At 34.2% G+C, this 56,130-nt stretch overlaps 3 protein-coding genes across 8 annotated transcripts; 1 reads left to right on the top strand and 2 right to left on the bottom strand.

The window, feature by feature from the left end:
• Positions 1 to 7,596: 7,596 nt before the first annotated feature.
• On the bottom strand, positions 7,597 to 24,736 carry Pex1 (peroxisomal biogenesis factor 1). Of its 2 annotated transcripts, XM_075308086.1 has the most exons (13): positions 24,565 to 24,736; positions 24,230 to 24,347; positions 22,806 to 22,909; positions 22,638 to 22,752; positions 20,879 to 21,865; positions 20,706 to 20,821; positions 19,475 to 19,658; positions 19,078 to 19,356; positions 17,597 to 17,799; positions 17,347 to 17,546; positions 16,864 to 17,287; positions 7,846 to 7,949; positions 7,597 to 7,786 (listed from the first exon to the last, which is right to left on the bottom strand). In XM_075308086.1, the coding sequence occupies exons 1-13, from the start codon at positions 24,655 to 24,657 to the stop codon at positions 7,717 to 7,719; spliced, it is 2,997 nt and encodes a 998-aa protein (XP_075164201.1). In that variant the 5' UTR covers positions 24,658 to 24,736; the 3' UTR covers positions 7,597 to 7,716. The 2 variants fall into 2 exon arrangements, with proteins under 2 accessions (XP_075164201.1, XP_075164202.1); XM_075308087.1 differs by lacking the exons at positions 24,230 to 24,347; positions 24,565 to 24,736 and adding an exon at positions 23,672 to 23,712.
• btl (breathless) lies at positions 8,045 to 13,434 on the bottom strand. Its single transcript, XM_075308085.1, has 2 exons — positions 9,540 to 13,434; positions 8,045 to 9,486 (listed from the first exon to the last, which is right to left on the bottom strand). Exons 1-2 carry the CDS (start codon positions 12,090 to 12,092, stop codon positions 8,914 to 8,916), a joined length of 3,126 nt encoding a protein of 1,041 aa, XP_075164200.1. The 5' UTR covers positions 12,093 to 13,434; the 3' UTR covers positions 8,045 to 8,913.
• A 799-nt stretch (positions 24,737 to 25,535) lies between the features above and the next one.
• Frl (formin-like protein) lies at positions 25,536 to 32,974 on the top strand. 5 transcript variants are annotated; one of them, XM_075303781.1, is made up of 9 exons: positions 25,536 to 26,086; positions 26,624 to 26,707; positions 26,767 to 26,853; positions 27,705 to 29,369; positions 29,434 to 29,650; positions 29,707 to 29,999; positions 30,060 to 30,614; positions 30,683 to 30,802; positions 31,658 to 32,974. In XM_075303781.1, the coding sequence occupies exons 1-9, from the start codon at positions 25,835 to 25,837 to the stop codon at positions 31,892 to 31,894; spliced, it is 3,510 nt and encodes a 1,169-aa protein (XP_075159896.1). In that variant the 5' UTR covers positions 25,536 to 25,834; the 3' UTR covers positions 31,895 to 32,974. The 5 variants fall into 5 exon arrangements, with proteins under 5 accessions (XP_075159896.1, XP_075159901.1, XP_075159900.1 ...); XM_075303786.1 differs by lacking the exon at positions 31,658 to 32,974 and adding an exon at positions 30,942 to 31,260; XM_075303785.1 differs by having other exon boundaries at positions 25,537 to 26,086; positions 27,732 to 29,369; positions 31,682 to 32,974.
• The last annotated feature ends 23,156 nt before the right edge of the window (positions 32,975 to 56,130 follow it).

The raw sequence follows: 56,130 nt of genomic DNA, 5'->3' as shown, positions 1-56,130 counted from the left end.
CCTTTTGGGAAAAATTGGTTTATGATTTTTTATATTTATAAGTATTGAAAGTGTAAAAGGAGGACAAAATCGTTACGCAGCAAGTTATTAAAAGTGAAAGGTACAAGAAGAAGAAAAAATGCGTTTTACAGTTGATAATATTTCAAGGCCAGTCGATGCTGTTCATTCCTAATAAATATATTTAATATATTAATAAAACGTGTATTTTCTTATAAATTTGTTGACATTTCGCATCTTGAACACTTTATTCTAAAAACGGGGTTTACTTGAAAAACATTAATGTTCCACTTATTTGGCTCGTAATCAATATCAAAATTAATAGTATAGACAAAAAAGTAAGAATCCGTGCAAGATTTTTTCCGTGTAGTTCTGGCACCAATTTTTTATATTTTGTCTTGCTTTATATAATTCGTCAGAAAGGAAATACTCTTGTTTTTCATGAAAATCGGATAAAACCGTAACGGGGTTTACTTGAAACACATTAATATTCCACTTATTTGGCTCGTAACCAATATCAAAATTAATAGTATAGATAAAAGTGAAAGGTACAAGAAGAAGAAAAAATCCGTTTTACAGTTGACATTACGTAGAAATTGGAAATAGTGGAATAATAAACTAATATTTCAAGACCAGTCGATGCTGTAATTCTTAATAAATATATTTAATATATTAATAAAACGTGTATTTTATTGAAGAAAAAAATTGCCTATATAAATAAATAAAATTATATTTAAAAACGAAGGTAAGCAGTTCTAAGTTTGAAGTAAAAAGATTTACCACAAATATGTAAGATTTGTCTAAATGAATGCAAAAATTTCATTTCACTTCAATTTTTTCATTCTGTAGTATAGTGGTACATAAATATAGGAAAATATTAACCATTATATGGAATGCATTCTACCTAATTTCAACGAAAATCACATCGTTCAAAAAAATAAAAATGTCTCTGGCGCTATACGAAGTTCAACTTTCTTCACAATGAGTTAATTTTAACTTAAAGAAGGGGTCACTTTTTTCTGGGTGTAGTTCAATGAACAAAAACGAAGCAATTTTTCTATTCCAAAACAAAGTAAGATATTTTATTAAGTGGGGTACTTTTAATTACCGGTTGCAGGCAAGGTATCGATTGCACGTAGATAAAAGAAATATAGGAAAATTTCCTTATTCTAACAAGTGTGTCTGCGTAAGTTTTAAAAGGATTGAATACTTCTTAGTACGAATGAACTAAAATATTTTTCTATACTAAGTGTTATTCGTATGTATGATAGGCTTTCTATAATAAAGGAAATCAGAATTATCATTTTATAAGAAATTTTACTAAATTTGAGGGAACTTGGTTTTAGTTCGGTTTTTGTTTATTTTTACGAATGTTTTGTTATCAGTGGATAAAATTTTCTTGTTCAGTAGTAAATTCTTATACCCAGCGAAGAAAACTGTATTAGTAAAATTCCATGCCTTATTCTAGTTAATGAACTATTCCCAACTGCTTTCAGTTTAGGATTTTTTACTGAAGCAAGTAAATTTTATCATTTTAACTTAATGGAAATAAAATGGCTAAACTAAATTGATGAACATTTTTTCCTTTAGTTCTGAAGGCACTTTTTTCTGGGTGCATTACCAGCATGGGAACGAAATATCTGTTTTTTGTATTTTATAGAAATTTACTATAGTGAAGTTCGACTGTAAATACAGCACGTAAAAAATGGTTTCATCTCGTTCTTCAGAAAAGAACGAATTGCTTTATGCGTTTAGGGTTTTAACGCCCTCGTGAGTTCACTGTTATTTGAGTGTACTACTACTGTTAGATACTTTCTTGTAAAAAGATTAAAAATCGTATTAAAATAGGTTATCCCAATAGAAGGCGACCCGCCTTACAACAAATGACACACGCTCTCTCACACACACACAAAAAACACATTTATTGCGCTAAACATGTCACAATGCAAAGAAAAACACATAAAGGATGATACGAAAATTTTCCCATGTCCAATAGAAAGCCATGAAACCACCCCACAGAAGTGGAAAGATTTGCAGCAATAAGTCTATTGAATGTTTCTTTCAGAAAAGATTTGGCTTTCATTCATTGGTTTGGGTTATTGTTGGTTTCTATTCTTATTTCGAAGGAATGGTTTGTACTTCATTCCGTAACTTCATTGAAAAAAGTGTGTAAAATCCTATTGAGTGTTCCTGAAGTATTTAGTCCTGCAATGATTGAATTCAAGGAATTTAAATATGTGATCTAGAGCTTATTTGGATACGCAAAGAAAAAGCTTACGCTATTTCAATTGAACCAAACCAATTCCGTTGGAATATAAGTAATTTTTATGTTTGTTATTTAACGCCATTTCGTCTGTTTTGTTAAATACCACGTGCTTTAAATATAGTTACTGTGGCCAAATAAAAATTTTTAACCTGACGATGAACGAAATATAATTTAGATGTTGGTAAAATTGCCTTTGGTAGAATTGACTTTCTTGGTTTCCCTTTCCGCTTCACTTTACCATAAGAAAACTTGGACTGTTCTTGTTTTCACGTGAAACAAGATTTTTTAAATCGCTTGCCGAAAAATGAAATGCTGCAAATCATACGGTGCATTCCTATGATATATAGTTTTCTCCCTTGTCCAAAAGTCGATAAACATTTCAAGGTAGTTCTTACAGTTAAGTAATTCGACTCAAAAGTGGGTATCTTTATATAAAAGAAAATTTTGTAGGACTAAGGTCAATTGGGCTTCAATAATTCTGTAAAATTCTTCAAGTGAAATCTCCTATAAATTTCTTGACATGTTGCATCTTGAACACTTTATTCTAAAAAAGGGGTTTACTTGAAAAACATTAATGTTCCACTTATTTGGCTCGTAATCAATATCAAAATTAATAGTATAGACAAAAAAGTAAGAAACCGTGCAAGATTTTTTCCGTGTAGTTCTGGCACCATTTTTTTATATTTTGTCTTGCTTTATAAAATTCGTCAGAAAGGAAATACTCTGTTTTTCATGATAATCGGATGAAACCGTAAATTTGTTGACATTTTGCATCTTGAACACTTTATTCTAAAAACGGGGTTTACTTGAAACACATTAATGTTCCACTTATTTGGCTCGTAATCAATATCAAAATTAATAGTATAGACAAAAAAGTAAGAAACCGTGCAAGATTTTTTCCGTGTAGTTCTGGCACCAATTTTTTATATTTTGTCTTGCTTTATAAAATTCGGATAAAACCGTGGAAATGTCAACAGTTTCAAAAATATTTACATTTGTAAATAGTGCCAGTTCTAGGGATAAATGGTTGGATATGTAGTTTACACTTTTTATCGTTGGAAATGTAGTTTACATTTATTTACTAATTCAAATTGCCCATTCTTTGTATGTTATGAACTTTAAATAAATGAAACAAATTTGTTAAGTATTTACAATTTAATTAAACAGACAAATGTTTTACTCCCAATTGGTAATAATTGAATTTTATGTCCAAAAACATACATTAAAAATTAATTGATTTAGATATATAAGTCATTGGCATTTTAAATTTAAACCATTGTTTATTTCCAATTGTATTGGGCAATTGATACCTTCATTTTCTTGATTGTAGCATTTCCATGTTTCCTGAAATACACCCAGAAAAGGGGGCTCTAATGCCAACTGAACTTTATTTTAGTTCATGAAGATTAGTTGATTTTAGTTAAATTTTGCACAATATGAGTAAATGTTCCTTATTAGAATAATGTTTTGCTAACTTTAATGACGTGAACTAAAAATAAGAAAAAAAGTTGTATACAAATATAGTGCACAATTTTACTACAAAATGAAATGGTTCATATTTTCCTAAAATGGCAGAAGTTTGCTTAAATTGACTTCATAAGTCTCTAAAATGAGTAAATTTTACTAAAATTGTACCTGTCTTGAACTTCGTAACGCGCTAAAGGCATTTTAACAATTTTTGAATCCAATTTTTTCTTTTAACATATGAAATTTTCTTAAACAACAGAAAAAAAATTATTTTTAAAAAGATTTCTTCAGTTTGACCAAAAGTATTAAGTTATTTATAACATGTTGCAATTAGAAAACTATTTTAGTTAAAATTTTCCAAAATAGACCTACATTTTCTTCCACGGTGGGTTCACTTTTTTTTGGGTGTAGATACAAAACTTTCCAGTGATATACCTATTTTGCTTTTTCATCGCTTGGATTCAATGCACCTCTTTATATTGATATACGTTCCAAATCTATTCGATCTCACACCCATAAATTGTATTACAGAAAATTTCACAAGACCACTACACCGATTATTCCACTAAGAAAACATAATTACCAAGATTTTATCTACCTAAAGTGGTTGCATAGCACTCGTGTCTCATCCTTTGGATTTTAATCAACTGCTCATTATTTCCTCTAGTAGAAATACAAAAGTTTGAAGTGGAGTCGCGGCCTAACAAAGTGCCAGCAAAACTTTACAAAATCTAAGTGCACAGTATCACATCGAGGAAGGATTTCTGAATTACAAAGTACGATTTAATGGTGTTGGAAGAAACTCTCTTATTTCGCTCAGCTTTATGAACAACGAGTCAATGCAAACAAAATTGCCCTTGCAAAAATAATATTGACAAAAAATATTCATAACTTTCTCTTGCAACATTAGAACTGCTACACTGAAAATATATTGTCATAAAGGCAAATGATTTTTGGATTACGGATACAAATTTTTCTTTGCACACATCGATAAACTTTTCAATGAAGTTGGTTTGTCCTTATAATTAAGTGGTTTGACTTAAAAATGGGTATCTTAACGTAAAAAATGTGTGTTTGACTAAGGTGAACGTGGCCTTAATAATTCTGAAAGATTCTTCAAAATTAATGAAATTATCTTTAAATTTGTTGTCTTTCTGCATCCTGACTACAAAGCAAAAGACAAAATCTTTGGAACCGGGTAATCTTTTTTTCAGTGCATATTTCTACGGCAATTTTTGATGTTTAAGAAACTTTTGTCTACAGGCAACTAATTTAAATGTAGTATCCATTAGCCAAAAAAGTGAGTAAACAACAATTGAATCTTTATGGTATTAACACAAAAGTAATTAAAATAAAATCTTTATCTTAGAATATTGATGTGCTTTTTTCAGTGTACTTATTTTTGGAAATACTTCTACAAAACCGCCGAGTAAACGGAGGCGGAAGTGTGTAGTTGCTGTATCGCCGAGTTTGTGCTATTTCCGTTCGTTTCTTTGCAGTGGGTCGTAGATAGGAAAGTTTTCGCAACATTTTTAAATGCAAAACTTTATCGGTTACGTCCTTAACGATTCTATACAAATTAGTTGTATTCAAAAAGTTTCCGTGAAGATGTATAATTAAGTGAGGAAAAAGTTTACTTTTAGATGCCAAGATAGTAAAATACGAGATTCATTTGCAGCAACCACCAACATTGCACTGCAAATTTTTACATAATTTTTAGGTTTGATTAATAGTCTTTCTCTGTGAATAAGGAGTGCCCAAAATAATGTTTTTCCATCGGTTTGTAATGTACACATTCAATATTTTCCTTGCACGTATATTTGAATGACAGTTTTGTTTTTATCGCAACATTTGATCTTATGTGTCGACGATCGTGCTATAAAGTCATCCGTGCTTCTTACTGGTCAGTATAACTGTCATTAAAACCTCAGCAACATTTTTACTACACTATAAAAAAATACCTTTCTCCGGAATGAAATGTTATAAACACGAAATTCCATATACTCTGTAAACGATCTATTACTAAGAACGGTCGTGAATCTTATCGCTATAGAATTTTATCGCGAACGTGAGATTTGTCGTGGAGGTAAATTTTGTGGAGAGCTCGATTTCGCTCACCCACATTCCAATCCAAATTTTGTTTTTCGCTCGGCCACGCCACATACTTTACATATATTGCTTTAGTCTCATTTATCCGTAACGTAAGTTCTTTTTGTGGAGAGAGCGATAAACACGAAATTCCATATACTCTGTAAACGATCTATTACTAAGAACGGTCCTGAATCCTATCGCTATAGAATTTTATCGCGAACGTGAGATTTGTCGTGGAGGTAAATTTTGTGGAGAGCTCGATTTCGCTCACCCACATTCCAATCCAAATTTTGTTTTTCGCTCGGCCACGCCACATACTTTACATATATTGCTTTAGTCTCATTTATCCGTAACGTAAGTTCTTTTTGTGGAGAGAGCGATTCCGCTGCAATGCTTGTCGCTGCTCTTACATGCTGAAAAGGAGAACTCTTCCAATATTCCAATATTTTACCGTTAGGCAGCGTACTAGACTCTGTAATATATGAATCCATTTCATTCTCAATACTTTTAGTCTTCTGAATTTTATTCAGAATGGAGTCGTGATTTCCCCATATGGAAAACTTTGAGCTCTTGTTGTATTTGTACTGAGTGTTTTGACTGGGACAAACTCGATACTGGGACAATTCGATATGAAAAAAAATTTTAAGCTTCGGATAATCGGCCCCTTGACGCCGAAGACCCATTCATGGCCGAATGCCGATTCTTCAGTCTAGTTCCACTCACGACTCACGTGATTTACGCGTGAGTCACGAGTGTCATGGCAGCCTCCTACCACACGTCTACTTTACACACAAAATACATGGACATTTAGATAGACGTCATTAAACCGACTCCCAAGTTTGATTAGTTGGAGTAGCATGGGTGCAATGGTTACCGTGCCCAACTTGCATGCAAAGGGTCATGGGTTCAATTCCAGTTTCGACCAAACACCAACAAGTTTTTACAGCAGTAATAATGAATATAAAAAATGATAGACCAGTTTTTTTTCATTCGACGTAGTATTTTCATCAAAAATAAATGCGAACACGTCACTTTAGATATTGGTTTTATTTACAACAACCTCTTTTCTACTTTTTATATATACTCCTTCAGCATTCTGCTCCAAAGAGAAAATTGGCTCGCCAACCTTACCGGAGAGTTGGAATTAATTGGAATTTCCAGTAGTAGTCATGCTTAGAAAGCCCAAAGCTAAAATGTCTGACTACCCCTCTTATCAGAGTGCAGACATTTCATGTTTTAATCTCCACATGGATATAAAGAGAATCCCTATCATGTGGTGATACAAATAGTTTCTTATTTCCATCCATGGCAAGAGTGACAATGATTATTTTTTCATTTAAAATTGTTTACGCTCAATTAGGCAATAAATTGAGATATGGATTTTAGAAGGGTGGTTAAAACCAAGAAGGATGCAAACCATTGCGAAATGACATAGTGGTAATAGGCATGTAAAAAAGAAAATAAATACTACCACATATGAGAAATTTATTCTGAGATAATGATTTTGCCTTGCCAATCAAGTTTTGTAAAATACCATTAAATAGAATACTGATCACTCACACACGGACCACAATATGTGTTTTCCATATGTTCTGGAGTAATAATATGCGTATGTGCTTTTAACACATATATTCAGTTTCCGTGATTATATAACTGGGTATACATATTTTGATGATCGAATTTTATCCAATTTCAATAAAAACGTATATTTAAATAAACTTACCATTTTTAAGCCTTTAACCCCACCCCACGCCTTTCATGAAGCAAAAGAAAGATTTTTGATAAGCGTAGTCTGCCTTCAACTAAAATTATTTAATAAGAAATTTGCAAAAACTTTAACACTTAAACATAATTTTAAAAACTCAAACACACTCTGAACCAAATTATGACATTATCTATGCTAACGTTGCACGTTTTGAAACAAACTCTCTGGATGTTTTCTCCTTATTTTTAAATCTGGCATACCTGTAATTTTTAATTGTTTATATTATTTGATACTTTAATACACATTAAAAAATACTTACGTTTTTTGATATCTATGTACGTCATCTATAGAAAGCGAAGGCCGAGTTGACTTAAAAGCTTCTATTAAGTGTGACTGATTGACTACAATTCTGTCAGGGAGTTTCTAAATATTTAAATAAAGACAATAATTTAAAATAGTGAATATAAACGTTGCATAATGTGAAAAATATATAACATAAGAAAGTTTTCAAAAAAAAATTAAGCTGTTTCTATCTTTATTTTATTTATTTATTCATTCAGAGCATGTAATTCTAAGCCTATTTGGCCAAAATAAAATAATTACAATGGAATTACATCGGTTTGTCTAAAAACTTTCTATGCACAACGGTGGGATTTGAAAGGATCTTGAACCGATTTGAGTCTTTGGACATTGGTCTTCTACCGCGTCCGATCTCCCACAATATCCTTACACCGAATATAAATCTACAGTCATTTCAATAAAATTAAATAACTATATAATTTCTTCATATCAATGTTCGTCTTTAAAAATGGAATTTATAAAATAAGAACATGTTTAACTTTTGAATTCTTTTTTAAGAATTTTAATTAGAACATTTTCTGCAAATTAAAAATCCTACATTTACAAAAGGAAAATATATTAAGAGAAATTATTAAAACATGTTCTTCAATGTTCCCCTAACCGGAACTACTCTCGGTTAGAGGACTTATCAGTCTTGAAAGTCTTCCGATATGAGACAGGAAAACCTCTTCAATCTAGCCTAACCTAGATATGATGCAATATACAAAATTGAATTGATATTGTATGTTCAAGTATATTTAATTAGATATGGACGAGTAATATGTTTGGTGGTACAACACTGAACTGAATGTATAAGTGATCCTGAAATAACCAGTTGTCACTATAATCTAACATACCCAACTAATTTTACTGGGCTATCGAGCAATCTTTTAAGAAAATGTAGCATTACTTTCTCATAAACAATAAATGTCATTACTTTGGTGAAGTTATTATTTGTAAAAGTTCTTTATCGCTAATCAATACATAAAAGCTTAAAACTATTTTCTTAAGTAAGAGTAATTAATTTAAAATCTACAAACACAGTTGTTTAGTTAAATTTATATGTATACTGATATCTGTTAGAAGGTGATTCCAGAAATGTCTCAGTACCAGATTCATCATCACTGGATGGCGGAGTCTCGAGCATTGGCATTGATAAATCTAAGTACTCTTCATTCGACGTAGCACTCGATAATTGAAGTATTTTATCGAGATTTTCTACTATTTCTGAAAATGTTGGTCTTGCGCTAGAGTCAAAATGCCAACATTGTCTCATTAACATGTAAATATTTAGAGAACAACGCGGCGGTTTCTCCATTCGTTGTCCAGTGATTAAATAGCTATACAATTCTTCTGCAGACATAACATTGGGGTATGGCTGTTCGCCGTAAGTCATTATCTCCCACAATAGTATTCCGAAAGACCAAACATCGGACTGCGAATCATAGAACTTTTCTTGGAGAGATTCTGGTGCCATCCATTTAATGGGAAGTCTTCCATTAGTATTTTTTCGATAGTAGTCAGTATCTTGAATATCTCGTGCAAGTCCGAAGTCAGCTATCTTCATTATGTAATCGTCGCTAACAAGAACGTTACGAGCTGCCAAGTCTCGATGAATACACTACAATGTTAAAAAATTATTGTGGATCGTTCGAGGGAAATATAAATACTTACACGTCTCGACGCCAAATACTCCATTCCTCGAGCTATTTGGAAAGCAAATGATGTCAAATGTTTTTCAGTTAGCATCGTCTTTTCTTGTAAATACTCGCTACTTCTTTTCAAACTACAACTTCCCCATGCCGATAATGGACGATTCTTTTTCAGAAAGTCCTTTAAATTACCATGTGGTGCATATTCCACTATAACCCATAGTGGTCCGTTTTGACTGCAGCACCCTAGTAGGTTTATAATGTTTATGTGTTTTCCGATCATTTTCATTACTTCCATCTCACGTACTAAACTAGCCATATCTGCATCCGTGTGTTCCTCTTTCACCATCTTAACAGCCACAATTGTTGTTGCAGTACCAGCACTTGATGAACCATGCACAAATCCACTCCCTTGCGCCATTACAACTCTACCAAAAGCTCCTTCACCTAGTGTGGATCCAAGTGTTAACTGATTGCGGTTTATTTCCCAATTAGAATCTAAAGGAAATTCGTACTCGTTAAAGCCTTGTGTTGGATCCGAATTTGTAGATGTAGTGAATGTGGTACGCTGCTTTTCAATTTTAATAACCGGCATTTGAAAGTCGCACGAACTACCTTCAGAAGACGGTGGTTTGTATATAATGACCTTTTTGGTCCACTGATGAACCGTTTCGATTCGTTGCTTCAGCACTTTTTCATGCTTCAAATTACGCAGAACATATATTATAAATACAGTGCCAAGCAGAAACAGTAAAACCACTACGATACCCACAGTGGTAATCCAAGCAGGATGACTTCGCTGTAAACCATCTCTGTGAGGTAGTTTATCCACTACTTTCAAATATGCACTCGCTACTGTCTGACCTAAGGAACTTGCGGCAACACATGAATACCATCCCTCGTCGTCATGTGTAGCATTTGGGAAGCTCAGAATATTAGGTTTATCCGGATCCCTTTCAAGCACTACGACATCACTTGTATTAGTTGGTTTTTTATCGAAGTTTTGAACCAGTTTTTCAAGTTCCTCAATCGATTCGTTTTTTCGAGAATATTTTAACCACACAATATATGGCTCCAAATCTGAAACCACTCTGCACTCTAGGGAAGCATTGTTGTTTATTAAAACCGTTTGGTTTTGAGGGAATTTGTCGCTTATAATGGGTTTAGAACGTAATCGATCAAATATAGTTATCTTTGTTGCGTGTTCGATGCATCCAAGACTATTACATATTCTACATTTATATACACCCGAGTCCTTAGTTATAGCATCGTCCATTTGAATCGACCACTTTTTGTAATTGACCTTGCCAATGTGGCGTTCAATTTTCGTGTCATTTCTGGTCCACGTTATATTTGGCATAGGATTTCCTGTTGCTGGACATAAAAGCTGTAGAGAACTTCCGGAAGGCTTATGAAGTTGGTGGATAAGTTTGTTGGTATTTTTAAATTCGGGTGGTCTTTCTACGTTTCCATAGGTTGGCTTATTTTCATACTCTATTTCATGATCGGATGATTCATCGTTGTCATGTTGCTCCAAATTTAATGTATTTAAAATTGGCACTGAATCAGTAGCAACATCTTTACTACTATTCAGCTCCACAACTTCTTTCGACTTTGAGATTGTTAGATATGCACTATACGAGGCCTGACCAATTTCATTCGCTGCAATGCATGTGTACCAACCCTCGTCCTCTTCCTGTACACTTCCAAGCTTTAATATATGTGGTTCTTCACTCTGTGAGATCATTTGTTTTACATTGTCGTTCTTCAACAAATGGAATACATTTCTTGTCCGATCGAGATCAATATTATGTTTCAGCCATGTTACATTATATTCCAGGTCAGACACTACATTACACTGGAAGACTGCATTGTCGCCCACATTGACTGTTTTATTATGGAGACCTGCGATCGCCAGTTTTTTGGGGATTATAATTAGCACAGTTGATCGCCGTATACAATATGTTATGTTGCATTGTTGACATGTATATAAACCAGAATCAGTTGTATCAATATCCGAAATATACAGAGCCAATTTTTTAATTTTTACTTTCGGTACAAATACGTCAATTTCGGATTTGTTTAACCACCACGTTGTATTCACTACAGTTGGAATTGGTGGAAGGCAACTAATTGTTACATTGTCCCCAGGAATCCTTGTTATGCTTTTACTGGGATGACTTGTTGCCTTATTAACTATGTTCGAAGCTTCATTCCCAGAAGAAATTTCACTTTCGCCGCTAACTAAAGTTACGTTTGCCCATTTAACATTGTTGTTGCGTGGAGTGCAGCTATACATCCCCTCACGTTCAACAGTCATTCTAAAAGCTATAAGAGACTGATTTACATATAAAATGTTCCCGTTGTGGTACCAATATGGGTATTTGAAAGGACAGATAATATGTATTTTTTCTCGCATTGGAACATATTGCGATTCTAAACCTTCCTCATTTAAAGTTATTTCTTTTATATTGTTAACATTCATTTTAACGGGATACTGGACTGCAATAACTCGAAGTACATAAATTATAAGGATCACATTTCGTAATATGTGTCTAATATTTAAAAACGTCATTTTTAGAACAATTTTCCTCCATACGCGGTCAATCCACTCACTAGCAATAATTTTGATATACGTCTTATGGTAGAATGTCGTTGTTAAAATGACGACATTTTCATATAGAATGGTTTCCTTCGTTATTAGATTTGTGTTGGTAGCGTCTCAATACTCAATAATAGTCGATAACTTTATACAAAAAATATGTGCATTGCCTTCATAATTAGTTTATACAAGCATTGGTGTCAGTCAATTCGACGTAGTTGTAGTCGAGCTTCAACTGAAATAGGCATTCGTCGCTACTTGTGGTAAAATTGTTTGTCGTTAGTGGTTTTTGAATTTAAGCACTTAAATGTTATACAAAACAAATTTTTAACTGGACTCATTTGTTTCTTGTTGTTCTTTGTAATATCATATATTGAATATTTAAATATAGCTTATAGCTGTTTGCCATCTATGAACAGATTGCTGGTATATTCGTTATAATGCGATTTTATCGATCATTTAATTTTTCTTTTTATTTGCTTTCAAGTTTTTTTTTTAACAATTACACTTTATACTAACTTCCGCTTTGCACAACAACGATTCCGACCCATACCACTCATACCAAGAGCTCACTCAGTACTAAAGACATCTACATAATCGTAACTATATTCGGTATACAAATGTAGAAAAGTAATATGCAACGGCGAACGCAATAACGACATCATGGCCGCGTCGTCACCAAACCACTATTTAAAGCTGGCTACCAATCAGAACGATAACCCATACAAGTCCTAAAACCAGGAATATGCGTACTTCTTCCATAGTATATATTCTCTATTGTTTTATTTTGTACATATTCACTCTACCTGAGTCCACATAAAAACCTTGATACATGCAAAGGGTCAAAAAATATCCTAGTCTTCTCGTTATCTATGCATGTGCACAATGTTGTTTCCCAGATTTTTCATAATTTATGCACACTTCGATTTTTTATTTACTTTCTGCAAATGCAGCAGGTACTTCTTGCTAGTCTTTTATTCTCTATTCATCTCTCCGGATCGTTGTGTTGTTGCGTGTACGCTCACTGAATATCAATTACAAATATCCGTTACGTGACTTATTTCTTCCTTTGGGTTTACAATAAAATTTTGGATGCACAAGTATTCTAATCCGAATTAGACAATGATAACATAAACACTGAATATCGCTTTGCCCGCATAATAAGATAAATACTAAAAAGGAAGGGTGGACTGTACGAAAGGAAATATGACTACACTAACATGTACTAAATTGAGTCTTGTTAAACAAAGCTATTTTTATTTAAAAAAAAAAAAAAACAAATAACGGTATTATGATTACACTAGAATATAACACTTTCATCTAAAATCTTTTGAAATCTTTCCACAATCCTGGAAATTACATATTGATACTATTCAATTATTTTTTATTATGTATATTTATTGTAAAAAATGAATAAATTAAAATATTTTGAGATTTGTTGAAAACTACCATTATTTTTTAAACAATTTTTTAAATGTGTAGGCGTCAAGAACATGGAAAATGGATTATCAATAACTCAAAAACTAGTTTTTGTGTATCCCAGCCATTTATGTCATTCGTGGTCTCAGAGCAATTGACATGCCATAATTACCCTATTCCAAAGCTACCCATATCCATAATAGCGCTAAGGCATCACAGAAAAATAGGCGCTGATTTTGGTTAGACTCCTAAATATTTCTTTGTATTCACCCGTCATAGCAAATGTCTGGAAAATACGAAAAGTATTTTCACCCCTGTGTGAGTTTCACAGGTCATTCTTTCACCAGAAGCCAAAACATTCGAGGCATTTCTTCTGCCTAGCTTCATAGAGATATTTCAGCTGCCAGTCACCAACATGGTTTATACCATTCCCAAAGGCATGTCGATATTACCTATACCCATTCTGGTAGGGCCATCGTGGTGCAATGGTTAGAATATCCGCCTTCAATTCAATCCCTGTTTCGACCAAACACCAAAAGGGGTTTCAGTGCTGGGTTATCCCCATAAGCGTAGGAAGGCCTCTGGGGAGGAGGCTTAGACCCCCCCCCAGAAAAATTTTAGCTCCCCCCCAGAATTTGAAAACTTATTTACGATTTTACATTTTTATAAAAATTAAACAAGTATATACTCGTACAACGCACAAAGTTCCACTAAAGACTTGCATGCACAATCGAATTACTTGGGTTGTGGTAGAAGTCTGATATTTATGAAATAAAGCTGTGGTTGAACTTATGATTTAGTTGAATAAAAAATAGTAATTGATATTAAAACTATTCTTTCATAAATTAATATCTTAATAATGCTGCAAAAAAGCGTCGCCAAAAAAGAAGTGAAAATATTCTTTATGGGTCTGGATGTGGTACAAAATTGGCGGAGAAGCGATGAATGTAATATGAACTTGTCATATAACGAATGTCCACCGTTTCAACAGCCGTTGCAATGAATTTGCATCACTTCTTAAGGTGTGATCCGAATTCAGTGTTTTGAATGTGAATTAAAAATTTTGTGATATTTTCCCAAATAAATAATTTTTATACTTTTTTATGATTTTTAATGCATTCTAACGCTTGTTTGAAACGTTTTCCTTCGAATATTTTCAAATATTATCGGTTTTTCTATAATGGATTTAGCATTTTTGTGGCAAAATTTGAATAATTTGTACCATTTTATTTATTCTGACTTTTTTTAAACTATTTGAAAAAAGAAAACAAAAAATTACGCATTAAAATATATAAAAATGAAGTAAAAAAACTTCCTGTGTAGTTAAAATAGTTAACTTCTTTGTGAAGACAGTTTTGGAAGTGTTTTTAAAGTTGTGCCTTTAGAACAACTCCCAATTTTTTGCTGGGAAAAGTGTGGAACTACCGTACGGGAAATGGATCAACCACAGAACTGGTATAGGACTAGTCCTGGTGTGTATGGACCAGTCCCAGTTCTGATCAAAACGTATGGAAGGGACCGTCCACTTTAACATGGGTTTGTCATTGACGGAGTAAACTTACATTTTAGGACGCGTCTTGGACTCATCCCAAAGGACACGTCCTGGGACAATTTAGCAGGAGCAACCCATAAACAGGTCCTCAGGAACCAGTCTCGGACAAACTCTTAGAAATCTCTTTCAATTTGGGCTCCTAATCGAACCCGAAATGAAAAAACTTTTGAAATATGTCGAACAAAAGGTTATTCTGATAATTTTATTTCACTAAATGTGAAAATTGCAACTAACTGGAGCACAGGTACCAGTTCTGTGATGGGTCCGTCAGTGGCAATTTGCACCAATTTCCCGTAGGGTACTTTTAGTTGCTTTATTATAAATTGATTGTCGAGTTATTTTGATGTCTATTTTTGTATTCAATTTTATGAAATAAAACATTAGTTGAACCTACAAGTTCAGTCTATAAAGTTTTAGCTAGGGGGGCTATAGCCCCCCCTAGGAAAATTGTCTAGCTACGCTAATGGTTATCCCCAGTAATGCCTGTGACATTTCTGAGCGTTTCAAATATTCTCTAAGTGGTTTCAGTGCAATGTGAGTCATTGACCTAAACATTAAATCGGGTAGCACTCATTGATAAAAGGGAAGTTCAATAATTGTGGTATCTTTCAATAGTCTATGTGAGCTTAAAATAACGGATTACCACTATGCCTAAACTATTATCCATTCTATATGCCTTGCGGTTTGAGATTTAATTTTAAATGGACAATTATACAATGACGCTACGCGATTAATATCTTGCAATCTCTTAGTTTGTTTTTCAATTCGAAAGTTTTGAACATATCTGTCATATCTGCATTATTTAACAAAACTTTAATACCATGTTTGTGTTCACATTTAAGTTTATTTAAAAAATATAAATATTTAAAACATTAAATTAAAGTTAAATAAAAAATTAATTACATTTTATTACTAGAAATTAAGATATTTATAAGCCTCATTTTTTGTTGCTATGTAATCGATTTGGCCGAATGAGGCTTATAGATTATGAAAGTAAATGAAATGAAAATTGCAGCCACACTATTTCATCCATGGACAGCACAATGTTAATCCTCTCCCGCCTTGCATACGCAGGTTCGTGGGTTCAAACCCAGTTTCGACTAAACACCAAAAAGTATTTCAGCGGTGGATTATCCTCTCTCAGTAATTATAGTGACATTTCTGAGAATTTCAAAGCTTCTCTAAGTGGTTTCACTGCAATGTGGAACGCCATTCGGACTCGGCTATAAAAAGGAGGTCCCTTGTCATTGAGCTTATTATAGAATCGGGCAGCACTCAGTGATAACCACCACTGTGGTATCACAATGGACCGAATAGACTAAGTGAGCCTGAAATATCAGGTTGCCACTATATCAAATCTAACCAAAACTAACCACCTTCCATAGTACGGAAAAGCGTTACCTCCCACGGCATATGCTTTCGACACAGTACTATCTGGTATAAATCCTACAACATAGTTAACATCCTAACACTACTCGAATCCAGCATATCACTTTGGATTCATCTTTAGTCAGCTGTAGAATTGTGTCTGGAGTTGACTTATAGGCAATGACATTAACTCCGCTTAAACATCAATTGGAATAATTGTTTCGAAAGCTTAAATAATAATTTAGAGATTTCTCAATTAAAGCGAAGGAAGTGCTTCGAAAACAGGTTTTAGCACACAAAAACTATTTGCACAAACATTTAATAATTAAAGAACATTCACACATGTATGCCCAAATACATATAAATGCCAATCCCATTATTATCTACAACAAAACTTGTACTTGCCTGTTGGCCGAATTCCGAAAGAGCCTCTTTTACAGCTATCATATTAGCCGAAGTAAATATGCTCTGAATATCAGCGCCTGTATAATTTTCAGATTTATCAGCGAAGTATTCTAGGTCCACGTCCTCGTCCAGGTTTAACTTGTTGGAAAACGATTCAAATATTGCAAGGCGAGAGAAACTGTCAGGCAAAGGGCATTCCACTAATCGATCAATACGCCCGGAGCGCAGCAGAGCGGGATCTAAAAGTTCTGGTCTTGATGTAGCAGCAATAACAGTAACGCCGCTCAAACCCTCAACGCCATCGAGCTCTGTCAATAGTTGGTTTACTACTCTATCTGTGACTCCAGTCGAATCATGACCACGCTTCGGTGCTAAACTATCAAATTCATCGAAGAAGAGCACACATGGTTTAGCGTTCCGAGCACTATAAATACATAAAGTTTAACAAGAAATACTTCTGTTGTATACAATTGTTTATCTTACCGATTGAATAAATTACGGACGTTTTCTTCACTTTGACCTATGTACTTTGCCAACAGTTCAGGACCTTTTACAGATATAGTTCGAAGATTCCATGCCCTTGCAAGTGTTGAGACTAAAAACGTCTTTCCCGTGCCTGGTGGCCCATAAAGAAGGACTCCAGCTTGATTGCGCAAGGGTGACTCGTTAAATATCCTCGGATACTAATAAAGGAATTACATTTGATTTGTAAATACTTGATACTAAAACTCACTCGCGAGGGCCACATAAGAACTTCCTCAAGCACAGAAACTACAGTCTCCAAACCTGGAATAGTGTCCGCTAACATATTATCTTCATTATCTAAATCTGCTTTTGAAAACTTATTATGGTTTTCTATTCCTTGCATACAGTATGAGTTTGTATTCTCCAACGAATCTTTTAAGTGTTCATTTGAAAGTATCGGATGATTTTTACCTTTTGTAATTATATACAAACAAAAAAAAAAAAATAAAACCAGTAAGGAAAGTCTAAAGTCGGGCGGGGCCGACTATATTATACCCTGCACCACTTTGTAGATCTAAATTTCCGATACCATATCACATCCGTCAAATGTGTTGGGGGCTATATATATATAAAGGTTTGTCCCAAATACATACATTTAAATATCACTCGATCTGGAAGAATTTGATAGACTTCAACAAAATCTATAGACTCAAAATTTAAGTCGGTAATGCACTAGGGTGGAACACAATGTTAGTAAAAAAATATGGGAAACGTTTAAATCTGAAGCAATTTTAAGGAAACTTCGAAAAAGTTTATTTATGATTTATCGCTCGATATATATGTATTAGAAGTTTAGGAAAATTAGAGTCATTTTTACAACTTTTCGACTAAGCAGTGGCGATTTTACAAGGGAAATGTTGGTATTTTGACCATTTTTGTCGAAATCAGAAAAACATATATATGGGAGCTATATCTAAATCTGAACCGATTTCAACCAAATTTGGCACGCATAGCTACAATGCTAATTCTACTCCCTGTGCAAAATTTCAACTAAATCGGAGTTAAAAATTGGCCTCTGTGGTCATATGAGTGTAAATCGGGCGAAAGCTTTATATGGGAGATATATCCAAATCTGAACCGATTTCAAGCAAATTTGGCACGCATAGTTACAACGCTAATTCTACTCCCTATGCAAAATTTCAACTAAATCGGAGCAAAAAATTGGCCTCTGTGGGCAAATGAGTGTAAATCGGGCGAAAGCTATATATGGGAGCTATATCTAAATCTGAACCGACTTTGCTGATATTTTTCGAGACTCATAAAATATTCGGATGTACGGAATTTGAGGAAGATCGGTTGATATACACGCCAATTATGACCAGATCGGTGAAAAATATATATGGCAGCTATATCTAAATCTGAACCAATTTTTTCCAAAATCAATAGGGATCGTCTTTGAGCCGGAACAGGACCCTATACCAAATTTTAGGACAATCGGACTAAAACTGCGAGCTGTACTTTGCACACAAAAATACATCAACAGACAGACAGACAGACGGACAGACAGACAGACGGACATCGCTAAATCGACTCAGAATTTAATTCTAAACCGATCCGTATACTAAAAGGTTGGTCTATGATTACTCCTTCTTGGCGTTACATACAAATGCACAAACTTATTATACCCTGTACCACAGTAGTGGTGAAGGGTATAAATATGAATTCAACTCAAATTTTACAAATACTTACAAAATCTGTATGCATAGAATATAGCACGTTCGACTAATTGCACCAAAGCACCTTTATTGTATCCTTCTGTTAGAGATGCGAAGCGTTCAAAATCAATATTTGCAGATTCCGTATGACTACACAGCTCTCTTAGAATGATTTCTCTGTCCTGCTTTTCTAGGCCTGGTAATTTTGCAACGATCTGAAATAAATGTCGACCTCTTGGTGAGTACAGCCGTTTATTAAGTGACTGAACTTCATTGGCTGTAGCAATTACTGCAATTGGATGTTGACTGTTGCCTAGTTATATATGTATAAAATAAAAAGTGTCTTAGTTAGCTGTTAGTAAAATTTACTTAAATAATTTGAATTAATTTTAAAATTAAGAAATATTAATATAAATATTATAAATATTTACCGGTGTATTGAACAATAAGCTGGTGTACGATGTCGGCAATTCTATTAAAATATTCACTATCTTGAGCAGCCTGATCTGTTGACGCATGAGCTAAAACATCTAAATTTTCTAGCACAACAATAGATGGAGCATTTTGTAAGCATGTTGTAAACATTGTACGTAAGTCTTTTTGTACAGATTCGGCCTGGGAATGGTATAAATAAAATAATGAGAATCTACGTATTATACACATAATTGTTTCAGATTTGTTTGTACAATCCGCGTAAGATCTGAAACTACTGATTCTATTAGCTGGAATTCGCGGAATGGTGACGAAGATCTTGTTGAAAAGGGTTCTTGACTATTTTATATTTTCTCCTGGGTATGCGATTTTTTTTAATTTGTAAGGAATTTATAAAGATTAGCTGAAATGTAAATAGGGTCCTCCATCTTCTATATTTTATTTATTGTGGGATCTCTCCATTTCCATCTTTCTTAACTCATTTCCGTAGTGTTTTCATTTCAATTGTCAAATTTGTATGGGAAATAACTGAGAACAAGTGATAAAAGAGTTTGAAAAATACCTACATAAGTATACATTTTTTAACAAGCATGACAATATATCTTTCCTAATGATATTTACGAGCATTTTTTATATAACGAAAATTTCAGGAAACGTTAAACAAAGTGTTTATTGTGTACAATCCGCGCAAGATCTGAAACTACTGATTCTATTAGCTGGAATTCGCGGAATGGTGACGAAGATCTTGTTGAAAAGGGTTCTTGACTATTTTATATTTTCTCCTGGGTATGCGATTTTTTTTAATTTGTAAGGAATTTATAAAGATTAGCTGAAATGTAAATAGGGTCCTCCATCTTCTATATTTTATTTATTGTGGGATCTCTCCATTTCCATCTTTCTTAACTCATTTCCGTAGTGTTTTCATTTCAATTGTCAAATTTGTATGGGAAATAACTGAGAACAAGTGATAAAAGAGTTTGAAAAATACCTACATAAGTATACATTTTTTACCAAGCATGACAATATATCTTTCCTAATGATATTTACGAGCATTTTTTATATAACGAAAATTTCAGGAAACGTTAAACAAAGTGTTCACGCATAGGTTGGTATTAAATTCGCGTTATCGCATACAAATTGTCATTTTTGTAACTTCTACATTAAAATCGATCATAATGTTATCTAAATTACAATTGTTACACTTATAATAAAATGTTTATAAAATCTTACTTTACGGCCTTTGCTGCGCGTGCAATAGAATATATCAAAATAACAGAAGTATGGTTTTCGTATAAGTTCATCAAGAATGCGTTCAACTAGCACTGTTTTTCCAGTACCCGATTTTCCTGTAAGAAAATTTTTAATTCTCTTTTGAAATTATGGGAAAATTTATTGTAACATACCAGTCAGAAGAATGTTTCCCTGCTTTATAACTGAATTCTTAGAGTCCAAACACAGACTATTTTTCAGCTCACTGATTAAGTCTTCCAGTTTTAAATTGAATTCGCGTAGCTCTATTACATCTCTTTTACAAAGCGATGAAACTGAAGAGGGTTTCACATCAATGACATCATCTACTTTGCGCACTACGTCGGCGGCATATATTTTGTTTTCTTTTAATAACTGTGAATCTATAACGCAATATCGAAAATGTTCTGGCAATATTCCAACACTCACAGCAAGATTATCATCCGTTTCCAGTCGAACAACTTCATCTTGATTTAATAAGAGCTTGTCCCCGTTAGTTTTTTCCTTAACAAATCGCTTGAATGCATTTTCCAAAACTTTGTAGTGGGTTTTCTTGTTTGAAAATAGCTCAATTTTTTCCAAAAAGTTTATGTTAATTGGCTTCGGTTTCAGAATAACTTTCTCCAATTCCTTTATTTGCAATAATTTCATTAAATTTACATTAACTTCTAATGTAGAGTGTATTGTTTGAAGACATTCGCTTTTATTAACTAAACGAACACGCACGTAATATTCTTGCTCACCCATAGTTGTAAGACAGTATATAGACATTGCGTCCATATAATGGGGCCAATTTGCTTTGTTGACAAATACATCTGATATCTGTGAGTCATTTGACCATTCTCCGGAAATAACGCGAAATTCGGCACACCTTGATAATTCTCTATTTAGATCTTTCTTTAGACGTTCCATTTTATCTTGTCGGTTGGATTTTGCTAAACTTTGTGTTCGCTTTAATTGATTCATGCTATTAATCGTTGACGAGCGACTCAAATAATTCGACTTTTCTGGTATATTGTCATTGATTTGCGATAATGTTTTACTTTTCGATAAAATGTCTGACTCGTTTGTCGCATTAGGTGCAATAACTAACTGTGTTGTATGATCAATCCGTCCATAAGATATGTTGGGCTTTAAACGGTCTAAATATTAAATAACAAATAGAATTATTTATTAGTTTAGGTTAAAATGGCTACTTAAGAACCAGTCCATGGTATTGAACTGGAATGCAATGGATTCTCTATAGGTGGGTATTAAGTTCGAGTTTAGCCGCTAAAATCACTAAAGTGAAAACTAAATCAGTTAAAAAAGGCATAAAATTATACACATTTATTGCAAATTTTATTATAACTTGATGGGGAATACCCCAAAGCAAATTTTCACAAAGTTTGCATTCCCTAAAATGGATTATTAAAGAAAAGTAATCGTGAAAAAATGACAATTTTAGCGGCTAAACTCGAACTTAATACCCACCTTAAGACAAAAAAAAATGTTGTCTTATACACCCGCCACCAAGGTGGCTTAGGACTTAGTGCACAAAAAATGTATATGGTCCTTAGTGTAATGACAATCACTCACCACATTTAATCACTTAGACTTAGGGTATGGTCACACTAGACAAGTATTTCCCCAAAATGAATGCCAAATTTTTTTTCGTGAAGCACTTTCGAAGTATGGGAATACTCTTTTTGGAAAATACTCTTATCGTATTTTCCAAAAAATGGAGGGGTTTGAGTGTGGCGACGAATTCTGTTTTGATTTCTGTTAAAACTATTCGAAAATTAACCTTTGTGCAATGGCTCTCGCCACTTTTAATCAATTGAATTTACTCAAAAACTCGGACATTGGATGTCTCTTTGAGAAAAAAATTTCAAATTTATGTTACGACCCAATAGTTATAAGGCAATCACTTACCCACAGTGAGTGCAACTTGCATAGATTTATTTATCCATACGATAAGAATTTGATTGGAGTTGACAACTTTTGTTTGGTCCAGAGTAGTTGATGAAATTTGTTCGCTGCTTAATTCCTTTAAATATGAACTAAATAAAGTTAATGTCACAAACTTTTAATACAACTTACAATGATCTCCCAATCTTTCGAAGAAATTGGTGTCAGGAAAACGCTCCTTAATATTGGAACATCAACTACCAATGAACACTTTACCATATCATTTTCATTCAAACCTGTATATGTATAAGTGAATTAAAAAAGAGGAATAATTTTAAATATTTTATGTATGAACGATCTATATAGCAACTTTTAAAGCATAAAATGGATTAGTATGTGATTCTGTATATATACTCGCATTTACACTACGAACTTAACTCAATTTACTCTTTGCTAGCTCACAGTTTAACCCTAACGGAGCTTTATGAAAATGGCCGCAAATTTGCAAACTATTGCTTTGGTAGCTTCTGATGAAGTGTCGAATTGCATTCATCAAAATAGGAGTTGTGGATACTTTATTAGTATTAAAGGTGTCGCTATATTATCGTGTTACGCTAATTGCTTTGGGTATACTATCAACATGTTGAGCAATTTCACCTAGTTAAAATGGAAAAATATCAGCATTGCACCATTTGAAAACGCGATTTAATAAAATAGTTCATTTCTGAGAGGAATAAACGCAAAATATTGTACGGTGTTCTCCAACGATAATATGTAGTGCAATATATAAACTACAAGTGGAAAAATCTTTTCCGTCTGTTATGTTTGTGCAACAAGTTATAAGATACTTGAAAAATGAATAGCTTCCGCTACCATTCAATTAAAGAAACCTAAATGACATCCTATACTTTAAAAGCAATTCACAATTGTGCTAATAATGTGTTACGTATTACAAATGTAACTATAAACTAGGTTATGGCTTCATAACATTTTTGTCTTACTGCCTTTACTATGGACTTTAATAAAATTTGAAAGCCATTTGCAAATGAGCATCTCACCAAATCATTATAATCATAGAGGGAACCTTCTTGTATCCCCATATACGCAGTTTACGTACTTTTCCCTATTTGCCCATGACACAATCAAAGTCAACTATACGCTATTTTAGTATTTTGCAACAGTTCTTCGTGTATGCTATTCTAAGTACTATAATCACTTATCAGTATGCTCACTCATGAACAGAAATGCGATAAACGAAACGATTTGTATCTACATATATACTTTGACTATTTTGGTATTTAAGAAATTCTCTTCAATCCTCTGAAGTTGCCAAGTTTGCATTGGGTCCTTCTATTCCAATTAACATAGAGTTGGGAGTACTTCATCAATTTGCGGCTTGTTTTATTTCTCCATATTTTTCTCCTGTTTCATGATTAGTTATGTGTGACCAATGATATAATTCGTGGGTAAATGCAAGTGAAACTGACAAGTATAAAAGTAATGGTTTATTGTTAATTCTCTTCAATTTGTCTCAAAAACGTATATTTCGAAACAGAGGTTTTTGATAGCCGAAAAGGAAGTTATATGACATATTTTGAATTAGTAAAACGCCTTACCTATCTCTTTAGCCACTCTGGAATTTATGGCAATTTTGTTATCCTGACTGTAGCTATCTGTTGCCCATGGCATGTAGTGTAGATGACCACCATATTGTAATTGAATACAGCCGTTATCCTAAAGAATAAAGATTAAGATTTATTAAGTGACTAATCTTATCAAAGGCAATTCTTTGATTTCCATATTGGGACTGCAGTTTAATATTAATATGTTCCATTGCAAAAAATATGTTTAAAATTTCATTTATAACATATCTTATACTGCTTTTGTATTACCGTCTATTGTTCCCCATCTAGAACCGACAGTTTTATGTTTATAAAATATTGTAACTTACGTATGTAGAGACAACTTTATGGTAATTTTCTGGCAATGAAGCAAAATTATTTTTCTTTGTGCTGAACACAACTAGGAAAGTGCGTTTAAACATTTTAATTTCCACCTCTTCACTTCCGGAATAGTAAACTAACAGACGGATCCCATCTATAAATATTTTACGGCATTCACTCAAAATTGTTGGGTGTCCAGAGAGAAAAAAAATACAAGAGATCGAAACTGTGAAGCGAAACTGTGTCAGTAGGTGGCAGTCATGAGGAAAATTTATCTAACATTATGCAGTTTTTGTCGGCACTTTTCTCAAATATCATACAGTTTGCGTCGGCGTCACCCAGTTCAGTTCTCTGCCGACTTTACGAAACGTAAAGAAAATAGGATTTAAAAACTACTTTGTAGTAACAAATGTTCTTTTTTATTTATAAATGTTTTCATTCCATTAAATTTTTTGGCAGACAATTTGAAATTATAACTGCCGACGCCTTTATAAACAATTTATCAAAACAGCGCTTCGACCGCAATGTCGGTAATACCAAACCTGCAGTCGTTGTGCGACATCTATACGGTTGTCTCTTGTTTTTGTAGAAGAGAAATTTTCGTCCTCTTGTGTTTTTATTCTCTCTGGGATGTCGAGATAAAAGAGTTGCCAAAGTATTGCTAAATATATGATTGCTCATGAGCTGGGGATTGTATTCGGTTTTGGAAAATTAATTTGAGTTTGCGGTTACTTTGATTTAAACCTTTTTAATTATTTTCATTATATCCTATTCAACCTATAGCAATATATGTATATGGTTCGACATTAAACATAAAAGAATATCAAGTGTAAAATATATTTTCACCATGAAATTTGTATTCAAGTGAATTCTGTGCCTCACAAAATGTCGTGGATTTGTATCTTTCTTCGTCGTATTACATCCCTATAAGCTACAAAACTAAATAGCGCTCCTTGCAAGTAATACTGAGTATTGTTCAGTCAGTAGTTAGCAACTCTTCTTCTTTTCCTGTATAGCATTGTCCAGCCTCCACCCATTGCTGACCAAATCCAAGAACATAGTTTCAGACATTAGGAACTTTTTTTTGAGTGGTTGTGGAAAGAAAAAAACTGAATTTTGGATATCTTAAACGAAGTTGCGGACAAACTTTCGGTTTGTCCGACAAAGACCAGAGAAATTTGTTATTCTGTGTGGGAAGCAATATCGTCTTTGCGACCGACATTAAGCACCGAACAGAGCGGGAGCAGTGGCGTTGGATCGCCATTGGAGCCCATAATCATGGGTAGTGTGAAGTCGCGTGCTATATCATCCGATGATGAGCATATAAATCCTAGTTCTTCAAACTTTCCTGAACAAAACCATACAAAGGGCCAGGGGAACAATGGCAGCTACTTACAAAAGAATGATTTACGTTATGACATGGGGAATAGCTCGAGTTACCACCCAGTTCGTCAAGCTAGCGTTAGAAGCAGGAGCCAGCTTCCTATCCCCAGCCATGAGGAATTGGACAGAAAATTCACAAAAGTATTGGTATGTTTACGACAATATCAAGTTATTAATCGACATGATTGTTCCGAATTGTGTTACGCCCAAAATGGCACGGATGTGAATTTAATTCTATTTAATTCTAATTTCTGTTCTGACTCATACAACCGAAAGGTTGTACAAAATATTGTTGGCTTCGAGACAAAAGATATTACAAATCCCAAAGTAAAAATTGCGAAGAGTTAACAATTTTGCCGTAATATTCTCAGATCCTAAATCTCAAAAAAGAATCTAACAAATCTAATTTGACACTGAAACACAATCAGATACAATTGCATCTTCGAAAATATGAGCCAACTACATACGGCCCAAAGGTCGGCCGGGACAACTCTTATATATACTTTATATGGTCGGGAATCGATATTTTGATGTGCTAGTAAATTAAATATAATTAAAAGTACTGCTTATTACAACGAAAGAATAGCCTTCCGAAAAAACAAAAAACTTCAAACCGATTTCCGACAATTTGATAATCATATAAATACAAAATATCTAATGGTTTATATTAACAATTTTTCTAAGGCATCTATGGATTTACCACCGGATAAAGCAAAACTGTTAAAAAACTATGACGATGAAAAGAAATGGGATATAATATGCGATCAGGTACATATAAAACATTTTGCAGATAACAAATACAATACATATTTTTTTGCAATTGTTAGGAAATGGTCCAAGCAAAGGATTCGCCATCGCACTATTTAACCAAACTCCGCACTTACTTGGATCCCAAAGCTTCCCGTAGTCATAGAGTGAGTATTATTATTTAATGTCAACTTCCTGTACTACTTTTACGTTATATTAAGTGTTTTTGGTAGCTAGACAAAGATTATGCATATCCATTACGATCTTAAGAATACAATTTCATAAAGAAGCTTGTTTTTATTTGCGACCCTGAACAACAAATACTATGTTTTTGTCGAAACAGAGTGTTCGAAACTTCAAATTTAATAACTGAAGGCATTTAGATGTAAAATATAAAGAACATAATAGGCATAAGCAAATCTTTGTCTATACACTAAAAAACAGTGAACTCACAATGGTACTAAAGCCAATATCTTCTTTTTAGTTAATATCAATTACCATGTTTTAGTTAAAATTTCATTAATATGAGAAAGATTCGTTCACTTTAAAAATTTTCTGTGTACGTTAGTTAAATGAGCTAAAAAATAGGAAAAATTTTCTTTCGACTTCGAAGTCTTCTTTAACAAGTGGACATTATTAATTATATCTAAAATTTTTAATATTAGCGTAAATTTTCCTTCCTGGTGTGTTCACGTTTTTAAGTGTATTCTTACAAATACTTATCTAGCGTAAAAGGAAAAACCGTTAACTGACAGGGTAGCCAATCAGTTACCAAATACTAAAATAAAATTTCTTTAATTTCCTAGTTATTTAAAAGATGATATTTTACTTTAACAAATAGCCTCAAAATGAAAAAAAAAAAACGACTAATAACTTTTACATTCTTCTTGTTCTCTACATGCATACATTCTCCCTATATTTTTCTTGTACTTTCCCAATATTTTGTCGAAATATCACTATTCTATTTTTATATTGCTTATGGCGGTAATCCCGAAATCGAACGAATTGACATTTACAGCTTTACTTCCTTTACTTTTTCTGCCAGAAAAGAAAAATGGTTGGTGAAAGCACTTCCACTCAAGTATTACGAGATTTAGAGATTTCACTGCGAACTAACCACATTGAGTGGGTTAAAGAATTCCTGGACGATTCTAACAAAGGGCTTGATGTATTAGTTGATTATTTAAGCTTTCGACTTCAAATGATGCGCCATGAACAAAGAGTTCAAGAATCTCTAAGCGAATCGGAAGAGCGACTAAACTTCAACAATAGTGGCGAGGGAATGGCAGCATCATCATTAGGTGGGACCAGTGCATTGGGTGGAGTTAGTAGTTCTAATTTATTAGACTCTACGAGATACCACCATGGAAATGTTTCGACTTTTAATGCTATTTCCAATGGTATTTTAAGACCATCACTTCTGGGTATCTTGGACACTCCTAGCGTGAGAAGACGTTCGCGACATATTACAAAATTAAATATGGGAGCCTCGACAGATGATATACATGTTTGCATTATGTGTTTACGTGCAATAATGAATAATAAGTACGGATTTAATATGGTTATTCAGCACCGCGAGGCAATCAATTGCATTGCTTTAAGTCTAATACATAAATCTTTGCGCACAAAAGCTCTAGTACTGGAACTTTTGGCAGCCATTTGTTTAGTTAAGGGTGGTCACGAAATTATTTTGTCAGCATTTGACAATTTTAAAAATGTTTGTCAAGAATCCCATCGATTTCAAACCCTTATGGAGTATTTTATGAACTTTGAAGCATTTAATATAGATTTTATGGTCGCCTGCATGCAATTCATGAATATTGTTGTACATTCCGTTGAAGATATGAACTATCGCGTACACCTTCAATATGAGTTTACGGCCTTAGGGCTTGATAAGTACTTGGAAAAGCTCCGACTTACAGAATCGGAAGAGTTAAAAGTACAAATATCTGCGTATTTGGATAATGTTTTCGATGTAGCTGCTTTAATGGAGGATTCAGAGACAAAGACAGCCGCACTAGAGCGCGTTCAAGAGCTAGAAGATCAAATAGAACGCGAAGTAGATAGAAATTCAGAATTGTTGTATAAGTTAGCTGAAATGGATACAGAAGTTCGCTTTCTTAAAGCGGAACGGGAAGACCTCTTAGCAACAAAACTGAAATTTGATGAGGAGGTAACAACATTGCGTAGAATTTTAAAACAAAATGAACAAGAGCTTAAAAAGCGAGAGTCGTTGCTGCAGAGCAAAAACCTAGAATTGCAAACGTTAACGCGTTCGTTACCTCGATCCCCCTCAAGTGCTGGAAATGAATTGGGAACAAACTCTGGTGTCAATGAATCTCCTGTTGAATGTGTGTCTCCCCCACTCCCCCCTCCGCCACCACCACTCGCGCAAGAACAAGCAATGTGTTTACCTCCCCCTCCGCCGCCACCAGCACCCCCAGCACCACCACCACCGCCGCTGGGGTATGGCATAGTTTCAAATGCATTTACTCCCCCAACTCCTTCAACGTCACAACGTGCCTCGCCACAGCAAAATAACACTCAATTGGTATTTCAACCGCCTCCTCCACCAGTCGCAGGTTTTATGCCAGCTCCAGATGGCGCCATGACTATCAAACGAAAAGTTCCGACCAAATATAAACTTCCAACTTTGAATTGGATAGCGCTTAAACCAAATCAGGTAAACGAAATCTATATTACGCTTTAAATATTCTGAACACTTTTCATATTCTTTATATATGTAGGTACGCGGAACAATTTTCAACGAATTAGATGACGAGAAAATTTACAAATACATTGACTTCAATGAGTTCGAAGAGCGATTCAAAATAGGCGTTGGTGGCGGTTTATCTTCTGGCAGTAACTCTGAAGTCGATGGAACTCTTCAATCATATCCAAGCAAGCGGTTTAAGAAACCTGACAATATATCATTACTTGAGCATACGAGATTACGAAATATTGGTACGTCTTCATAAACCAGTTTATGAAGTCTTCTGTAAAAGTAGTTTTTTTTGCAGCAATATCTCGAAGAAAGTTGGACATGCCTATCGACGAAGTTATTTCTGCAATACATAGTTTAGATTTGAAAAAATTGTCTTTGGAAAATGTAGAGCTTCTGCAGAAAATGGTGCCGACAGATGTGGAAGTTAAAAGCTATAAGGAATATATAATTGAACGAAAGGATCAAAATCTACTTACAGACGAAGATAAATTTATGCTTCAATTGTCTAAAGTAGAAAGAATCTCATCAAAATTGTCTATAATGAACTATATGGGAAATTTCTTTGATTGCTTGCATTTAATATGTCCGGTGAGTAGTTCTAGTTTCGGGTGCACTTCGTTTCGCTATAAAGTAAATACATTTATTTAGCAAATACAATCTATAACTTCTGCATCAACATCCCTTAAACAATCACGGAAATTTAAAGCTCTTTTGGAAATAGTATTGGCGTTTGGGAACTATTTAAATAGCAATAAACGTGGCCCAGCTTACGGATTCAAATTACAATCTTTGGATACTTTAATTGATACAAAATCAACCGATAAGCGTTCATCGTTGTTGCACTATATTGTAGCAACTATTCGTCAGAAATTTCCCGAATTACTCAATTTTGAGACAGAACTTTACTGTACGGATAAGGCTGCTCAAGTTTCTCTAGAGAACATTGTTACAGATGTTCACGATTTGGAGAAAGGTATGGAATTGGTAAAGAAAGAGGCAGAGTTGCGCGTAAAGGGAGCGCAGACGCATATCCTTCGTGATTTTTTAAATAATTCCGAAGATAAGCTAAAAAAAATTAAATTCGAGCTAAAAAGTGCTCAGGATGCTTTTAAAGAGTGCGTAGAATATTTCGGAGAGTCGTCGAGAAATGCGGATGCTGCTGCATTTTTTTCATTAATTGTTCGATTTTCCCGAGCATTTAAAGTAAATATTTCATAAAATTCATGTCAATTTTTCTCTACATATTATATACATATATATTTTGTATTCAGGCATATGACCAAGAAAATGAACAGAGGAGGCGATTGGAACAAGCAGCTGCAGCGGCAGCCACTAAGAAAGAAAATGAGCAAGTTCAATTGCGAAACAAATCGAACCACAAAAAACAGCAGGTAAGAAAACATTATTGTATTATCTCATTAAGCGAAGCGATTTTTTAGTGTTTATGAATAATTCTGAAAGAATTCGCCTTGAAACCCGTTTTCTTATATTCAATTCATTTGCACATTTGACATTAATTTAATTCATTAGAAACTTGGTTGCGTGACTATGGAAAGCAGTTTATTACATAAAACGCTAATTAATTTGGCCTGATGGATTGATAGTATGCAATTTTGTATGTTACCGGTTTAATTTCATATAAGTTGTTATTGTGTAGCAGTTGATCCATTTCGGTGGTGGCCAATAAGATCTTATTGGGTTGAAGTTCACTGGTACATAACTATTTATACTATGCCATTTGAGATTCGATATTGAAAGCACACACTCATAACCTTAGCACGCGTAATTTTTGAGATAAAGAATATTTTATATACCAAATATGGCAGCCCATCACCATCAACATGAATGAAGACTGTCCGAAAACCCGATGAATTGATATTTGCACTTTGTTTGTTACCAGTGTCAAGAGCGTCGAATAATACGAAAGGAGTCGTCTCGTCCATATGTGTGTGGATTAGACTTCATGTAAGTGTAATATGATAAACTGTAGAAAGTTATTCAGTTTCCTATGTGTGTCGTGTTAGAAAAACACTGTAAATTGATGTTTTCTATGCTTTTCCCCCTGTAATTTAAATATATGTAGAACAAATTAACCACCTTTCTAATATTAACATTTCCAAAGTCATGCAACGCGAAAAAAACGCATAATTCATTTACATTTTTTTATTTATTATTAATCGGTTGCGGCTTTTACTAACAACACTTTCTTATATGTTAATTTTTTTACCACGAATATCGTAAAACAGTTTTCCGGTGGATTATGTTTACAGGACGCTGTTATTAATGAATTAAAATGTAAGGCGAATTCAGTCCGGGAGAAAAAGCTATTGCAACAGGATGAAGTTTATAATGGGGCTCTTGAAGATATATTGCTTGGTTTGAAAAGCGAACCCTATCGACGTGCAGACGCAGTTAGGCGCAGTCAGCGTAGACGTATTGATAATAATCGTTTGTCTCGCACTCTCGAAGAGCTCGATGTCTAAAGAAAGGCACCAATTAAACTTTACGCGGATGTGCTCCCTGGTGCAATCTCTTTAACTACAAAATTTACTTTTACATAATGTGTAAATCGTGAAAGCTCAAAATAATTGTAACTTCATTGTGCCGTGGGTTATAATTAGATATTGCCATTGAGTAAGATATTCGATATACAAATATTTTCCTTCGTCTGACGGCATCGCCAAAGCAAATTTTACATTCCCCTGCTGTTAATTCGAAATGAAGAACAAAAGTAACACCACTGCCATGATGTGGAGTTATGTTATTATATATTTAATTATTATTTTTCTTTAATATATGAAATGAACGTCCATTTCTAACGTCTGGTTGAGAGTATGCAAGGACAATAATATATTGTGGACCATTTTTATTTAATTCAAAAGAAAGGTTTTGAAATATAAAATGTGCGACGACATCTTAAAACAAACATCATCCTTGAAAGAGCATAAAAAATAATCTTAAAAAGACAAAAGAACATAAATTCACAATTTTTGTGTAATAAAGGGATAATCTTCAGTTTTTAACTAGCACCCAGGTCAGTATATTAAATAATATCTAGTTTCACAAATATGTAATCTATATTTTGAAAAATAGACCGATTCGAATGGACAGAATATGATTAACGAATCTCGAATTTTGTATTTTACTTGGTAAAAATGTACTCATTTTTATTCTGTTTTGTGTACATATCATTTATAAGTATTGTGTATTATTGTTTAATTATATAGTTTTTCTTGGAATATGTTGTTCGTATATGTTGTAATTTTTTGTTTAAGTTATTGGAAACTTTTACTTTCGCGTTGTAATGACTAAGATATTGATGATTTAAAAAAATACTTCGAGTTAATTATGGGGCATTCTCTACGAATTTTTCTACGTGGATATAAAGATTTGAAATCGTATTCAAAGCGTTTTCCGAGCCCGAGTGTGACATACGGATTTCCGATATGAACGGAAAGTAAAATTACTACCGTATGCGTATCTTATTTATTGCTTTTGCATTATTATTACTACATATTAAAATAAAAAATTAAACAAACATTTTATACTATTTATAAAAGAAACTGTTGTTTTATTGCGTGGGATAGATACCTAAAAATGTTTAGTTCGTTTCTATATTATTTAATGGTGTTAGAATCATATACGTAAATTTAACTTTTGAATGTAGTATTGGACAGGAAGGTATAAATCTCTCTCACGATGGATTTCTCCGTATCTGAATGCATGATTAAGAAAAAGCTTTGCTTGCTGACAGTCTATCAAGACGTGTGCACGACGTCCATAAAGACTTTGTTATTACCCCCGGAAAACGAGTGAATATAGTCTGTTTGTAAAGTGACCTCTCTTGCTAAAATATGGCATTAGAACTGATGGTAACACACACTCATAATGTTCGAAACGTATTATATAAAATTGATCCGCCTAAAAGTATGGCAAGTTACAGTATCAAAATCTATTTTCGAAAAAGCTTTCGAACTAATGCATTACAGAAATCACTATTAAGTTGTATGTTTCACAACTTAATAGGGATTTCTAAGGGCAATAATTCGCAAATGTTTTTTTTCATTTACCATCCGTATATATAGGAAATAAATACCACAACACTACAGCTAAGCGATTAGAAACTTCTGTTGAAGTCTTTAACTCGTCGATGGTGGGTGCATGGCAAACCGTTCTGTTGAAAAGGGGGCTGTAAGTTGTATGTTTCACAACTTAATAGGGATTTCTAAATTCCAAATGTTTTTTTTCATTTAAACTCGTCGATGGTGGGTGCATGGCAAACCTTCTGTTGAAAAGAATATAGTAATTAGTGTTAGGGCCTTAGTTAGCTTAGAGAAGATTAGATAAGTACAAGTTAGTCAGAAATACCAGTGTCAACAGGAAATGGTAGGAATTGGCTAAAATAGGGGGTGGGCGGTGCGCGACAAAGAAAAGGAGCGAAGAAAGTATTTTGAACCAGGGGCCGCGCGCGGCCCCTGGCTCAAAATACTTTCTTCGCTCCTTTTCTTTGTCGACTTATTATGCTACTTTTACGTGCGTGGCATCCGTTTCAAGATCTTTTCTTCCTCTTTTTTGTTGTGTTAATATGTAATTAATTTGTTACAGGTGTTTTTTTGTGATCGCCGTCGGGTTTTTTCTTATATATATTGTATATTGCGACAAGATCGGGGTGAATGTTGACCCGATTTGACGTCTTTTGAGGGTTTTAGCGGCATTTGTGAGAAAAAATTTCGAGTTTGTACATCGTCAATGCCGATAATAATGTAATAAATTCATACGTGTTCAGGGTATAATAAAATTGATTTGTGTGAGATGGTGAATAGCACAACTAGTTGTCCTCGAGTCCAAGTTTAATATATGGATCGATTCAGAATCATCCGTTGAGTCGATCTAGCCCTGGCTGTCCGTCCGTCTGGTCATATCTCTGTCCGTATGTCGTTGTTATCTATTTGCATTTTTGTTCATACGACAGAGGTCGCAATTTTTATCCGATTTTCATGAAATTTGGCTTAGAGTAGTCTTTGTTGGACAAAGATGAACGCTATTAGATTTTGGAAAAAATCAGATGACATTTTGTGTCGCCAAATTTGCATGCAAAAAAGACACTATTATCGGCAAATATTAATCGATTTTATTGTAATTTGCCGCATATTTATTACACATTCTTGCTTTATTTCTTCTTCTTTGTTCGTGTTATTTGTTGTTTTATGCAAAAAGTGTTGCCATCTATCATAATCATATGAAAAAAAATGTAATTTTTTACAGGTGGTTTTTTGTGATCGCCGTCGGGTTTTTTCTTATATATATTGTATATTGCGACAAGATCGGGGTGAATGTTGACCCGATTTGACGTCTTTTGAGGGTTTTAGCGGCATTTGTGAGAAAAAATTTCGAGTTTGTACATCGTCAATGCCGATAATAATGTAATAAATTCATACGTGTTCAGGGTATAATAAAATTGATTTGTGTGAGATGGTGAATAGCACAACTAGTTGTCCTCGAGTCCAAGTTTAATATATGGATCGATTCAGAATCATCCGTTGAGTCGATCTAGCCCTGGCTGTCCGTCCGTCTGGTCATATCTCTGTCCGTATGTCGTTGTTATCTATTTGCATTTTTGTTCATACGACAGAGGTCGCAATTTTTATCCGATTTTCATGAAATTTGGCTTAGAGTAGTCTTTGTTGGACAAAGATGAACGCTATTAGATTTTGGAAAAAATCAGATGACATTTTGTGTCGCCAAATTTGCATGCAAAAAAGACACTATTATCGGCAAATATTAATCGATTTTATTGTAATTTGCCGCATATTTATTACACATTCTTGCTTTATTTCTTCTTCTTTGTTCGTGTTATTTGTTGTTTTATGCAAAAAGTGTTGCCATCTATCATAATCATATGAAAAAAAATGTAATTTTTTACAGGTGTTTTTTTGTGATCGCCGTCGGGTTTTTTCTTATATATATTGTATATTGCGACAAGATCGGGGTGAATGTTGACCCGATTTGACGTCTTTTGAGGGTTTTAGCGGCATTTGTGAGAAAAAATTTCGAGTTTGTACATCGTCAATGCCGATAATAATGTAATAAATTCATACGTGTTCAGGGTATAATAAAATTGATTTGTGTGAGATGGTGAATAGCACAACTAGTTGTCCTCGAGTCCAAGTTTAATATATGGATCGATTCAGAATCATCCGTTGAGTCGATCTAGCCCTGGCTGTCCGTCCGTCTGGTCATATCTCTGTCCGTATGTCGTTGTTATCTATTTGCATTTTTGTTCATACGACAGAGGTCGCAATTTTTATCCGATTTTCATGAAATTTGGCTTAGAGTAGTCTTTGTTGGACAAAGATGAACGCTATTAGATTTTGGAAAAAATCAGATGACATTTTGTGTCGCCAAATTTGCATGCAAAAAAGACACTATTATCGGCAAATATTAATCGATTTTATTGTAATTTGCCGCATATTTATTACACATTCTTGCTTTATTTCTTCTTCTTTGTTCGTGTTATTTGTTGTTTTATGCAAAAAGTGTTGCCATCTATCATAATCATATGAAAAAAAATGTAATTTTTTACAGGTGGTTTTTTGTGATCGCCGTCGGGTTTTTTCTTATATATATTGTATATTGCGACAAGATCGGGGTGAATGTTGACCCGATTTGACGTCTTTTGAGGGTTTTAGCGGCATTTGTGAGAAAAAATTTCGAGTTTGTACATCGTCAATGCCGATAATAATGTAATAAATTCATACGTGTTCAGGGTATAATAAAATTGATTTGTGTGAGATGGTGAATAGCACAACTAGTTGTCCTCGAGTCCAAGTTTAATATATGGATCGATTCAGAATCATCCGTTGAGTCGATCTAGCCCTGGCTGTCCGTCCGTCTGGTCATATCTCTGTCCGTATGTCGTTGTTATCTATTTGCATTTTTGTTCATACGACAGAGGTCGCAATTTTTATCCGATTTTCATGAAATTTGGCTTAGAGTAGTCTTTGTTGGACAAAGATGAACGCTATTAGATTTTGGAAAAAATCAGATGACATTTTGTGTCGCCAAATTTGCATGCAAAAAAGACACTATTATCGGCAAATATTAATCGATTTTATTGTAATTTGCCGCATATTTATTACACATTCTTGCTTTATTTCTTCTTCTTTGTTCGTGTTATTTGTTGTTTTATGCAAAAAGTGTTGCCATCTATCATAATCATATGAAAAAAAATGTAATTTTTTACAGGTGTTTTTTTGTGATCGCCGTCGGGTTTTTTCTTATATATATTGTATATTGCGACAAGATCGGGGTGAATGTTGACCCGATTTGACGTCTTTTGAGGGTTTTAGCGGCATTTGTGAGAAAAAATTTCGAGTTTGTACATCGTCAATGCCGATAATAATGTAATAAATTCATACGTGTTCAGGGTATAATAAAATTGATTTGTGTGAGATGGTGAATAGCACAACTAGTTGTCCTCGAGTCCAAGTTTAATATATGGATCGATTCAGAATCATCCGTTGAGTCGATCTAGCCCTGGCTGTCCGTCCGTCTGGTCATATCTCTGTCCGTATGTCGTTGTTATCTATTTGCATTTTTGTTCATACGACAGAGGTCGCAATTTTTATCCGATTTTCATGAAATTTGGCTTAGAGTAGTCTTTGTTGGACAAAGATGAACGCTATTAGATTTTGGAAAAAATCAGATGACATTTTGTGTCGCCAAATTTGCATGCAAAAAAGACACTATTATCGGCAAATATTAATCGATTTTATTGTAATTTGCCGCATATTTATTACACATTCTTGCTTTATTTCTTCTTCTTTGTTCGTGTTATTTGTTGTTTTATGCAAAAAGTGTTGCCATCTATCATAATCATATGAAAAAAAATGTAATTTTTTACAGGTGGTTTTTTGTGATCGCCGTCGGGTTTTTTCTTATATATATTGTATATTGCGACAAGATCGGGGTGAATGTTGACCCGATTTGACGTCTTTTGAGGGTTTTAGCGGCATTTGTGAGAAAAAATTTCGAGTTTGTACATCGTCAATGCCGATAATAATGTAATAAATTCATACGTGTTCAGGGTATAATAAAATTGATTTGTGTGAGATGGTGAATAGCACAACTAGTTGTCCTCGAGTCCAAGTTTAATATATGGATCGATTCAGAATCATCCGTTGAGTCGATCTAGCCCTGGCTGTCCGTCCGTCTGGTCATATCTCTGTCCGTATGTCGTTGTTATCTATTTGCATTTTTGTTCATACGACAGAGGTCGCAATTTTTATCCGATTTTCATGAAATTTGGCTTAGAGTAGTCTTTGTTGGACAAAGATGAACGCTATTAGATTTTGGAAAAAATCAGATGACATTTTGTGTCGCCAAATTTGCATGCAAAAAAGACACTATTATCGGCAAATATTAATCGATTTTATTGTAATTTGCCGCATATTTATTACACATTCTTGCTTTATTTCTTCTTCTTTGTTCGTGTTATTTGTTGTTTTATGCAAAAAGTGTTGCCATCTATCATAATCATATGAAAAAAAATGTAATTTTTTACAGGTGTTTTTTTGTGATCGCCGTCGGGTTTTTTCTTATATATATTGTATATTGCGACAAGATCGGGGTGAATGTTGACCCGATTTGACGTCTTTTGAGGGTTTTAGCGGCATTTGTGAGAAAAAATTTCGAGTTTGTACATCGTCAATGCCGATAATAATGTAATAAATTCATACGTGTTCAGGGTATAATAAAATTGATTTGTGTGAGATGGTGAATAGCACAACTAGTTGTCCTCGAGTCCAAGTTTAATATATGGATCGATTCAGAATCATCCGTTGAGTCGATCTAGCCCTGGCTGTCCGTCCGTCTGGTCATATCTCTGTCCGTATGTCGTTGTTATCTATTTGCATTTTTGTTCATACGACAGAGGTCGCAATTTTTATCCGATTTTCATGAAATTTGGCTTAGAGTAGTCTTTGTTGGACAAAGATGAACGCTATTAGATTTTGGAAAAAATCAGATGACATTTTGTGTCGCCAAATTTGCATGCAAAAAAGACACTATTATCGGCAAATATTAATCGATTTTATTGTAATTTGCCGCATATTTATTACACATTCTTGCTTTATTTCTTCTTCTTTGTTCGTGTTATTTGTTGTTTTATGCAAAAAGTGTTGCCATCTATCATAATCATATGAAAAAAAATGTAATTTTTTACAGGTGGTTTTTTGTGATCGCCGTCGGGTTTTTTCTTATATATATTGTATATTGCGACAAGATCGGGGTGAATGTTGACCCGATTTGACGTCTTTTGAGGGTTTTAGCGGCATTTGTGAGAAAAAATTTCGAGTTTGTACATCGTCAATGCCGATAATAATGTAATAAATTCATACGTGTTCAGGGTATAATAAAATTGATTTGTGTGAGATGGTGAATAGCACAACTAGTTGTCCTCGAGTCCAAGTTTAATATATGGATCGATTCAGAATCATCCGTTGAGTCGATCTAGCCCTGGCTGTCCGTCCGTCTGGTCATATCTCTGTCCGTATGTCGTTGTTATCTATTTGCATTTTTGTTCATACGACAGAGGTCGCAATTTTTATCCGATTTTCATGAAATTTGGCTTAGAGTAGTCTTTGTTGGACAAAGATGAACGCTATTAGATTTTGGAAAAAATCAGATGACATTTTGTGTCGCCAAATTTGCATGCAAAAAAGACACTATTATCGGCAAATATTAATCGATTTTATTGTAATTTGCCGCATATTTATTACACATTCTTGCTTTATTTCTTCTTCTTTGTTCGTGTTATTTGTTGTTTTATGCAAAAAGTGTTGCCATCTATCATAATCATATGAAAAAAAATGTAATTTTTTACAGGTGTTTTTTTGTGATCGCCGTCGGGTTTTTTCTTATATATATTGTATATTGCGACAAGATCGGGGTGAATGTTGACCCGATTTGACGTCTTTTGAGGGTTTTAGCGGCATTTGTGAGAAAAAATTTCGAGTTTGTACATCGTCAATGCCGATAATAATGTAATAAATTCATACGTGTTCAGGGTATAATAAAATTGATTTGTGTGAGATGGTGAATAGCACAACTAGTTGTCCTCGAGTCCAAGTTTAATATATGGATCGATTCAGAATCATCCGTTGAGTCGATCTAGCCCTGGCTGTCCGTCCGTCTGGTCATATCTCTGTCCGTATGTCGTTGTTATCTATTTGCATTTTTGTTCATACGACAGAGGTCGCAATTTTTATCCGATTTTCATGAAATTTGGCTTAGAGTAGTCTTTGTTGGACAAAGATGAACGCTATTAGATTTTGGAAAAAATCAGATGACATTTTGTGTCGCCAAATTTGCATGCAAAAAAGACACTATTATCGGCAAATATTAATCGATTTTATTGTAATTTGCCGCATATTTATTACACATTCTTGCTTTATTTCTTCTTCTTTGTTCGTGTTATTTGTTGTTTTATGCAAAAAGTGTTGCCATCTATCATAATCATATGAAAAAAAATGTAATTTTTTACAGGTGGTTTTTTGTGATCGCCGTCGGGTTTTTTCTTATATATATTGTATATTGCGACAAGATCGGGGTGAATGTTGACCCGATTTGACGTCTTTTGAGGGTTTTAGCGGCATTTGTGAGAAAAAATTTCGAGTTTGTACATCGTCAATGCCGATAATAATGTAATAAATTCATACGTGTTCAGGGTATAATAAAATTGATTTGTGTGAGATGGTGAATAGCACAACTAGTTGTCCTCGAGTCCAAGTTTAATATATGGATCGATTCAGAATCATCCGTTGAGTCGATCTAGCCCTGGCTGTCCGTCCGTCTGGTCATATCTCTGTCCGTATGTCGTTGTTATCTATTTGCATTTTTGTTCATACGACAGAGGTCGCAATTTTTATCCGATTTTCATGAAATTTGGCTTAGAGTAGTCTTTGTTGGACAAAGATGAACGCTATTAGATTTTGGAAAAAATCAGATGACATTTTGTGTCGCCAAATTTGCATGCAAAAAAGACACTATTATCGGCAAATATTAATCGATTTTATTGTAATTTGCCGCATATTTATTACACATTCTTGCTTTATTTCTTCTTCTTTGTTCGTGTTATTTGTTGTTTTATGCAAAAAGTGTTGCCATCTATCATAATCATATGAAAAAAAATGTAATTTTTTACAGGTGTTTTTTTGTGATCGCCGTCGGGTTTTTTCTTATATATATTGTATATTGCGACAAGATCGGGGTGAATGTTGACCCGATTTGACGTCTTTTGAGGGTTTTAGCGGCATTTGTGAGAAAAAATTTCGAGTTTGTACATCGTCAATGCCGATAATAATGTAATAAATTCATACGTGTTCAGGGTATAATAAAATTGATTTGTGTGAGATGGTGAATAGCACAACTAGTTGTCCTCGAGTCCAAGTTTAATATATGGATCGATTCAGAATCATCCGTTGAGTCGATCTAGCCCTGGCTGTCCGTCCGTCTGGTCATATCTCTGTCCGTATGTCGTTGTTATCTATTTGCATTTTTGTTCATACGACAGAGGTCGCAATTTTTATCCGATTTTCATGAAATTTGGCTTAGAGTAGTCTTTGTTGGACAAAGATGAACGCTATTAGATTTTGGAAAAAATCAGATGACATTTTGTGTCGCCAAATTTGCATGCAAAAAAGACACTATTATCGGCAAATATTAATCGATTTTATTGTAATTTGCCGCATATTTATTACACATTCTTGCTTTATTTCTTCTTCTTTGTTCGTGTTATTTGTTGTTTTATGCAAAAAGTGTTGCCATCTATCATAATCATATGAAAAAAAATGTAATTTTTTACAGGTGGTTTTTTGTGATCGCCGTCGGGTTTTTTCTTATATATATTGTATATTGCGACAAGATCGGGGTGAATGTTGACCCGATTTGACGTCTTTTGAGGGTTTTAGCGGCATTTGTGAGAAAAAATTTCGAGTTTGTACATCGTCAATGCCGATAATAATGTAATAAATTCATACGTGTTCAGGGTATAATAAAATTGATTTGTGTGAGATGGTGAATAGCACAACTAGTTGTCCTCGAGTCCAAGTTTAATATATGGATCGATTCAGAATCATCCGTTGAGTCGATCTAGCCCTGGCTGTCCGTCCGTCTGGTCATATCTCTGTCCGTATGTCGTTGTTATCTATTTGCATTTTTGTTCATACGACAGAGGTCGCAATTTTTATCCGATTTTCATGAAATTTGGCTTAGAGTAGTCTTTGTTGGACAAAGATGAACGCTATTAGATTTTGGAAAAAATCAGATGACATTTTGTGTCGCCAAATTTGCATGCAAAAAAGACACTATTATCGGCAAATATTAATCGATTTTATTGTAATTTGCCGCATATTTATTACACATTCTTGCTTTATTTCTTCTTCTTTGTTCGTGTTATTTGTTGTTTTATGCAAAAAGTGTTGCCATCTATCATAATCATATGAAAAAAAATGTAATTTTTTACAGGTGTTTTTTTGTGATCGCCGTCGGGTTTTTTCTTATATATATTGTATATTGCGACAAGATCGGGGTGAATGTTGACCCGATTTGACGTCTTTTGAGGGTTTTAGCGGCATTTGTGAGAAAAAATTTCGAGTTTGTACATCGTCAATGCCGATAATAATGTAATAAATTCATACGTGTTCAGGGTATAATAAAATTGATTTGTGTGAGATGGTGAATAGCACAACTAGTTGTCCTCGAGTCCAAGTTTAATATATGGATCGATTCAGAATCATCCGTTGAGTCGATCTAGCCCTGGCTGTCCGTCCGTCTGGTCATATCTCTGTCCGTATGTCGTTGTTATCTATTTGCATTTTTGTTCATACGACAGAGGTCGCAATTTTTATCCGATTTTCATGAAATTTGGCTTAGAGTAGTCTTTGTTGGACAAAGATGAACGCTATTAGATTTTGGAAAAAATCAGATGACATTTTGTGTCGCCAAATTTGCATGCAAAAAAGACACTATTATCGGCAAATATTAATCGATTTTATTGTAATTTGCCGCATATTTATTACACATTCTTGCTTTATTTCTTCTTCTTTGTTCGTGTTATTTGTTGTTTTATGCAAAAAGTGTTGCCATCTATCATAATCATATGAAAAAAAATGTAATTTTTTACAGGTGGTTTTTTGTGATCGCCGTCGGGTTTTTTCTTATATATATTGTATATTGCGACAAGATCGGGGTGAATGTTGACCCGATTTGACGTCTTTTGAGGGTTTTAGCGGCATTTGTGAGAAAAAATTTCGAGTTTGTACATCGTCAATGCCGATAATAATGTAATAAATTCATACGTGTTCAGGGTATAATAAAATTGATTTGTGTGAGATGGTGAATAGCACAACTAGTTGTCCTCGAGTCCAAGTTTAATATATGGATCGATTCAGAATCATCCGTTGAGTCGATCTAGCCCTGGCTGTCCGTCCGTCTGGTCATATCTCTGTCCGTATGTCGTTGTTATCTATTTGCATTTTTGTTCATACGACAGAGGTCGCAATTTTTATCCGATTTTCATGAAATTTGGCTTAGAGTAGTCTTTGTTGGACAAAGATGAACGCTATTAGATTTTGGAAAAAATCAGATGACATTTTGTGTCGCCAAATTTGCATGCAAAAAAGACACTATTATCGGCAAATATTAATCGATTTTATTGTAATTTGCCGCATATTTATTACACATTCTTGCTTTATTTCTTCTTCTTTGTTCGTGTTATTTGTTGTTTTATGCAAAAAGTGTTGCCATCTATCATAATCATATGAAAAAAAATGTAATTTTTTACAGGTGTTTTTTTGTGATCGCCGTCGGGTTTTTTCTTATATATATTGTATATTGCGACAAGATCGGGGTGAATGTTGACCCGATTTGACGTCTTTTGAGGGTTTTAGCGGCATTTGTGAGAAAAAATTTCGAGTTTGTACATCGTCAATGCCGATAATAATGTAATAAATTCATACGTGTTCAGGGTATAATAAAATTGATTTGTGTGAGATGGTGAATAGCACAACTAGTTGTCCTCGAGTCCAAGTTTAATATATGGATCGATTCAGAATCATCCGTTGAGTCGATCTAGCCCTGGCTGTCCGTCCGTCTGGTCATATCTCTGTCCGTATGTCGTTGTTATCTATTTGCATTTTTGTTCATACGACAGAGGTCGCAATTTTTATCCGATTTTCATGAAATTTGGCTTAGAGTAGTCTTTGTTGGACAAAGATGAACGCTATTAGATTTTGGAAAAAATCAGATGACATTTTGTGTCGCCAAATTTGCATGCAAAAAAGACACTATTATCGGCAAATATTAATCGATTTTATTGTAATTTGCCGCATATTTATTACACATTCTTGCTTTATTTCTTCTTCTTTGTTCGTGTTATTTGTTGTTTTATGCAAAAAGTGTTGCCATCTATCATAATCATATGAAAAAAAATGTAATTTTTTACAGGTGGTTTTTTGTGATCGCCGTCGGGTTTTTTCTTATATATATTGTATATTGCGACAAGATCGGGGTGAATGTTGACCCGATTTGACGTCTTTTGAGGGTTTTAGCGGCATTTGTGAGAAAAAATTTCGAGTTTGTACATCGTCAATGCCGATAATAATGTAATAAATTCATACGTGTTCAGGGTATAATAAAATTGATTTGTGTGAGATGGTGAATAGCACAACTAGTTGTCCTCGAGTCCAAGTTTAATATATGGATCGATTCAGAATCATCCGTTGAGTCGATCTAGCCCTGGCTGTCCGTCCGTCTGGTCATATCTCTGTCCGTATGTCGTTGTTATCTATTTGCATTTTTGTTCATACGACAGAGGTCGCAATTTTTATCCGATTTTCATGAAATTTGGCTTAGAGTAGTCTTTGTTGGACAAAGATGAACGCTATTAGATTTTGGAAAAAATCAGATGACATTTTGTGTCGCCAAATTTGCATGCAAAAAAGACACTATTATCGGCAAATATTAATCGATTTTATTGTAATTTGCCGCATATTTATTACACATTCTTGCTTTATTTCTTCTTCTTTGTTCGTGTTATTTGTTGTTTTATGCAAAAAGTGTTGCCATCTATCATAATCATATGAAAAAAAATGTAATTTTTTACAGGTGTTTTTTTGTGATCGCCGTCGGGTTTTTTCTTATATATATTGTATATTGCGACAAGATCGGGGTGAATGTTGACCCGATTTGACGTCTTTTGAGGGTTTTAGCGGCATTTGTGAGAAAAAATTTCGAGTTTGTACATCGTCAATGCCGATAATAATGTAATAAATTCATACGTGTTCAGGGTATAATAAAATTGATTTGTGTGAGATGGTGAATAGCACAACTAGTTGTCCTCGAGTCCAAGTTTAATATATGGATCGATTCAGAATCATCCGTTGAGTCGATCTAGCCCTGGCTGTCCGTCCGTCTGGTCATATCTCTGTCCGTATGTCGTTGTTATCTATTTGCATTTTGTTCATACGACAGAGGTCGCAATTTTTATCCGATTTTCATGAAATTTGGCTTAGAGTAGTCTTTGTTGGACAAAGATGAACGCTATTAGATTTTGGAAAAAATCAGATGACATTTTGTGTCGCCAAATTTGCATGCAAAAAAGACACTATTATCGGCAAATATTAATCGATTTTATTGTAATTTGCCGCATATTTATTACACATTCTTGCTTTATTTCTTCTTCTTTGTTCGTGTTATTTGTTGTTTTATGCAAAAAGTGTTGCCATCTATCATAATCATATGAAAAAAAATGTAATTTTTTACAGGTGGTTTTTTGTGATCGCCGTCGGGTTTTTTCTTATATATATTGTATATTGCGACAAGATCGGGGTGAATGTTGACCCGATTTGACGTCTTTTGAGGGTTTTAGCGGCATTTGTGAGAAAAAATTTCGAGTTTGTACATCGTCAATGCCGATAATAATGTAATAAATTCATACGTGTTCAGGGTATAATAAAATTGATTTGTGTGAGATGGTGAATAGCACAACTAGTTGTCCTCGAGTCCAAGTTTAATATATGGATCGATTCAGAATCATCCGTTGAGTCGATCTAGCCCTGGCTGTCCGTCCGTCTGGTCATATCTCTGTCCGTATGTCGTTGTTATCTATTTGCATTTTTGTTCATACGACAGAGGTCGCAATTTTTATCCGATTTTCATGAAATTTGGCTTAGAGTAGTCTTTGTTGGACAAAGATGAACGCTATTAGATTTTGGAAAAAATCAGATGACATTTTGTGTCGCCAAATTTGCATGCAAAAAAGACACTATTATCGGCAAATATTAATCGATTTTATTGTAATTTGCCGCATATTTATTACACATTCTTGCTTTATTTCTTCTTCTTTGTTCGTGTTATTTGTTGTTTTATGCAAAAAGTGTTGCCATCTATCATAATCATATGAAAAAAAATGTAATTTTTTACAGGTGTTTTTTTGTGATCGCCGTCGGGTTTTTTCTTATATATATTGTATATTGCGACAAGATCGGGGTGAATGTTGACCCGATTTGACGTCTTTTGAGGGTTTTAGCGGCATTTGTGAGAAAAAATTTCGAGTTTGTACATCGTCAATGCCGATAATAATGTAATAAATTCATACGTGTTCAGGGTATAATAAAATTGATTTGTGTGAGATGGTGAATAGCACAACTAGTTGTCCTCGAGTCCAAGTTTAATATATGGATCGATTCAGAATCATCCGTTGAGTCGATCTAGCCCTGGCTGTCCGTCCGTCTGGTCATATCTCTGTCCGTATGTCGTTGTTATCTATTTGCATTTTTGTTCATACGACAGAGGTCGCAATTTTTATCCGATTTTCATGAAATTTGGCTTAGAGTAGTCTTTGTTGGACAAAGATGAACGCTATTAGATTTTGGAAAAAATCAGATGACATTTTGTGTCGCCAAATTTGCATGCAAAAAAGACACTATTATCGGCAAATATTAATCGATTTTATTGTAATTTGCCGCATATTTATTACACATTCTTGCTTTATTTCTTCTTCTTTGTTCGTGTTATTTGTTGTTTTATGCAAAAAGTGTTGCCATCTATCATAATCATATGAAAAAAAATGTAATTTTTTACAGGTGGTTTTTTGTGATCGCCGTCGGGTTTTTTCTTATATATATTGTATATTGCGACAAGATCGGGGTGAATGTTGACCCGATTTGACGTCTTTTGAGGGTTTTAGCGGCATTTGTGAGAAAAAATTTCGAGTTTGTACATCGTCAATGCCGATAATAATGTAATAAATTCATACGTGTTCAGGGTATAATAAAATTGATTTGTGTGAGATGGTGAATAGCACAACTAGTTGTCCTCGAGTCCAAGTTTAATATATGGATCGATTCAGAATCATCCGTTGAGTCGATCTAGCCCTGGCTGTCCGTCCGTCTGGTCATATCTCTGTCCGTATGTCGTTGTTATCTATTTGCATTTTTGTTCATACGACAGAGGTCGCAATTTTTATCCGATTTTCATGAAATTTGGCTTAGAGTAGTCTTTGTTGGACAAAGATGAACGCTATTAGATTTTGGAAAAAATCAGATGACATTTTGTGTCGCCAAATTTGCATGCAAAAAAGACACTATTATCGGCAAATATTAATCGATTTTATTGTAATTTGCCGCATATTTATTACACATTCTTGCTTTATTTCTTCTTCTTTGTTCGTGTTATTTGTTGTTTTATGCAAAAAGTGTTGCCATCTATCATAATCATATGAAAAAAAATGTAATTTTTTACAGGTGTTTTTTTGTGATCGCCGTCGGGTTTTTTCTTATATATATTGTATATTGCGACAAGATCGGGGTGAATGTTGACCCGATTTGACGTCTTTTGAGGGTTTTAGCGGCATTTGTGAGAAAAAATTTCGAGTTTGTACATCGTCAATGCCGATAATAATGTAATAAATTCATACGTGTTCAGGGTATAATAAAATTGATTTGTGTGAGATGGTGAATAGCACAACTAGTTGTCCTCGAGTCCAAGTTTAATATATGGATCGATTCAGAATCATCCGTTGAGTCGATCTAGCCCTGGCTGTCCGTCCGTCTGGTCATATCTCTGTCCGTATGTCGTTGTTATCTATTTGCATTTTTGTTCATACGACAGAGGTCGCAATTTTTATCCGATTTTCATGAAATTTGGCTTAGAGTAGTCTTTGTTGGACAAAGATGAACGCTATTAGATTTTGGAAAAAATCAGATGACATTTTGTGTCGCCAAATTTGCATGCAAAAAAGACACTATTATCGGCAAATATTAATCGATTTTATTGTAATTTGCCGCATATTTATTACACATTCTTGCTTTATTTCTTCTTCTTTGTTCGTGTTATTTGTTGTTTTATGCAAAAAGTGTTGCCATCTATCATAATCATATGAAAAAAATGTAATTTTTTACAGGTGGTTTTTTTGTGATCGCCGTCGGGTTTTTTCTTATATATATTGTATATTGCGACAAGATCGGGGTGAATGTTGACCCGATTTGACGTCTTTTGAGGGTTTTAGCGGCATTTGTGAGAAAAAATTTCGAGTTTGTACATCGTCAATGCCGATAATAATGTAATAAATTCATACGTGTTCAGGGTATAATAAAATTGATTTGTGTGAGATGGTGAATAGCACAACTAGTTGTCCTCGAGTCCAAGTTTAATATATGGATCGATTCAGAATCATCCGTTGAGTCGATCTAGCCCTGGCTGTCCGTCCGTCTGGTCATATCTCTGTCCGTATGTCGTTGTTATCTATTTGCATTTTTGTTCATACGACAGAGGTCGCAATTTTTATCCGATTTTCATGAAATTTGGCTTAGAGTAGTCTTTGTTGGACAAAGATGAACGCTATTAGATTTTGGAAAAAATCAGATGACATTTTGTGTCGCCAAATTTGCATGCAAAAAAGACACTATTATCGGCAAATATTAATCGATTTTATTGTAATTTGCCGCATATTTATTACACATTCTTGCTTTATTTCTTCTTCTTTGTTCGTGTTATTTGTTGTTTTATGCAAAAAGTGTTGCCATCTATCATAATCATATGAAAAAAAATGTAATTTTTTACAGGTGGTTTTTTGTGATCGCCGTCGGGTTTTTTCTTATATATATTGTATATTGCGACAAGATCGGGGTGAATGTTGACCCGATTTGACGTCTTTTGAGGGTTTTAGCGGCATTTGTGAGAAAAAATTTCGAGTTTGTACATCGTCAATGCCGATAATAATGTAATAAATTCATACGTGTTCAGGGTATAATAAAATTGATTTGTGTGAGATGGTGAATAGCACAACTAGTTGTCCTCGAGTCCAAGTTTAATATATGGATCGATTCAGAATCATCCGTTGAGTCGATCTAGCCCTGGCTGTCCGTCCGTCTGGTCATATCTCTGTCCGTATGTCGTTGTTATCTATTTGCATTTTTGTTCATACGACAGAGGTCGCAATTTTTATCCGATTTTCATGAAATTTGGCTTAGAGTAGTCTTTGTTGGACAAAGATGAACGCTATTAGATTTTGGAAAAAATCAGATGACATTTTGTGTCGCCAAATTTGCATGCAAAAAAGACACTATTATCGGCAAATATTAATCGATTTTATTGTAATTTGCCGCATATTTATTACACATTCTTGCTTTATTTCTTCTTCTTTGTTCGTGTTATTTGTTGTTTTATGCAAAAAGTGTTGCCATCTATCATAATCATATGAAAAAAAATGTAATTTTTTACAGGTGGTTTTTTGTGATCGCCGTCGGGTTTTTTCTTATATATATTGTATATTGCGACAAGATCGGGGTGAATGTTGACCCGATTTGACGTCTTTTGAGGGTTTTAGCGGCATTTGTGAGAAAAAATTTCGAGTTTGTACATCGTCAATGCCGATAATAATGTAATAAATTCATACGTGTTCAGGGTATAATAAAATTGATTTGTGTGAGATGGTGAATAGCACAACTAGTTGTCCTCGAGTCCAAGTTTAATATATGGATCGATTCAGAATCATCCGTTGAGTCGATCTAGCCCTGGCTGTCCGTCCGTCTGGTCATATCTCTGTCCGTATGTCGTTGTTATCTATTTGCATTTTTGTTCATACGACAGAGGTCGCAATTTTTATCCGATTTTCATGAAATTTGGCTTAGAGTAGTCTTTGTTGGACAAAGATGAACGCTATTAGATTTTGGAAAAAATCAGATGACATTTTGTGTCGCCAAATTTGCATGCAAAAAAGACACTATTATCGGCAAATATTAATCGATTTTATTGTAATTTGCCGCATATTTATTACACATTCTTGCTTTATTTCTTCTTCTTTGTTCGTGTTATTTGTTGTTTTATGCAAAAAGTGTTGCCATCTATCATAATCATATGAAAAAAAATGTAATTTTTTACAGGTGTTTTTTTGTGATCGCCGTCGGGTTTTTTCTTATATATATTGTATATTGCGACAAGATCGGGGTGAATGTTGACCCGATTTGACGTCTTTTGAGGGTTTTAGCGGCATTTGTGAGAAAAAATTTCGAGTTTGTACATCGTCAATGCCGATAATAATGTAATAAATTCATACGTGTTCAGGGTATAATAAAATTGATTTGTGTGAGATGGTGAATAGCACAACTAGTTGTCCTCGAGTCCAAGTTTAATATATGGATCGATTCAGAATCATCCGTTGAGTCGATCTAGCCCTGGCTGTCCGTCCGTCTGGTCATATCTCTGTCCGTATGTCGTTGTTATCTATTTGCATTTTTGTTCATACGACAGAGGTCGCAATTTTTATCCGATTTTCATGAAATTTGGCTTAGAGTAGTCTTTGTTGGACAAAGATGAACGCTATTAGATTTTGGAAAAAATCAGATGACATTTTGTGTCGCCAAATTTGCATGCAAAAAAGACACTATTATCGGCAAATATTAATCGATTTTATTGTAATTTGCCGCATATTTATTACACATTCTTGCTTTATTTCTTCTTCTTTGTTCGTGTTATTTGTTGTTTTATGCAAAAAGTGTTGCCATCTATCATAATCATATGAAAAAAAATGTAATTTTTTACAGGTGGTTTTTTGTGATCGCCGTCGGGTTTTTTCTTATATATATTGTATATTGCGACAAGATCGGGGTGAATGTTGACCCGATTTGACGTCTTTTGAGGGTTTTAGCGGCATTTGTGAGAAAAAATTTCGAGTTTGTACATCGTCAATGCCGATAATAATGTAATAAATTCATACGTGTTCAGGGTATAATAAAATTGATTTGTGTGAGATGGTGAATAGCACAACTAGTTGTCCTCGAGTCCAAGTTTAATATATGGATCGATTCAGAATCATCCGTTGAGTCGATCTAGCCCTGGCTGTCCGTCCGTCTGGTCATATCTCTGTCCGTATGTCGTTGTTATCTATTTGCATTTTTGTTCATACGACAGAGGTCGCAATTTTTATCCGATTTTCATGAAATTTGGCTTAGAGTAGTCTTTGTTGGACAAAGATGAACGCTATTAGATTTTGGAAAAAATCAGATGACATTTTGTGTCGCCAAATTTGCATGCAAAAAAGACACTATTATCGGCAAATATTAATCGATTTTATTGTAATTTGCCGCATATTTATTACACATTCTTGCTTTATTTCTTCTTCTTTGTTCGTGTTATTTGTTGTTTTATGCAAAAAGTGTTGCCATCTATCATAATCATATGAAAAAAAATGTAATTTTTTACAGGTGTTTTTTTGTGATCGCCGTCGGGTTTTTTCTTATATATATTGTATATTGCGACAAGATCGGGGTGAATGTTGACCCGATTTGACGTCTTTTGAGGGTTTTAGCGGCATTTGTGAGAAAAAATTTCGAGTTTGTACATCGTCAATGCCGATAATAATGTAATAAATTCATACGTGTTCAGGGTATAATAAAATTGATTTGTGTGAGATGGTGAATAGCACAACTAGTTGTCCTCGAGTCCAAGTTTAATATATGGATCGATTCAGAATCATCCGTTGAGTCGATCTAGCCCTGGCTGTCCGTCCGTCTGGTCATATCTCTGTCCGTATGTCGTTGTTATCTATTTGCATTTTTGTTCATACGACAGAGGTCGCAATTTTTATCCGATTTTCATGAAATTTGGCTTAGAGTAGTCTTTGTTGGACAAAGATGAACGCTATTAGATTTTGGAAAAAATCAGATGACATTTTGTGTCGCCAAATTTGCATGCAAAAAAGACACTATTATCGGCAAATATTAATCGATTTTATTGTAATTTGCCGCATATTTATTACACATTCTTGCTTTATTTCTTCTTCTTTGTTCGTGTTATTTGTTGTTTTATGCAAAAAGTGTTGCCATCTATCATAATCATATGAAAAAAAATGTAATTTTTTACAGGTGGTTTTTTGTGATCGCCGTCGGGTTTTTTCTTATATATATTGTATATTGCGACAAGATCGGGGTGAATGTTGACCCGATTTGACGTCTTTTGAGGGTTTTAGCGGCATTTGTGAGAAAAAATTTCGAGTTTGTACATCGTCAATGCCGATAATAATGTAATAAATTCATACGTGTTCAGGGTATAATAAAATTGATTTGTGTGAGATGGTGAATAGCACAACTAGTTGTCCTCGAGTCCAAGTTTAATATATGGATCGATTCAGAATCATCCGTTGAGTCGATCTAGCCCTGGCTGTCCGTCCGTCTGGTCATATCTCTGTCCGTATGTCGTTGTTATCTATTTGCATTTTTGTTCATACGACAGAGGTCGCAATTTTTATCCGATTTTCATGAAATTTGGCTTAGAGTAGTCTTTGTTGGACAAAGATGAACGCTATTAGATTTTGGAAAAAATCAGATGACATTTTGTGTCGCCAAATTTGCATGCAAAAAAGACACTATTATCGGCAAATATTAATCGATTTTATTGTAATTTGCCGCATATTTATTACACATTCTTGCTTTATTTCTTCTTCTTTGTTCGTGTTATTTGTTGTTTTATGCAAAAAGTGTTGCCATCTATCATAATCATATGAAAAAAAATGTAATTTTTTACAGGTGTTTTTTGTGATCGCCGTCGGGTTTTTTCTTATATATATTGTATATTGCGACAAGATCGGGGTGAATGTTGACCCGATTTGACGTCTTTTGAGGGTTTTAGCGGCATTTGTGAGAAAAAATTTCGAGTTTGTACATCGTCAATGCCGATAATAATGTAATAAATTCATACGTGTTCAGGGTATAATAAAATTGATTTGTGTGAGATGGTGAATAGCACAACTAGTTGTCCTCGAGTCCAAGTTTAATATATGGATCGATTCAGAATCATCCGTTGAGTCGATCTAGCCCTGGCTGTCCGTCCGTCTGGTCATATCTCTGTCCGTATGTCGTTGTTATCTATTTGCATTTTTGTTCATACGACAGAGGTCGCAATTTTTATCCGATTTTCATGAAATTTGGCTTAGAGTAGTCTTTGTTGGACAAAGATGAACGCTATTAGATTTTGGAAAAAATCAGATGACATTTTGTGTCGCCAAATTTGCATGCAAAAAAGACACTATTATCGGCAAATATTAATCGATTTTATTGTAATTTGCCGCATATTTATTACACATTCTTGCTTTATTTCTTCTTCTTTGTTCGTGTTATTTGTTGTTTTATGCAAAAAGTGTTGCCATCTATCATAATCATATGAAAAAAAATGTAATTTTTTACAGGTGGTTTTTTGTGATCGCCGTCGGGTTTTTTCTTATATATATTGTATATTGCGACAAGATCGGGGTGAATGTTGACCCGATTTGACGTCTTTTGAGGGTTTTAGCGGCATTTGTGAGAAAAAATTTCGAGTTTGTACATCGTCAATGCCGATAATAATGTAATAAATTCATACGTGTTCAGGGTATAATAAATTGATTTGTGTGAGATGGTGAATAGCACAACTAGTTGTCCTCGAGTCCAAGTTTAATATATGGATCGATTCAGAATCATCCGTTGAGTCGATCTAGCCCTGGCTGTCCGTCCGTCTGGTCATATCTCTGTCCGTATGTCGTTGTTATCTATTTGCATTTTTGTTCATACGACAGAGGTCGCAATTTTTATCCGATTTTCATGAAATTTGGCTTAGAGTAGTCTTTGTTGGACAAAGATGAACGCTATTAGATTTTGGAAAAAATCAGATGACATTTTGTGTCGCCAAATTTGCATGCAAAAAAGACACTATTATCGGCAAATATTAATCGATTTTATTGTAATTTGCCGCATATTTATTACACATTCTTGCTTTATTTCTTCTTCTTTGTTCGTGTTATTTGTTGTTTTATGCAAAAAGTGTTGCCATCTATCATAATCATATGAAAAAAAATGTAATTTTTTACAGGTGTTTTTTGTGATCGCCGTCGGGTTTTTTCTTATATATATTGTATATTGCGACAAGATCGGGGTGAATGTTGACCCGATTTGACGTCTTTTGAGGGTTTTAGCGGCATTTGTGAGAAAAAATTTCGAGTTTGTACATCGTCAATGCCGATAATAATGTAATAAATTCATACGTGTTCAGGGTATAATAAAATTGATTTGTGTGAGATGGTGAATAGCACAACTAGTTGTCCTCGAGTCAAGTTTAATATATGGATCGATTCAGAATCATCCGTTGAGTCGATCTAGCCCTGGCTGTCCGTCCGTCTGGTCATATCTCTGTCCGTATGTCGTTGTTATCTATTTGCATTTTTGTTCATACGACAGAGGTCGCAATTTTTATCCGATTTTCATGAAATTTGGCTTAGAGTAGTCTTTGTTGGACAAAGATGAACGCTATTAGATTTTGGAAAAAATCAGATGACATTTTGTGTCGCCAAATTTGCATGCAAAAAAGACACTATTATCGGCAAATATTAATCGATTTTATTGTAATTTGCCGCATATTTATTACACATTCTTGCTTTATTTCTTCTTCTTTGTTCGTGTTATTTGTTGTTTTATGCAAAAAGTGTTGCCATCTATCATAATCATATGAAAAAAAATGTAATTTTTTACAGGTGTTTTTTGTGATCGCCGTCGGGTTTTTTCTTATATATATTGTATATTGCGACAAGATCGGGGTGAATGTTGACCCGATTTGACGTCTTTTGAGGGTTTTAGCGGCATTTGTGAGAAAAAATTTCGAGTTTGTACATCGTCAATGCCGATAATAATGTAATAAATTCATACGTGTTCAGGGTATAATAAAATTGATTTGTGTGAGATGGTGAATAGCACAACTAGTTGTCCTCGAGTCCAAGTTTAATATATGGATCGATTCAGAATCATCCGTTGAGTCGATCTAGCCCTGGCTGTCCGTCCGTCTGGTCATATCTCTGTCCGTATGTCGTTGTTATCTATTTGCATTTTTGTTCATACGACAGAGGTCGCAATTTTTATCCGATTTTCATGAAATTTGGCTTAGAGTAGTCTTTGTTGGACAAAGATGAACGCTATTAGATTTTGGAAAAAATCAGATGACATTTTGTGTCGCCAAATTTGCATGCAAAAAAGACACTATTATCGGCAAATATTAATCGATTTTATTGTAATTTGCCGCATATTTATTACACATTCTTGCTTTATTTCTTCTTCTTTGTTCGTGTTATTTGTTGTTTTATGCAAAAAGTGTTGCCATCTATCATAATCATATGAAAAAAAATGTAATTTTTTACAGGTGTTTTTTTGTGATCGCCGTCGGGTTTTTTCTTATATATATTGTATATTGCGACAAGATCGGGGTGAATGTTGACCCGATTTGACGTCTTTTGAGGGTTTTAGCGGCATTTGTGAGAAAAAATTTCGAGTTTGTACATCGTCAATGCCGATAATAATGTAATAAATTCATACGTGTTCAGGGTATAATAAAATTGATTTGTGTGAGATGGTGAATAGCACAACTAGTTGTCCTCGAGTCCAAGTTTAATATATGGATCGATTCAGAATCATCCGTTGAGTCGATCTAGCCCTGGCTGTCCGTCCGTCTGGTCATATCTCTGTCCGTATGTCGTTGTTATCTATTTGCATTTTTGTTCATACGACAGAGGTCGCAATTTTTATCCGATTTTCATGAAATTTGGCTTAGAGTAGTCTTTGTTGGACAAAGATGAACGCTATTAGATTTTGGAAAAAATCAGATGACATTTTGTGTCGCCAAATTTGCATGCAAAAAAGACACTATTATCGGCAAATATTAATCGATTTTATTGTAATTTGCCGCATATTTATTACACATTCTTGCTTTATTTCTTCTTCTTTGTTCGTGTTATTTGTTGTTTTATGCAAAAAGTGTTGCCATCTATCATAATCATATGAAAAAAAATGTAATTTTTTACAGGTGGTTTTTTGTGATCGCCGTCGGGTTTTTTCTTATATATATTGTATATTGCGACAAGATCGGGGTGAATGTTGACCCGATTTGACGTCTTTTGAGGGTTTTAGCGGCATTTGTGAGAAAAAATTTCGAGTTTGTACATCGTCAATGCCGATAATAATGTAATAAATTCATACGTGTTCAGGGTATAATAAAATTGATTTGTGTGAGATGGTGAATAGCACAACTAGTTGTCCTCGAGTCCAAGTTTAATATATGGATCGATTCAGAATCATCCGTTGAGTCGATCTAGCCCTGGCTGTCCGTCCGTCTGGTCATATCTCTGTCCGTATGTCGTTGTTAT

This window comes from Haematobia irritans, chromosome 4 (assembly GCF_050003625.1).
Source record: "Haematobia irritans isolate KBUSLIRL chromosome 4, ASM5000362v1, whole genome shotgun sequence".
Lineage (NCBI taxonomy): Eukaryota > Metazoa > Arthropoda > Insecta > Diptera > Muscidae > Haematobia > Haematobia irritans.
This window is presented reverse-complemented; position numbering and strand designations above follow the sequence as displayed.

Excerpts from the sequence above, each read along its gene's own strand:
- btl (XM_075308085.1), bottom strand. The coding sequence starts at position 12,092 with ATGACGTTTTTAAATATTAGACACATATTACGAAATGTGATCCTTATA. Across the intron at positions 9,487-9,539 it reads AGTATTTGGCGTCGAGACGT|TGTATTCATCGAGACTTGGC; the intron begins GTAAGTATTTAT and ends TTAACATTGTAG.
- Frl (XM_075303781.1), top strand. The coding sequence starts at position 25,835 with ATGGGTAGTGTGAAGTCGCGTGCTATATCATCCGATGATGAGCATATA. Across the intron at positions 26,854-27,704 it reads AAGCTTCCCGTAGTCATAGA|CTTTACTTCCTTTACTTTTT; the intron begins GTGAGTATTATT and ends TGACATTTACAG. Across the intron at positions 30,615-30,682 it reads GATTTTCCCGAGCATTTAAA|GCATATGACCAAGAAAATGA; the intron begins GTAAATATTTCA and ends TTTTGTATTCAG.
- Pex1 (XM_075308086.1), bottom strand. The coding sequence starts at position 24,657 with ATGTTTAAACGCACTTTCCTAGTTGTGTTCAGCACAAAGAAAAATAAT. Across the intron at positions 17,547-17,596 it reads TTCTTATGTGGCCCTCGCGA|TATCCGAGGATATTTAACGA; the intron begins GTGAGTTTTAGT and ends TTCCTTTATTAG. Across the intron at positions 7,950-16,863 it reads TTTCGGAATTCGGCCAACAG|AAACTCCCTGACAGAATTGT; the intron begins GCAAGTACAAGT and ends TTAAATATTTAG.